Raw genomic sequence first — 72,089 nt, forward strand, 5'->3', positions numbered from 1 at the left:
AAGAATCTTTCAGATCTTTCTTGGATATTGGAATTTGGCTTCAATCTTTCAGTTCTTGTGTCTGCCCTTTATTGGTTGTATTAGTTTGGGCCTGAATGCATACACTGAACTCAATTATAAAATGGAATTACTAAATCATGACTTACCCTTTTCTTACATAAAGCCATCACTAGATGGCAGCATAGTTTTTAAAATTTAAGTGTTTAAAATATTTTAAACACTTAAAATATTTAAACTATTTAAGTCACTGTAAAAAATCACAAGATATTTAAAAATAAGATGCCAGTTTTTACCTCCAAAATGGATATATGTATTTTAAAAGCAACCATTATTGAAAAGTTTGTGGAGAAATGTGATTTTTCACATACAGCTGGGGTGAAGGTAAATCAAAGGGCAACATCATGTGTCAAAAAACCTCAAATGTTCATATTCATTGAATCAAGCACTCTAAGAAACTGCTTTTTGGAAAACAGAGATATATATTTACATTTATTTACAAGGATATTTACTGCCGTATCCTTCATACTAGTAAAAAATCGAGTAAAATAACCTGAATACCCAATGACAAGAACTGATTAAAACTCTAAGTTGAAATACCAGATAGCCATTAAAAGCTTAAAACCCCAATATGTTGATCATTACTGTACATAAGTCACTTGGGCATCTTGTCCAAAAGCAAATTCTGATTCCCTAAGTCTGGGATGGAGCCCCTGATTCAGCATTTGTTAATAAGTTCCCACTAACATGATGCTCACATTGGTAGGCTATAGACCACGTTTTTAGTAGTAAGCTTTTAGACCATTTAATAAGAAAATGTTGATACTGTGTTAGCACTCAAACGGCCCCCATATAACCTACCTATACATTTTCTCTATAAGGCTTATTCATATAACATACATGTCCAAAATCAACTTTATTTTTTTAAATAATCTCTACACCCAACATAGTGCTCGAACTTGTGACCCCAAGATTAAGAGTCACTCGCTTCTGAACGAGCCAGTCAGGCACCCAAGAACTTCTGCTCTTACTAATTATATGTTTACTATTCAGTTGTGTTTGCTCTTAAACTATGTCAATAGTGTTTTTCCTGTGATTTCATGAGTATTATATAAAGATTTTATTTATTTGACAGAGAGACACAGCAAGAGAGAGCACAAGCAGGTGGAGTGGGAGAGAGAGCAGCGCAGGGAGCCCGATATGGGGCTCGATCCCCGGACCCTAGGACCATGACCTGAGCCAAAGGCAGACGCTTAACGACTGAGCCACCCAGGCGCCCCTCATGACTATTATATAAACCATTGAAATGAGTGTAAATAGAATTGGTTCAATGAAAACTAAGCTTAATACTTTGTTTTTGTTTTTTAAACTAAACTTAATATTTGGGAGACTCAATAAAGCGTCACTTTAAAAATCAGTTGACAATGACACACCACTTCATACCCATTAAGATGGTTACCATCAGAAAAATGAAAAATAAGTGTTGGTCAGGATGTGGAGAAACTGAAATTCTTATGCATTGCTAGTGGGCATATAAAATGATGCACCTGCTGTAGAAAAGTTTTGGGGTTCCTCAAAAACTTAAACAGAATCACCACATAAGATCCAGCAATTCCACTGCTAGGTATATACCCAAAAGAATTGCAAGCAGGGACACATACTTGGACACCAATGTTCACAGCAGCATTATTGACCATAGCCAAAAGGTGGAAACACCCTAATGCCCATCAACAGATGAATGGATGAAAGGTGGTATATACATACAATGGATGAGTCACCCATTAAAAGGAAATTCTGATACATGTTACACCATGGATGAACCTTGAAAATATGCTGAGTGAAATATACCAGTAACACAGGACCACATAGTATATGACTCCACTTATATGAGGTACCTAGAATAGGCAAATTCATAGAAAGTACAGTAGAGGCTGTCAGGGACTGGGGGTGAAGTAGGAATGGGGAGTTATTGTTTAATGGGTACAGTGTTTGCTTCGGATGATTCAACAGTTCTGGGAAGGGATAGTGGTGATGGCTTCACACTGTGAATGTATTTACTGCCACTGAAATACACATTTAAAAAATGGTTAAAATGACATTTTTAAAATGTTTTACCCTCTAAAAGACGCTGCTGAATTAGCTCTTACAACTAGTATTACAGGGTTCCCTGCTAACCAAAAGTAGAGCTATAATGGCATAAAGTGAAGGAATTACCATTAAATTACATAGAAAACTTTTTGAGCACTCCCAGGCCCAAAAAATAACCTCAGGCTTTTGTAATACGCTAGGACACATTTTGCTAAGGGATATACAAAATAAATCAAAACAAAGCACAGATGCTCACAGTTCAAAGCCATGGTGGTGTGATGCTGAGTGGTTTCCAGGGAAGGAGCTTGGTGGTGCCACTCAACTGCTCAGGGTACACACATTCTCTGTAACAGCTGGCTGTACAACAAGTGCTTAACACTATTTTTACTTTCTGCCTTTTTCCATAAAAGCAAAAACCCTCTTCAGATTTCCTTTGGTTAGCAAAAACAAGGCACTAACGTCTTTCATAAAAGTGGCATAAATGAGAACTTTTGAAAACTACGGGATACCTGTGTAAGCTTAAGCTATCAAGATAATGTGGTAGAGCTACTAATTTAAAAGACATTCATTCATTTATTGAACATCTATGTAGCATACGCTGATGTAGGAACTTAGGACTTAGAAAATAAACAGGATCCTTGCTTTCAATGGCCCTGTATATTCTAGTAGACAACAAACACACCATACATTGTGTTAGGTAACATATATTGTGTTAATAAGCACTTGGGAAAATAAAGCAGAGTAAGGGACTTACCAGGTTCCATTCTTCAAGAGAAAGCTGAAAATAAACCTTATTAAGATGACACTGTCATGCAGATATCCAAAGCATTCCAGGCAGGGGAAATGGCCCCTGCAAAGCCTGAGAGGCATAAGTATGCCTGGTCTGTTTGAAAAAAACAAGGCCAGAGTGGCTGGAATGTAATCAGCGGGGAGGGGAAAGTGGTATTGGCAGATGTGGTCAGAGAGGTAACATTTAGGGGCCAAATCATGGAGAAACCTTTTAAAGACTGGAGCTTTCCTGATAGAAATGGGGAGCCACTGCAGGATTTTGAAGAGATAAAATAAAAAACTGACAGTTGTGCTGGAAAGATTGTAGGGAGGCAAGAGCAGAAAATGGGGAGACCTATAGGAATTATTGCAGTAATTTATTTTTTTTTTTTTAAAAGTTTGAGAGAGCAGGGAGGAGGGGCAGAGGGAGTGGGAGAAGCAGGCTCCCTGCTGATCAGGGAGCCCAATACGGGGCTCAATCCCAGGACCTCGAAATCATGACCTGAGCCACAGGCAGATGCTCAACAGACTGAGCCACTCAGGCACCCCTACTGCAGTAATTTAACATGCAAATGATGAAAGCTGTGGAAGTAGTTAAGTGGTCAGATTCTAGGTATTTTCTGAAGATAGCCCCCCAAAAAAAAAAAAAAAAGATTTCCTGATGTATTGGATGTGAGGTATTGAAGGGTCAAGGGTGATTTCAAAGTTTGGATCTAAGCAATTGAAATGATGGTATTGGGTGTCAGCTATTGAGAAAGACTGTGGGCTTAGCAGACAGTGGGGAAGTGTGAGAGGATGAAAAGAGTTCAGCATGTTGTTTGATGTGCCTATTAGATATTTAAGGTGTCTAATAGACAGTTTGGGGAAAAGGTCTGAATTGGAAATATAAACTTAGAAACCGACAGCATATTAATACCTAAAGCCAGGAGACAGGGAAAGAGCACCAAGGCATTCAGGGAGGCTAAGCCTCCTCAGAATACCCCAAAATTAAAAATCTAGGGAAGAAAAACAGCAAAGGAGACTAAGAAGGATGTAGGGAATAATAAAATGTAAATAAAAATCATTTAGAACTCCCTACTTTATCTGCCTACTTACATTAGCTGAGAAGAGGGCATGTTCCATTCTCAGTATTTCAGTAAACAGGATAACAACTGGTAGAAGGTAACTTTAGGTAGATTACTGCCCCGGTATCCTTGAGATGAGAGAGAAGTTGTGCCATTTATCTCCATCCTCCATTTCGTGTCCATTCATATACTCAGATCATTTAGAAAGTCAGGGACAACATAAAACAGATTGCTATAAGCTTTAGATAGGCAGTCTCCCACGGTGCACAGATAACAGCATGTTCACAAGTAATGTGGAATATGAAAGAGTTTAAGTTTACTTTTTTTTTTAGTTTTAAATTTTATCATGGCTATAATTACCTATTTTTTACCTTTATGATTACTGTTTGTGGTTTTTATCTTAAGATTTTATTTGAAAGGGAACGCGCACGCGCACATGCACAGGTGGGGGGAGGAGAGAGGGAGAGGGAGAAGCAGACTCAGGACCTGATGATGACCTGAGCAGAAGTCAGGTGCTTAACCGACAGTTACCCAGGAGCCCCATAACTTTACCTAACTGGGGTAGAATGGCTGCCAGCAATCCTGGAATAACTTCCGAGTTGTATAAAAATAACTTCAACAGACAAGTGTTTACAATGGATATACTATTAACTGAAAAGCCAGCCATCACTAAATTCACTGAGTAACAATTAGCTCTAGGCTTCACATTTCTGCAAATCACTTTCTAATATATTGAGCATGTTCTTGGGATAGGTTAGATGCTTAGGAAAATTTTTTGCTCGTATTTTCATTTAAAGTGATTCCCCATCCAACCCACCCCTACCCAGGGAAATCTAAAGAGGCAATAATGTAAAATGATTTAGACACTTTGGGGGATTAAAAAAACCTAAAGTGATACACAGTGATATGTATCCAAGTTTCTATACTGTACTGGGGTAAAGCCCAACTTCTTAGTCAATGTCCAAATTTTCCACAATGTTAACATTTCCATAAATGTTATACTCATCTCTCATATCTAATAGGATAGCTATAATAATTACAGAGGTAGAACCCATGCAAGTATTCACATTTTTTAAAGATTTTATTTATTTGACAGAGAGAGACACAGCGAGAGAGGGAACACAAGCAGGGGGAGTGGGACAGGGAGAAGCAGGCTTCCTGCGGAGCAGGGAGCCCGATGCGGGGCCCGATCCCAGGACCCTGGGATCATAACCTGAGCCGAAGACAGACACTTAACGACTGAGCCACCCAGGCACCCCTAAGTATTCACATATTAAAAAAAAAAAAAAAAGAATACCACTAAGTTGCTAAGGCCTAACACAGAAGTATCCAGCACAGTATCTTGCAGAGTAGGCATGCTCAGTGTTTGTGGAAGTGTAACATTTTAAGGTAATATATTCCTAAGTGCTTACAGTTCAGGTATCAATAGAGGGTAAGTTAGCACTTACAACGGGGGTGGGGTGGGGTGGGAGGGTCTTAGTTTGATGACATTCAGCAAGTAACAGAAAAAAGCAGATGTGGAATCTTAAACACATTCTAACTTTGACTCATCATTCTGCTAGTAGTCCTCTAACTCTTCAGAGCCTATTGGCTCACTTGATAAAGGGGAATACTATCTTTTGGGTGATTGAAGAAACAGAGAAAATAGGTATGACAACAATTTAAAAAAATGCTGATGGCACCCCTCCCTCACCATCAAAACAGCCAGCCATCTAGAAGGCATGGGTGACTATATTCTGTAGGTGGGTTTTAAACAGAAAAATGATATTAATGCCTTCCCCATCCGGGAGCTTGATCTAACTACCTACCTTCTGGGTGACTGAATGTGTCACCACTTATTAAAGTGGACTGCCACCACAAAAATGGAGCCTACTCTCACTAGACTAAGTCCCAACAAACCTATCATCTGTTCATTCTCCCAAACTTAAACCACAATGCCCTCAGCTGTTTTAAAGTCACTAGATATGGGCGCCTGGGTGGCTCAGTTGGTTAAGCGACTGCCTTCGGCTCAGGTCATGATCCTGGAGTCCCGGGATCGAGTCCCGCATCGGGCTCCCTGCTCTGCAGGGAGTCTGCTTCTCCCTCTGACCCTCCCCCCTCTCGTGCTCTATCTCATTCTCTCTCAAATGAATAAATAAAATCTTAAAGAAAAATAAATAAATAAATAAAGTCACTAGATATAACTTAAAACTACCACCTACCTTCAGCCCACAAACCTCCATGTATTTTTGTCTATCTACATTTTCCCTCCTGAGGAAGGAGTGTTTCTCTTCTAATCCAAAGCTACTTCCTCTCTGGGCACCTGGCTGGCTCATTCGATAGAGCATGCAACTCTTGATGACCAGGTCATGAGTGCAAGCCCCATGTTGGGCATAGAGCTGACTTTAAAACAAAACAAAAAACCAAGTCTCCAAAGCTCTTTCTTCTCATACTACTGATATATGAGCATTTTTTCCCAAACAAAAAACCTGTAAGTTGTATCAGACTCCTCACCTCCCCTGCGTCCCCATGTTTTGATGGTTTCCTCTCTATTTTAACTGTTACTACAAAGTTATGACTTTAACCCACATCTTCAAAACTCCAAGACCATGTAACTAATTACTACTTGCTATTTCTTGGATCTCAAAGGCACAAAATTCATACTATCTCCATGTTTTCTTCCCAGAATTTCCTGACTCGGGCAATGGTATATCATTACATAAGCTCTAAAAGCCAGCCTTTCTCACCTCATATCCAAACATCCAGTAAGTATTTGCAATTTAGCTTCACAAGTCTTTCACTAAATGAACTTTTCTCCATGTCTATTAACCTATCTCCCTGTAGTCAAAGATTCCTTTAATAGTTTCACTGGTTTACCCTATTCTTTTCCTGATTTAAACTTACAGCCAAAAAGATTTCTTGAAATGCTAGCAATTGACACTTCACACACTTCGATGATTCCACATCATTCTTGGGGCAATCTTTAAAGTGATTTATAAGCCCTTAGTCTTGGCTTTTGCCTTTTTCAAACTGGCATTCTCCCAATTCCTATCAATACACTCCCTCCTGACACAAAAGCCCTTTTATGCAAAGGTCTCTCACTAGCAGGTACCTCCTTTCCCTCTTCATCAAGTCTTACTCGTTCTTCAGGTCTCAGTGTTATCATTTAAGAAGTAAACTCTATTTCCTGAAGTTTTCCTATAAAGCTGAATACAGATTTTTGAAAAGTTAAGATCATGTGTGTTTATCCTTTATTGGGCATGGACAACAGCAGCTGACAGGAACTGATATAACATAAAAATCCAACAGCTCTGTTAGTGAAATATAAATGGGACACAAGATGGAAACAAGAAGCATTGGAAACCATTTCCAGTATTTCCTGTTTCGTGGTAATGGTTACTGGGTAGATTCTGTCTACCTAATCCTTTATAAAAAAAAAAGTCCATCTTTCACTAAATCAGGTCTTGACTGACTGCTATGGAGTCGTGTGTGGCATCTGGTTAAAAAAATGTTCCTAATAATCTTTCTTTCAAATACTCTCTGCAAGAGTCTCAATTAACTCAATGAAAGGTGGATCAATGAATGCAATCTTCAAAATGTAAACATGTAACAGTAACAGGGAAACTAACAAAACCTGAACCACAATTTCAGTGGGTCACGGAAAGGGATCCTAGGAATAACTTATTATTTCTCATATGATTATTACTGTTTATAGACTTGTTACCTTCACCATACTTTGAAGCCTACAGGTGAGAAATCTTGGGCCTGACTATAATAGCTGGCATACAAATCCTTACTGAAATCACAATTTGTTACCATTTTAAAAGTACTCTGTTGTTTCTAAGCTAGCAGGTGAAATATTTTTGCTGTAATCTAGAAATCTTTTTACTTGATTCAAGTCTACTAAGGTTAATAATCCCCTAAAACTAACAAATGTTTTCTGAACCTTAGGTTTGAGAATAAAACAGCCTAGAACTGTTTTAGGTTTCTAAAGCCTAATTTTAAGCTCGGTATCATCTGCTTTAAAGACCATCAACATTCAGTGCAGAAAAAAATAACCACTGGCGGGGGCGCCTGGGTGGCTCAGTCGTTAAGCGTCTGCCTTTGGCTCAGGTCATGATCCTGGGGTCCTGGGATCGAGCCCCGCATCGGGCTCCCTGCTCCGTGGGAAGCCTGCTTCTCCCTCTGCCATTCCCCCTGCTTGTGTTCCTGCTCTTGCTGTGTCTCTGTCAAATAAATAAAAATCTTAAAAGGGGGGGGGGGAGAAAAAATAGCCACTGGCTTAAAGACAAAATACAGACAACAGTCCAATTTCTGTTATACTGTATATTGCCAATAGATATGATTTATTCATACCATACACAATGGTTAAATAATGAACCAAATAAAAAGACAAACTGTAAAGTATTATCAAAACTGTTTTATTTTCAATACAAGATAAATACCATGCTTGTTACTAGTGCAGTTTAGGGCCAACAATGGCCATATAGCAAACTGCTGAACAGTCACCTAAATGCTAAAGAAAGAAAAGACAAAGTAAACATTAAACACAAAATTGCAATTACAAACATTTTAATAAAATGGAATGAGCTTTTTAATAGAAGCTAATATGGAAGTCTAGTTCTCATGGACACCAAAATGATGTCTTTTTGATCAAATATCACCTTACCTTTTGCACAGAAATCTTACTGTGAAGTCACCAGAGTCAACAGCTAAAATTTTAAGACTTTCTTTGGCCTTCTGGTATTAGACAAATTATTTACAAACCTTGATTTAGTTAATTCATGGATACTGGTAATATGATACAATTTTTTTGTTAAGGGCTTTCCATTAAAAATTGTAAAACAACTTTGTAAGGCTGTACAAGGCTGTAAACTACTTTGCTAATATACCATGGGATGAAGAGGAAGAGTAAGAATAGACCTTTTTTTTAAGGCTAAAGTCATCAATGTTATAGATGCATTCCTTAGAATACATTATGATTTACCCCAAGGATCCTTTCCCATTAAATACCACCTGAGTACTACAATTTTCAAAGTAAAAAAATAAACATGAATTCACCATTGTATTTTAAAATAATTTAACTTACAGAATGCTGAGAAGTGTTATGCAGTAACAGTGTGACAAAAAGAACACATCTTCAAAATGAAATGTTTTTACTAAATGCAGGGTCTGTCCAATTATGAAATTAATGCAAAACATTTACACCCATGGCAGAATTTTAGGATGCTCGCACATGAAAAACTTTCTATGGTATTTACTATCCGCCGATACCATTTCAGGATTTGTGTGACTTCAATTAAATTCTACCTAACATTTTAAGACTCCTATTACAATATGTTAATATATCAGGAAGTCTTTAAAACATTAAAATCTGTCTGTACCTAACCAAATGTTTATATGTCCCATACAAAAACCACAGTAGCTGCATACTCAGAATGAATGCCAACAACCTGAAATTTTAAAGAAACATTGGTTAAAACAAACCTAAATCAATCTAAACTGGACACAATTGCCTGAATATTTGAAAAATTCATATTGCTTCTTTCTAATGCCGAGAAAGAAGAGTATAAGAACTTCCTCCCAGAAGCCTAGACATTTTAACACATTTTCTTTTTCAACTTACAATTAAACTTTAATCCAGAATCTTTTGATTTCTCTAATCAAAAATCTCACATTACAAACATAAGGAATGCTATATGTAAGGCCACATCTTAAGAAATTTATAATTTTTGGTTGAATATGTATTAAAAAATTAGTCTAAGGCTTCTAAGAGTCAAGTTGCTAAAAAAAATGAAATAAATACTCCAGTGTTTAAACTGAAGGTTAATGTAAAAAAACAACACACACACAGAGTAAGAACAGAAAAATAGAATGTTTTGCTACAAAAATCCCACTTAATATATTTTAGCACAAAAATGTCTAATATGTACAATGGATAAGCGTGCATTTAAGTACATACAACTGCAGGAAACATTTACAGACGGCTATGGGATGCAAATGAACTTAATGAATAAAATTTAAAAGGCAGTTATCTGTAAAACAGTAAGACTCTGAATACTGTATTCTCAGTAAAGAATCAGAACATAAACTTCCTCTTAAAATAACAGGCCGAAGCTTAAAACACAAAATTGGAGCCATCTTATAAAATACAGAAAATGCAATGATCATTCAGGTATGAACCAAAATGTTGAGAGCACTCCATCAGAAAGTCTCATAGTAGCATTTCATTGTATAAAACAGTATGTATTTAGGTTATTGGCACATTTAAATACATAAGGGAAAGAGAAAGTCTTTACCCTTCCAACAATTTTCCCCTTTCACTATAAAATGTTATACAACATTCATTAAAATCCTGTGTTTATTTTAAGAACTGACCTTAAACTAGTAAAAAACAAAGCAATATTCTCCACAGGAGAATTAAATGAAAAATAATACCTTAAGCTACAATCCATAAGTTATCTGTGAACTCCAAATTGTAGTTAACTGCTTAAGAATATTCTAGGTAAAGGGGCCATTAAATGGGCTATAAACTATGATCAACAGCCACTGCAACTTACTCCAAATCTTTCTTATGAAAACTGACAAAATAAACACTTCCAAATTTACACTGGAATATCCTTTCCAAAACGTTATGTCCTTTAACTAAAAGCAGCACAATCGATTCAAAGTGTTGCTTTGGAAGCATTACCACTGAGGTGCTGCCTCACTCATTCATAACTACTGGCTCAAAGGAATGTGACCGCATAGCACTAATAAATGCCTATGGTTTAAAGTTAAACTCAAATTTGTTTTCATGTCCACTACAATTATTAGTAAAAAGAAATGAAAAGGTCTCTGAAACTCTCTTTCTCTGTGTTTTTTTGTTTTTGGTGTCTATGTAATGATTTATCTCTTTGGATTGTTTTTACATGTTAAAAAAAGTTTTCAAATAACATTAGCTCATAAACAACAGAGGGATATGAAGAATAAAACAAGGCTTGCAATTTTCACCTTTACTGCTATACATTCGTGTGTTATCAGGTAGAAGACTGTAAGAATTAATGTTAAACCAAAAAGTTATTTCCTTCTGACAACACTTAAAAATAACGGACTAGCAGCAAACAATTCTAGTACACTCACATTGTCTGCAACAAAAGTTACGTAATGAAATCAGCCATGTAGGGAGAAGAGTGATATAGAATGAGCAATTAAAGGGTTCCACTGATAAAAAAGGAAAAGATAAATGATTTAATTAGTACAAAATTTCCAGTTTCATCTCAAGTTCAAGTGGTTAGATTTTTAGAATTCCATTTTAAAACGGTCAGAGAGTATCTTATTCTCATGGACATTTACTTACCTTTTAAGCTTACTATTAACTAATTTCCCTTGAAATATATTTATGTCCATACTTCTTCACATTAGGGCATTATAATTAAAATATAAAAAAGCTAAGGAATGACAAAACACCTATACACAAAACAAGAAAACTGATTTTGATACAACTCTCAAAGGATGTTAAAAAGGCAACTGCATTTTCAACAAGATAGAACACTTGAAAAATTTCTGAGAGCAAACAGTTCTTAAAAACACCAGTGATCCCATGCACAAATACTCTAAATCACAAAATGTCTTAAAATAAAACTAGCAATAACATGAATAACTTGAAACAGCTAATTTTGTAAGAACTAGTGTGATAGCGGTTAAAATGAAAGAACTGCAGTGCATATCTCTGGAGGGCTTCTACAAGTTGCACATGACATAATATCCAGGGTACCTAAATACTTTTAAGCATTGCCCTAAAATTTGGGTATATTTTTAAAAAACCAATGTGTATTACCAAATTGCTCAAAAATAATCAGATCTTAAAAACAAATTAACTTGCTTAGGAATTCAACTCATTTCTGAAATAGTGATTCCGAATGATCTTCCTATAAAAGTATCTAATCAAGTTGACACTCTGCCTATGCTAATTTTGCAATTAAGAACACATGCTAGCCAAGTGCTTTTAACGTGGGCCTATATGCAAGGCAGATTTGAAAAAATCTTTGATTAAGTAACTCTAGCATGAATCAAAAGGCTGCATGAATACACACAAGATTCCTTAAACTGTGGTGACAGGGTACACCTATAATCACCCATTACACATACAGGAGAATACAACTCATTATTAGTAAGCATCACGCCCTTCCAAAATCTACAGTAACCAGAAAATAAAACTAATGCTCTCCTTACTCACATTTGTCTGCTGCACGGCTGTATTTACACTGCCTATGGCTTCAAAAATAAACCATAAGCACTATTAATATAAAACAGCAAATAACTGCCGCATCAAATCAGAATAGTCAAAATATTTCTTCAATGCTAGCAGTTTACAATTAAGCGTTTCAGTACATCTGTGTTGTAATTAAGCTGCATTACTGTGGCAAATAACGTCTGGGTTTTTACTAAAATGTTAAAACCACAAAATTTTTTTTGACCCCTAACACATTGACTGGATTGCTATGTCTGTGAAATTTTACAAGTTTACATACCATTCAGCAAAATCACAAGCTAACTAGGTAAAAACAGCTAGAAAAGCAGAATATAGAAATATTAAATATCCATGTAATCACCTATTCTAATATCAAAATCAAGGGCAAGAGACACTTAATTAGTATGTTTAATTCACTGAACGCAAGATTAGATTGGTGCATATCCAAAAACGCTATTGCAATGCTTTTTTAAAGGACAGTATAAATGTCATAGTAACATTATCTTTAGATATTGCTGAACACAAGACTTTCCCTGAGGTGTAAACATCAAATAACTTGAACAGCTTTACACATCAGCCCCATTAAACAGTTTATTACAACACTACATCTATTGTAATCAAAGTGGTGCTGTTTACAGACATTATCATATGAACATGTTTAACAAGAACAAACTACTATAAAAACAAGCATTTACTTGACGTTTTTTTTCCAATTGCTTGCACATTATAATGGCCAAATGTATATAACCAGTAATAAAGTTGCAAAAGCTATAACTTTTTAAATCACACAGGTTTCCTTCAAATAAAACAGTTAAGCAACATAAAAAATAAAAGTAGAGCTACTGGTTACCATTTATGCAGATTTGCTTTATTCAGATCTATTCCTGTTCATTTTATCCATGAATCCTTACAGGTTCAGTTCAATCACAAGAAGCAAACTGCTGGACAAGCGTCATTTTTCCCCCATGAAGACTGTTTTGTCTTGGAAGGTGTTCCTCTTCCTTCAGCTGTAATGTGTCAAAATTTGTGATGTAGATTTTGCTATTCCCCACAATACACAGAAAAACGCTGGCTTAACTATACATACACAAGTCGTGCATCTACTTCACTGTTACGTATTCTAACACAATAAGCATTAACTGAAACAGTAGCTGCCTTTATGATGGAGAAATGCTCCCAATTTATGTGATGATTAAAACTGAGACATTGATTTCATTCTTCTTAGTTATTACCGCCTTATTAATTTAATGACTGGAACAGAAATGAAAATATAGCAGCTGCTGTTTCTGGGATGATGGAAACATTTATAAGTCATTTTCTAAAGTATGCATACTACAAAAATAAATGGGAAAATGCTTGAATGATTTTAATGTAAATATTTTTCATTCACCCACATATCAATTCTAAAGAACTCATTAACAAATGTGAACTGAATATAAAATGCAATAAATTATTTTACAAATTAGTTGTATTTATTTGACAGCATACAGGAACTTCTGCAAATGTTATAAATCAAACTGTTTCATGTTACAAAATTTATAAATAAAATTTATATATAGCTCAGTATGCACATTTAAATAAATATGACATCCACATACAAATCTTTAGACATAATACAAATTTAAAACATTTACTTTACTTTCACTCTATTCCACCTATACTGAAATAACTAATGTAGTATATAAGCTAACCAAAAACAAGCTAAATAAGAATCTACAATGATAAATTTCATTGAAAACTCACACAAAGAAAAAAAAAAACAGTAAATCTGATAAACTAAAATTTCAAGAATACAAAAATATGCAAACTTCAGGTAGAGGTTCACAAAAGAAACACTCAATTAACTTGCATTTAAGTGATCACTGAAACACCAGATATTTAAAATATAAATTCCAGGAGAGCATTTTAATAAGATGATGTAGTAAGAGGTAAAGGGCACAATATTTAGTGATATTCTTGCCACAGAGTAATTGGAAAACACTTTCTCCTTTATAATTAAGAGTAATTAATATTCTGTCACAACTATAAATGTTATATTTTATGTCCTTTCCTCCCCAACTAGGCTGTAAGCATCTTAAGAGCATCAATACACATATGCATTCACATTGCCTAGCAGTAAAAACCTATATTTTACAACTAAAACAAACAAAAAAAACAAACAAAAAACCCAAAAAACCCAACAACAAAAAGCCAAAAAAAACAAATCAAAACAAAAAAAAAACCCCAGATGTTTTAATCCTGAACTTTCTCTTTTAAATAGTTTCTATTTGCCCATATTTTTCAATGCGATACTTAAGCCATCTCTAATGTTACCTTTTATTGTACCTTTATCTTATGTTGCCTGAAGCTTTAGGTGGAATTATTTCATGGAAAAAAATCTAGAAAGGCAGCTTTCACGGGTTTTATTTTTATTCCTTGCAATGTATTTTTAAAAACTGGTATTAAAGTATTAAAGAAAGATAAGCAATGTGTTCTAACCAGAAAAGATGCACTACTGGGAAATTCATAAATCTTACTGCAAAAGTATGTTATCTCCCTAACCTTTTTGTTGTGATGCGAGAGATCTGGTCATTAAAGAGGGAAAAATTATTTAAAGTCACAGTGAACAAAAAATACCCAATCCTTCCCAAAAAAACATATGGCATACACTGCAACTTATTCATCACTCCAAAGGAGAATTTCACTACTTTTTCTGTAGAGAATCCTGTTTGTGATATTGTAACACACATCTTTTTGCAGGACAAATGTACTTATCTTTTGCTTGATTATACTTCATAGATCTTTACTATTAAGAAGTCTCTCATTTTCACCATACAGACATAAAATCTGGGGGTAGTCTGACAGTTTTTATTTCTCTTTCTAAACACTTTACATTTATCCATTTGGAAATACAAATTTTACAATCTCAAACGGAAGCAAATTTGAAGGCAATACAACCCATTTCCAATAACCCAATCCCATATTATACTCTCAAATTTCTAGGTAGACATCTACATAAACAAAGATACCAAAAAAGCTTAAAAGTGACAAATACATTCAATGCTCATGTTTTCAGAATACCATTTAAGTCAAATATGTTAATGTCAAAGTCACACAAATTATTTGTTTTTAGCTATCAGTTATAAAAGGAAGACCTATGTAAACACTTGTTTAAAAACTAAGACAAATGGAATCTACAGCTCTTTAATGAAGCACTAAGTAAAATTTCAACACAGAGAAGCACCTGTATTTTGAGATAACGTAAGATCAAGCCAATACTAACAACTCAAATTATGAGCATTTCTATTGGAAACTTATCTAAGTAAATTTGTTAGCATCAGTATTTCTAAGCTCATTGCCAATTCACCTTTCTAGTAAGATTCAAATATATATTTGATATGGCTCTTTCACAACAATCCTGAATTAAAAGAATTAACTGAATATTGAATTGAAAGAATTCTAACACACTTTCAGAGATGTGCTTCTATTAACTCAGTGAAATAAAATTCACTTTTCTCTTTTCTGAAAATTTCTCCTTACTGAGAGAAACAGGGATGGAGTGGGCAAAAGAAATAGAAGATTCTGAATATAAGTCAACTCTTGTAAATCAAATTTCCTTCTTGTGTTGACTAAAACATAGTACATTAAAATTCTGTTTATTATAGATATTTGCAAAAATTCCCTTACTACCACAACATTAGGTTATTTCCTTCTTTCTACCTGTGGACATAGTACTTACCTTACCTCATTTTAACTAAAGTCTTTCATTACACTATAAAACCTATACAAGATAGGAAGTTCACTATAGAAATAAACTTCACCACAGTCAAGGAAAACTCATCTTTGTCCCCCAAATTTCACAAAATGGACATTTCAAAATAAGCTGTTTATGTGATTTAGAACTTCCTGTGAGGATTAAAACACCCTACCACAGAAGACAAATTAGTAAATTTGGATAGCATATATGGCACACTTACCCCTTTTTGGTTATTAGGTTTTCTTTAAAACAATGCTAACTAAATATTCATCCAAAACATTGCTTATTCAAAGTGATCTAATTTACAAACTAAAACAATGGTAGTAAATTTCACACTGAGATGAAGGTGAGAGCAAGGTGACTCACATTGGCACTGAATTTTCTTTTAACAGGGAACATTAATCATTTGTAAACAAAACCCATTCTTAAACCACAGTGAGCAAAAAAAACACACTATACATCCATTCAAGGGATTACTTCCTACCCTCCTCTGTCACTTCAATTAATATAGCTGGGTGTAGTCAGGTTTTACAAATATTAAAAGCAAGGAAACCTGGAGCAAAAGAAGTGAGAACTAGAATATCCAGATGAAGCACAGCAGTTAGGATATATGGGAAAACACAAACACAAGGCTGGATAATATTAGGCAGATCTCAGATGACCTAAGAGTTGCAAAAATAATTTTTAAATATCATTACCACCAGTATCATTCATTGGAAATTAAGAGAACTTAATTTTCACATTGGTCTCAAAGTAACACTAAATCTTAAGGAGATGAAATATCTTAGCATATAAAAAAAGAACTTTTTATTCTTTTGCCTTTTTTTGTTTTCCCCAAATTAATGAAAAACTATAAACTAAATAAAGAATGCAAACCACCCTAAATCTTGTGCAATAACACAACCTAAGATTATGATATCTATGGTAAGTCTTACAACAAAGTGTAGTTATTTAATCCATATTCAATACAAGATGCTTAAAATTTTTATCAAAGAAATGGACAATGATTTGAAAATACGTAAAACCTCGTATTTCAGGGAGAGAAAAAGCATGAATAAAGAGTATATTAAAAAATAATTTGGATTCATTACTCTTTGTACAGAAAGAAAAACTGAATCATTAACAGAAATTTGCTGTGTGGCATTGTTCCAAACAATAAGAGGAATGCAATCTAAAAGAAAATAACTGTGAAAGTAAAATTATTTCTGTAAGAAGTGTACAATCTTAAAACACTGAACTACTTTTGTTTTGCTCAGAGTGGTCTGAGAATAGAGGCAGAAATTACAGAATATGAAATACAATATATTTACATACTGAAAATTTACAATACTGATATTCCCATTAAAATATTACCTACTTGAACTTATATACTGAATGCTTTTAGAAAAATTAATACATATTTTAAATGAAAGAATGCAATTAACATTACCAACAGCTCAAACACAAAAAAAATTAAGATGGGACAGACATTAACAGCTTGCCAACATCATTAAGTTTCCAGTTAAATTAAGAATTTGCCCTTTTAGCCATTCATCACTTCAATAATAAATTACATTATTGTTTTATTTATATACACGCTTACTGACATTCACGTTAGCTTCCAAGTTACTTGTATTCCATTTAGTCCATTTAAGATTTACATGAAAGCTCAAAAGGACTCATTTAAAAACTTCTATAAAGGTCAACAGACCCTATTATGATAATAATTAAATGTGCAAATAGTTATTTTGTTTGTTTAAAAGTTTTTCACTTGAATATACTTAATCCTAGCCCCCAACCCTGTAAATTCACATCTACATCCACAATAAATACTGTTTGGTATAGTAGCAAAGGTACAATATTCCAGGATAACAGAATTTTTTGCCCTAGAAATGCTTATGTAAAATTATGCTTGGATGAAGGCCCATAACAATATTACAACTCAATTCTGATTAATGTACAAACAAAACATGGGAATTTTGGTATGGTACACATCAGTGATTAAGAAAAAATGTCAACAATAGTTTGCAAGTTAGGAATTTATAGTTAATGTCTGAATGTAATGAAACTCAAGCCATGATACAATTAGGTGTATCCATTACTGGAATGTAATGTTAGTTAATTCAAAGTATTTAAAATTAACAATGGACTTTTCAAGGAGTTTACTTGGCTGACTATGCTAATTTAACTAAAACCAGGAAGAAATCTCATTAACTTTGGGTATAATCTGGTTCAGAAGCCCCTTGATGGGCATATCCAATCTTGGAGATGATTAAAAATGTACATAAAAATGTATGAAAGTTTTGTTATCATGCCTTCAGTAATTAGAAGCTTGCTGATAAATGGCAAAGTCTAAATAAAAATATAACTTGTAGAACCTGTACCTTACTATAAATGAAATGACTGATATAGTTATGCATTTCAAGTAATAAGTTGGCCACAATTCACCTTAAGCAACTGATGCACACTGAGAATTTTTTTCATAAGATGGGATTAAGATCTATTCAATCCAAGGGGGAAAAAAACTACAACTTTAAAATTTAGTGTTTAGATTTACATGACACAACATTTAATCCTTACATCCAAAAGCAGTATTAATTTCAATAAACTCAGTTTTAAAGTGAGAGATGTTCTGCTTAATACTAAATGTTTTGAGATTTATATTAAGTTCTATAATACAATACATGGAAAACTATTTTAAAATTAAAGTTTTGATAAATATTTAAGATGCATGTTCAAAATGCTAGGAAAGTATTAAAACTGGCCTTTCACTTAAAATAGCCCATAAAACTGTAAATAATGTAAATGCTAATGTACCATAAAAATAAGATTTACATGCTTATTTTATAAATAGTATTATTCAAAAAGGATCTCATTTGCTAAAATATTATCTATTATAGTTAAAGAAACTGCTATTCTGTCACAGAATTACATACACTTGATAGTCTTTAATTTTTGCCCATAACAATTTAAATACTAACAATTACCATGACTAAATTTTCAGTGTTTCCCATGATTATGGAAAATAATTGAGTAAAGAGTAGTTACTGATAAGGGGTTTGTTTTAGCCTAATTTAATCTGGATATGCCACCAACATATAAAGAAAAATTATTTGTTTACAGAATAACCTTTGTGTCACATGCACAAGCCTCACAGTGCCCTCCCCCTACTTTTCACATGAATAAATGCTGTTCACAAATATAAAAATAAAATTACACGTGAAAATGAAGTATAAACAGACAACTTCCCGCTTTATGAAAAATGTACACAAGAAATAGTTTTAAAATACAGAAAAAAAGACAAATGATTATGGTTTATGAATGAAACATCAAATAAAATTACTTCAAGGTTATTCTACCTAGGATGCATGATTTGATACAATTTAAAATTCTTAGATATGGAGTACCCTGAACCCATTTTAATTAAGTTTCATATCTTCTTTGCAAATTAAAGGATACGGTTTCTTTTATTTTAAAACAAAAACCAGATGCCAGGAAAAGTGTCTCTTCTAAAGAATATTTTTTTAAGTACAAAAGGTCTTTCAATGCTGAGAAACCATCCTCCTGTATCATAAGCTATTATAGTGTTAGATTTTCTTTAAAAGTTTTAGGGAGTTAGTTCAAGAAGGGAAACTTTCAATTTACTTTTAAAAGTCCAAGCACTATATATATATATATATATATATATATATATATGCACATACATCATATATATGTATGGATTAACTTCCTCTATTTTATGTTTCAAATTACATGCAAACTATCTATTGCAATTAAGACCATTCCAATTTTTAGATTTTAGAAGTAGACATGAGTCCTCTTGATTGTTTTCTTGCTTTCTTAAGACCATTAACAATCTCAAAGTTTTAACTCAGCAATACAATATTCAAGGATAAAAGGTCAAATTTTTTTTTACCTGTCATTACTCACCTGTCATTTGTCTCAGATGTTTCCAGAAGATTAAATTCAGAACAAGTAGTTGGACCATTTAAAATGTAGGTATATACTGTATAAACAATAGCCTTGGAGTTATAATTACTGTTAATAACACATATGCTAAATATAACAGGAACAAGGAATACCCACCTTCTTCTAACGATGACGATACTCGCGCTCTCGGTCCCGTTCTCGGTCCCGATCTCGGTCCCGGTCCCGGTGTCTCTCTCGTTCTCTGCTTCTCTCTCTATAATAATCATCATGACGATCTCTACTACGGGATTTATGACGCCGACTCTTTTCTCGTGATCTACTATGGTCCCTCTCTCTTGATCGTTCACGTCTTCTAAAAGAAATTACTGGATTAATGCTCTCCATAAGTGGATAGCAGTGTTTAAAAGTACCCGAGGCAAAAAATTCTTTACAAATCCAGTTTAGACTTAGGATATTCTGAACTTCCAATAATGATATACAAACTCACCAACAAGCATGAACTAGAAATTCCATTTTTAAAAATATTCACCCCCAAACTAGGAACCAGACACACAGGGGCAATACATCTTATCATCTGTAACATCTAATAGCCTAAAATAGACATGTAGTAACTGAAAGAAAAACAGAAAGGTAAAGGAGAAAAAATTTCAAAGGACATGTTGTTTCAAACTAAATGTACAGAAGGTAGTTATTTTGGACATAAAATTCATTAAATTATGAGACTTAAATACATAAAAATTACCACCCATTGGTAATCTAAACCTGTATGTAAGGTGATCTAAACCTATATGTAAGTATCAATTTTACATTTATAACTATCCCAAATACGGTAACTATCCCAAATATGATTCATCATGAGTCCTACTCCACTAAGAAACTTTCTTATATATGTTTGCTGCAGGGGTGTGTGGTGGGGAGCTGGGAGGCATGGTGGGAAGCAGAGTTCAAAACTTAGCACTTATGACCACTGAAAATATTGGGATACAATTCACACTGTTATTCAATAAAAAGAAATGTTTCATGAGCTGCCTTCAAAAACAAAACAAGGGCACCTGGGTGGCTCAGTCGGTTAAGCGTCTGCCTTCAGCTCAGGTCATGATCCCAGAGTCCTGGGATCAAGTGCCACATCGGGTTCCCTGCTCAGTGGGGAGCCTGCTTCTCCCTTTCCCTCTGCCTGCCTCTCCCCCTGCTTGTGTGCACGCTCTCTTTCTCTCTCTGTCAAATAAACAAATCTTTAAAAACAAAACAAAAAAAACCAAAACCAAAACCAAACAAAAAAGCAGGTAATTTAACCAAAGTATACTGCTTAAAATACTTTTAGAAATTCTGCTAAATTCTTCACAATTCTGGACTTCAAGCTCTATTACAAAGCCTTATCACCAAGACAGTATGGTACTGGCACAAATACAGACAAACAGATCAATGGAACAGAATAGAGAACCAAGAAATGGACCCTCAACTCCATGATCAACTAATCTTCGACGAAACAGGAAAGAATATCCAATGGAAAAAAGACAGTCTCTTCAACAAATGGTGTTGGAAAAACTGGACAGCCACATGCTGAAGAATGAAACTGGACTATTTCCTTTTTTTTTTAAGATTTTACTTATTTGAGAGACAGTGATGCATGCGCAAGCATGACAGAGAAGAAGAGACAGAGGGAGAAGCAGATACCCTGCTGAGCAGGGAGCCCAATTCCGGACCTGGTCCCAGGAACCTGAAATCATGACCTGGGCCAAAGGGCAGCCGCTTAACCAACGAGCCACCCAGGCGCCCCTGAGAAACTGGACCATTTCCTTACACCACACACAAAAATAGACTCAAAATGGATGAAAGACCTAAATGTAAGACAGGAATCCATCAAAATCCTAGGAGAACACAGGCTAGCAACCTATTCAACCTCAGCCACAGCAACTTGCTAGACATGTCTCCAAAGTCAAGGGAAGCAAGGGCAAAAATGAACTATTGGGACTTAATCAAAATAAAAAGCTTTTGCACAGCAAAGGAAACAGTCTACAAAACCAAAAGACAATCGGCAGAATGGGAGAAGACATTTGCAAATGTCTTATCAGATAAAGGGCTAGTATACAAAATCTATAAAGAACTTACCAAACTCAACACCCAAAGAACAAATAATGCAATCAAGAAATGGGCAGAAGACATGAACAGACATTTCTCCAAAGAAGACATCCAAATGGCCAACAGACACATGAAAAAGTGCTCAACATCGCTCGGCATCAGGGAAATACAAACCAAAACCACAATGAGATACCACCTCACACCAGTCAGAATGGCTAAAATTAACAAGTCAGGAAACGACAGATGTTGGCAAGGATGTAGAGAAAGGGGAACCCTCCTACACTATTGGTGGGAATGCGAGCTGGTGCAGCCATTCTGGAAAACAGTATGGAAGTTCCTCAAAAAGTGAAACAAGGCAGAGGATCATAAGGGAAGAGAGGAAAAAATGAAACAAGATGAAACCAGAGAGGGAGACAAACCATAAGAGACTTTTAATCATAGGAAACAAACTGAGGGTTGCTGGAGGGGAGTGGAGGAATAAGGTAACTGCATGATGGACATTAAGAAGGGCATGTGATGTAATGAGCACTGGATATTACATAAGACTGATGAATCACAGGCCTGTACCTCTGAAACCAATAATACAATGTATGTTAATTAATTGAATTTAAATTAAAAAATGTTAAAAAAAAAAAAAGAAAGAAAGAAAGAAATTCTACTAAATTCTCAAATTCACAATAGGGAAATAACAATTGCCTGTAAGCTGAAGTATCTATTTTGTATTTTTGCACCAGACAGCTAGACTTAGCAAACATTATTAGATGCTAAGCTCCTTGATCAAGGTAGAAGTTCTTATTAGTAGAGCTTAAAAAATTACAAAGAACACTATGTAAGGTATGGTCTTCGGCTGTGATAAATTTGTTTGGATACAAAGATCCTTACTTACACTGGGTCAGAAAGGTACTAGAAGTTGGCGACCATGACAAAGACAAGCTCTTTTCCCTTATCTTAATGAAGACTTTAACACCAGATAAAGTACACTGAAGACAGATCTATGAATATCATGTACAGATTAAAAATCTACCTTTCAAAAATATAGAAAATTTCAAGGTTAGCTGCAAAGCTAAAAAAAGGAATTACCTAATGAGAAAACTGAAGAATAGATCATTCATTCATTAACTCCCTTGTTCAAAGAAATATTTATTTAGCACCTATTCTGTACCAAACACTGTTTAGTCATTAGAAATACTGCAGTGAACAGGACACGTAAGGCCCCTTCCATCTTCCAACATATGCTCTAGTGAAAAGAAATGTGCAATAATAATAAGGAACAGGAGCGCCTGGGTGGCTCAGCTGGTTAAGGGTCCAACTCTTGGTTTCGGCTCAGGTCATGATCTCAGGGTTATTAGAATGAGCCCCATGTCAGGCTCTGAGCTCAGCATAGAGTCTGGCTGGGATTCTTTCCCTCTTCCTCTCCCTCCCCCTCAAATAAATAAAATATTAAAAAAAATAGATTATGCTAAGTACGATGAATATGGTTAAGTACTATGAAAGAAATAAAAAGAACATGACAGAATAACCTGGGAGAAGACCTCTCCTAAAAGTAAGATAGAGTTGAGCATGAAGAGTAAGAAGCCAGCTATGTGAAGAGCCAGGGAAAAGGGCTCCAAGCAGAAGGAATATCAAGTATAGAAACAGTGAGGTGATTAAGTATTGATGTATCAAGAGTAAGAAAAGAGAGACCACTGTGACTAGAGAATAGTGGGCAAGGGGTGAGGTACACAATGAGGCTGAAAAGACAGGCAGGTATCACACAGTGCCTCAATGTTTACAGTCTTATTCTAAAAGTAACCAGAAACCTTTGAAGGGTTTTAAAAGCAAGCAAATACCTGACATTTGATTCAATGTAAAAAAAGAAAGAAAAAAAAAAATCACTCTAGCTGTTGCATAAACAGTAATAAGTAAAATCAAAGTCCTATTTTAAAGTCCCCAACACAGGGCGCCTGGGTGGCTCAGTTGGTTAAGCGACTGCCTTCGGCTCAGGTCATGATCCTGGAGTCCCTGGATCGAGTCCCGCATCGGGCTCCCTGCTCAGCAGGGGGTCTGCTTCTCCCTCTGACCCTCCCCCCTCTTATGTGCTCTCTTTCATTCTCTCTCTCTCAAATAAATAAATAAAATCTTAAAAAAAAAAAATCTTAAAAAAAAAATAAATAAAGTCCCCAACATAGTATTTTTTCTATTTGTAAAGTAACAGTTTTAAATAGACATGAGACAGGAAAGTTTTACCTTGATCCAGAACCGTAAGACTTGGATTCAATTCCATGAAGGCAATCTTGCAAAGAGCTAATAAGAACTTTGCAACGATCATCAGCAGATACTTTGGATTGTTTAATTAAAGAAATTGCAGTTACCAATGTCTCAATAGCACTCCCATAATCACCTATGAGGGAAAGGAGAGGGACTGAAATCAAATAAATTGTTTCCAAAATACCACCAAAACGCTTGGGGTAAGAGTAATAAAGCATTTTATAAAAGAAGAACACTTCAATAACTACAGAAGATACCTTAATTTTTTTAGTGTTTTGCCATTTGGAAAAAGCTCTTATGTGCATGAAATTAGCACAATTTGTTATTATTATAGCTGTGTAAATCAGGTTAATTTGTAATATGAGAATCAAATTTAAGTCATTAAATGTAAGGACTAAAATTTAAATCTAGGGAGCCTGGATGGCTCAGTCGTTAAGCATCTGCCTTTGGCTCAGGTCATGATCCCAGGGTCCTGGGATCAAGTCCCACATCAGGCTCCCTGCTCAGCAGGAAGCCTGCTTCTCCCTCTCCCTCTCCCACTCCCCCTGCTTGTGTTCCTGCTCTCTCTCTCTCTCTAACAAATAAATAAAATCTTTTAAAATAAAATAAAATTTACATCTACACCTAAATATTTAAAATTATGGATCTTTTCATTACTGTGACACATAGCGTCCTTCAATGTCTTTTAAATAAACAAAAGTACAATTTGGGGATATGAATATAAGTACTAAATGCAAATGACCAATCTTCAAGATTGCACATAGTTTTAGGTCATTCCTAATAACATAAATAAGAAATATTAATCAGGAAGAAATATATATACAAACCAGCACTGGCATCAGACACAGCTCTTGAAATAGCACTGCTTGAGATTGCCCTATTTCTATTCATGATTTCTTCAAACTCAGCTTCACTCAATGGCGTTCTTGCAGTATCCATTTCCCTGTAAAATAAAAATAAACCTTAAATTGTACTCAACAAATTTTCTTAGTCGTAATAGTATAAAACAATTCATATTAGTTGCTTTTGACAAGTGCCTCAGAGCTAGTAGTTATTTTTCCAGAGTGAAGCATACTATTTATCCTACAAAGACAAGTCTAAGCAAAATTCTCTTACACCACTATCTTTCAGCTGAAATAAAGTAGCAACTTAGAAACCTTGCCTTTCTGGAGGCCAGAAATAATGTATTTAGATATCTGCAATATAATATTTTTCAGTCATACAAAAACAGATATAATAAATTGTTCTGATGAATATATATAAGATAATTATATATTATTATATCTTTTATTTATATATATTTTTAAATGTTGGGAACAAAAAGTATAGCCCTACACAAGTAAGGAATCTGGTTACATTTATGTCTGGATCCTCTAGGCACAGGACCCAACTCACAACAGAAGGAGAACAAATGTCTGATTAATTAATAGAACTTCAGGCAAGGACAAGATCTTAGACCATCTTGTTTGCCACTGAATCCCCAGAAGAGTATCTGGCAAATGTAGTAAGTGTAAACAACTGTTGAAAAAAATGAATTAAGTGCCAAAATTTTCTAAAGCTGCTTCACAACTTTAAAAATTGTACATGTACACTGTGTCAACTATACTTCAATAAAAAAAGAAAAAACTGTACATGTACAGTATAGGAAAAGGAAAATTTTTTGCCATCTGAGTTACTAGTTACTAGATAAGACACTGAGTTGAGGGACACAGTAGCAGTTCATTCCAATGAAATGAGAAAATAGATAATCTAAGCTTTTGCATGCTTTTAAGGTATTACTGTTATTCCCCAAACTTTATAAACACCCTGAGCAAATTACAAGTTGTTCAAAATACAGGTACATTTTCAACTAAATGCTGTGACTTGTGCCCATCTTATCCCTCTTAAAAAAAAAAAAAAATCCCACGTGAGATAGTTTTCTCTAATTTTCAGTAAAAAATCAGTCATTAATAACCATCCCCCCATTCATGAAAACCTAACACTGCAGAAATTCTATTACGTAAGGAAAAGGATAGGAAACTCAAATTTTAAATAATCAAACCAAGTCACGTAATCCACTCTCATATACTAAAGGTGAACACTTAATATGAAGTCACTCACTGGAATTAAAGTGAACAGAAGTTATACTAGTTTGGCAGTTCTAACAGTTTTCTAAAGAAAACGGCATTTTAAAAAAAAATATTTTATTTATTTATTTGAGAGAGAGAACATGAGTGAGGTAGGGGGTGGGGCAGATGGAGAGGGAGAAGCAGACTCCCCGCTGACCAGGGAGCTCAACCTCAGGCTTGAACCCAGAACCCTGAGATCATGACCTGAGCCAAAGGCAGACACTTAACCAAGTGAGCCACCCAGGTGCTCCAGAACAGCATTTTTGATAGTCATATAGATGCAACCTCAACAAATGGAAAATGGTCAATGGGCTTTGCTTACAACATCAAATTTATTGCCATGAGCCTGTGCAATTGCATGGAGTTAGGCAGATTCTCAAACCCATTCCTTTAGGACATTATCAGACAAAATGAAATACAAAGTAGTTTAACAGTTATAGTTTAAAAATATAAACTCAGAAGAAATTAAAGCGGGCAAAAGATTATAAACCTAGCTCTCTAAATTATGTTTTGAGTACGGATAGTTTTTAAAGGACTTTCGAAAGGGGGTAAGAGATCACTTACTTCAACAGTGATTTCCACCCAGCTCTTCTCCAAGGATCACCATTAATTATTTTAATTTCCACAACAACTGTGTTTTACAAGCCTTCATCTACCCAAATATATTTGTAAATTATTGAATGCTCCCGTTTTAATTAAAAGTTGGTAATTTGCTACTCAGGACTCCTGATCAGCATGAGATAATCAACAGCACCTTATATAACAAACTAATCTAATTCCTAAAATGAAGAAACTTTAGTGCTCTGTATATTATCACCAATGGTAAAGGAGATTCATTTTAAACTCTTAAAAGTAGCTTAAGGCCATTTGCTCACTTAAATTATCTTTATTAACCTCTTTCAACTTAAAAAATAATGAAAATGAATCCCCAGAATTTAGTGACTTGCTCTAAATCATGCAGCTTTATTAAGTGGCAGAGGTGGATTATTCCCAACAGTTCTGTATGTCTTTCACCATATGATACTGCCTCTTCTAACAAGAGAAAATATAGAAAATTAAGTATCTGGGGGAAAGGTCATAATTAAAAAAAAACAAAAACCTTAGTGATGACAGTATGGAGTACCTTTTACCAATCAAATAAACCAAGTCTACCGTCATAGATACATACTAACTTACCTTCCAGGAGGCCCATAGTCACCCCTATCATATGGTGGGGGTCGGCCATATGGATCTGTTGGTGGTGGACCCCGGCTATCTGAAGTAGGCATGCCGCTGTTAGTCGGTGGAGGAAAGAAAGCCGGGTTCACATGTGGAGCTGGTGGTGGGGCACCTGGAGGTGGTCCAGGAAGATGCGGAGGAGGAGCAAGTGTAAGGGGTGGCCCAAGAGGGCCAGGTGGGCGAGGTGGAAAGGGGCCTGGAGGTGGAGGTGGTCCCTGCTGTGGAGGTGGTGGACCAGGAGGGGGGCCGTAGCCTGGAACTGGAGGTGGAGGGCCAGGAGGAAGCGGACCCAATGGAGGCTGCCCAAAAGGTTGTCCAGGAAAAAGAACTGGTGGTGGAGGGCGATCTCCTCGATTAGGAGGCCCAGCTAAAGGAGGAGGCAGAACCTGACCAGGAGGTGGAGGACCCGGTGGACCAGGTGGGCCTGGAGGACCTAAGGGTGGACGTGGTGGAGTCTGTCCAGCTATAGAATAAAGGAGAGAGAGGAGAGAGAGAGAAAAAAAACCACTTCAATAAGGTACTGTAAACTTTATGCCAAGATTATACTTTTAAAGCACAACTCATAGACCAAGATTCTCTTTAAATGAAACCCATATGGTAAATGCTACACTAACAACTACAAAAGTGAAGTATATCTTTACAAATTTAACTAGTTCAATTTATGCTTAAGAAAAATTATTGAAACAAAAAACGTTAATAAAGATTATAATGCTTAGAGATAGTTTCCACCTTTCAGCGTACACACATTTCTTACAGTGAAATCACCCACCTTATATTCTACTCTGATGCCAAGCTAGAAAGTGAAACAAGGAAAAATGGTCTTGAAAGGATTTTTTAAGAGGTAAGAAAATAAGACGGATGTAAATATTCTATATATAAGTCAAGCAAGTTTGGAGAAAAATAAAGACCTTTTAGGCCAAAAATGGGTATTTCCTCTATGCTGTGCCCCATATGCCATGGAATCCTAGTTTCCAGGAACAAAGGCCGAGTTCCTTTAACAAGATGCTTGATCAAATTTCCTGGATTCCAAAAATAGCATAACAAGGAGAGTAAGTCACATTAATAATGCATTACTTGAAAAAGAGAGAAAAGGAAAAGAGGTATTAAGGTAGACACATTTTATCCATGGTAATTTAAGAAAAATTTTACCTGGAAAAGGTGGGGGTGGCCCTCCTGGTCCTGCTGGTCCAGGAAATCTGTCCCCACCGGGAACAGCCCCTGGAAAACGGCCCCGTCCTCTACCACCTTGTGGAAATGCTGCACGTGAACTGCCTCCTGGAGGACCAGCTTTACCTTCCCCAGACATTTGTCCTGATTGTGTAGCTGCAAATATCCAAATACTCATAAATAGCATTTATTAAAATAGTCCTCTGAAATGTAACCACTGCTATTAGAAACAACTCTATTTCAAAGTTCTGTATGCTATAGGCTAACTTGCAGATGCCTTGGGCCTATCCACACTACATGAGGAAGTATTGGTTAGAAAACTTTCACATCTAGTTAAGTTCTTTTGAAGTCTCAAATATCCAGACTTAAATGTATTTCCAGTGAGTAAATGAGTTACTTTCAAAATACCAGTACTCTACAGCAGCCAAGACTAAAATTCTCCCAACAGAAATCTGAATTTCAGTAAGCATAGATTAATTTTGTATCATATTCTTCAGTTAAGTCTTAAGTGCTAAAACATTAAATGAAAAACAACCACTTGAATTTCTGTTAATTGCATGATCATCCACCTTATCTCTTTAAGTAACAGCATTCATTAAGCGTGTAATGGCAAATCTTTTCTATAATTCACTTTACCAAGTGGTGGAAGGTCTTGGTGCCAAGCAGAAAATCAACGAGTATTTTCTGGTTACTAGTTGTTTCTCCCCCACCACAACACACATCCACATAACCTTCCTTCAATCTAAGGATTAGAATGTAGTTTCTTCCTTTCTCTAGGATGGGAATGACAGGACAAGAATGGCAGGGCTATAGAACTTGCACACTGTTATATAATACTGGGTCTGAGAAGGTGGAGAAAAATGCGACTAGGTTTTCAGTACACTGGACCATAGTCACAAACCAGATTTAATTCAAAGGATAGACTTTCTAAAATGGATTCTCCAATGAACTAAATATTAAGATGACTTCTCTAGTGTAATATCTAACAAACACTAGCAACACTGGTTAAAATGCACATCTTTTAATAAAGGCCTCTGAGGGATTGCTTACTTTTCCTGGACTGCATTTCAAATTGACTCAGGAACTGTTTATTGCATGGAGTTACAACAGGATTCTGACCATGAAGTTCTCTTTTAGGCAACAGATCCATTAACTTTTTTGAGGATGCTTCAGATCCAACACCAACAAGGGCAAACCTAAAAGATGTTTAAAGGAGTGAGGGTAGGTGAGGAGAGATTAACAAAGCTACTGTTATTAAAAAGGAAATGGTGTGATTTTACCTTTATCTAAGAAAAATGAAAATATTTCTTAAAACGATACAAGTTCACACTTTCATCTTTAACTTTTTCAAAATATCAACATAGTATACACTTTGCTCATTTAAGGTGTACAATCCAGTGTTTTTTCAGTATACTCAGAGTTTTACAACCATCACCACAAACAATTTTAGAGCATTTTCATCATCTCAAAATGAAACTCCATACTCGTTAGCTGTCACTCCATTTCCTCTCATCCCCCAACCCTAGGAAACCATTAATTCACTTTCTATCTCTATGAATTTGCCTATTCTGGACATTTCATATATATGAAATTATACGACACGTGATCCTTTGTGATTAGCTTCTTTCACTTAGCATAATGTTTTCAAGGTTTATGCATGCTGTAGCATGTATCATTACTTAATGTCTTCTTATGGCTGAATAGTATTTCATATGGATATAGCACATTTTAAAAAGTATCCATCAGTTGGTGGGCATTTGGGTTGTTTCCATTTCTTGGTTATTATGAATAATGCCCTGTGAAAAGATGCCCAACATCACTATCAGGGCAATGTAAATCAAAACCACAATGAGATGCCATTTCATATCCTGTAGGATGGCTATAATCAAAAAGATAAAAAGTGTTGATGAGGATGTGGAGAAATTAAAAATTTCATACACTGCTGATAGGAAAGTAAAATGCTGTGGTTACTTTGACAAATCATCTGGCAATTCCTTCAAAAGTTAAATACAGAGTTGACATATAATCCAATAACTCCAATATCGAGTGTACGTATGTGTGTATATACATATACATACACACACACGCACATACACCTAACAGAACTGAATATGTGCTCATACAAAACTGGTACAAGAATATTCATAGGGGCATTATTCACAACAGCAAAAGTGGAAACAACCCTAATGTCCATCAAATGATGGATGGAATAAAGATGGAGTACATCCATATGGTATTCAGCCATAAAAAGAATTAAATGCTGATACATGCTATAACATGGCTGAATCTTGGAAACATTACGCTAAGTGAAAGAAGTCAGTCACAAAGGACCACATACTGTATGATTCTATTCACATGAAATGTTCAGAATAAGCAAATCCATAAAAATAAACTGTTAAAGGGTATGGGATTTCTTCTGGGGGTGATGAAATGTTCTGGAATTAAAAAGTCATAATAAATATACTAAAAACCATCAAACTGAACATTTTTGTTTTTTATTTACTTATCTTTAAAATTATTTTTATTTATTTATTTGGGAGGGGAGAGAGCATGTGTGCGCACAAGCAGGGGGAGCGGGAGGCAGAGGGAGAAGCAGGCTCCCCACTGAGCAAGGAACCTGATGCAGGACTGGATCCTAGGACCCTGGGATCATGACCTGAGCCGAAGGCAGACACTGAACCAACTGAGCCACCCAGGTGTTCCAGACTGAGTATTTTTAAAAGGTAAATTTTATGGATGTGAATTATATCTCAATTAAGAAAAATAAATTTGAAATAGAAAAAAAGAAAAAGAGAAAGAAAGAAGAAAAAAATGAGAGGAAAAAAAAGAATGGCTCCAATTTCATATAGTTATAGGATATTCTAGATTATTCTCAGAAGGGCTCTTAGGAACTTAGAACCCTTCTCTTCCTAATGTTCAAAATGGCTCTTTAACTAGATCCCTCATTCTAGTCAACAAACAATTCTGCTGTGTGACTCAAGATTATCTTGGGTCACAACACTTAGAAACAATTTAATGAATTCATTAATTTAACAAGTATTTATTGAACACTATCACCTACATGCCAGACACAATCCAAGGCTAGGGACACAAGAGTGAACAAAACAAAATTCTTCCTCTCGTGGAGCTTACAATCTAATGGAGACAAGACCAGTAAATAAAATATACTATAATAAAGAAACAGAGTGAAAGGAGCAGAAGGTAATTATTTTGCATAGGATGATGAGGAAAGAGAACTCTTTCAACAGAGTCCTGAATGAAGTGAAAGAGAGATCCATGTGGATATCTGGGGGAAAAACCAAGAATAAGAAACTACTAGTGTAAAAATCCTACGTAGGAATGTGTTTGAAGAACAGCAGAGATAATGTGGCTGAAACAGCATAAGGAAGGCAAAGAATAGTACGATTTAAGGTCAGACAAGTGGTGGGGAATAGATCACATAGTACCTTCTAGGCCACAGTAAGATTCTGGCTTTTACTCTTAAGTGATAGGGGACCATTAGAAGAAGATCTGAGCAGACAAATATTGACGTCACTTTTTTCCGACGTTTACACTGTGCAGTAACATAAGCTGTAGGGGATTTAGGGTGAAAGCAAGAACACCAGGTAGAAGGCTATTACAAAAGTTCAAGTAAGAGATAATAGTAGCTTGGGACCAGGTAACAGAAGTGAAGTTCATAAGAAGTGGTCGGATTCCGGGCGCCTGGGTGGCTCAGTTGGTTAAGCGACTGCCTTCGGCTCAGGTCATGATCCTGGAGTCCCGGGATCGAGTCCCACATCGGGCTCCCTGCTCAGCAGGGAGTCTGCTTCTCCCTCTGACCCTCCTCCCTCTCATGCTTTCTGTCTCTCATTCTCTCTCTCGCAAATAAATAAAAAATCTTAAAAAAAAAAAAAGTGGTCGGATTCCACATACATTTAGAAAATATTCTTAATGTAAGCTAATACACTGAACACGAAACAAGCATACTAAGGCATATTCCTTATCATTCTGCATCTAGCAATTTATCTTAAAAAAATCCAAAATCTGCACCTGAAGGTTTATATAAAATGAAGCCTGCTGTAACATTATTTATAATAGGGACTGAAACTCAAATAACCAAAAATAAGAATAGTAAAATAAATTACTGTAGCATATAAGGTATGATGGAAAGAATTAAGACATTAGAGAAGATGTGAATTTATGGATAAATGTTTTACTCATGTTATGAAACACGTGAATTATAATCCTGTTCTTTTAGGTTTTTCCACTAAATATATTATATGAGCACTAGGGGAAAACCTGCAAGTATATTCACACTTAAGAGTGATCATGTATGGATGGCGAGCTTGTGGCTTTTTATTTTCCTATTTCTGGGTACCTGTATTTTATAATGTTGCTCTAATAATCCTATCTCATGTATATAATTTAATAGTTAAAACATTCATGTTACATTGTTTCTCCAGCTGCCCATCTTTCCCCGTCACTTAATCACAGGATAATAATGCTTCTTCAAACTGTCTTTTCAATAATCATTTCAACGACAAATGGAGAAAACTCAGGAAAATTAAATAGACCTAATCTGCCCACACTTCCAGCTTCACTAGTTTTAGTAAGTAAGATCACAGGGTAGACAAAATAAGTGAAATGAAGGGAATCTCTGCCCAAGTACCTTCTGCCAATGTGAATAATAAAGCCTGCATATAGTTAGCATTAAGAATAGTTACTCCCAAAATTACAATCACTAGCTGCTAACATATTAGGGGGAAAATGAAATTAAAATTCTTACCCCTTTGACTGGCCATTTGCCCGATTTTCAAAAAATTTTATCTCCAAAATATCATTTACTCCCAAAGAATGAACTGCTTCAGTTAAGTCTTCATCTGTTGTCCACTGCAAGACATTTCCCCCTCATTAACCATCAAAACATGTGCAAGATTTTAACTGTTTCAACTTAAGAGTAAACTCAGAACAAACAAGAGACAGTTAATGCTCAGTGGAAATCTAAGCAGAGTTACTGCCAGTTAGTCTTTAATTTTTAAATGGTATAAAAGCACCTGAGGACATAACTTCATCCCTTGATAAGAGTTTCAGAAATTAGAAGGTATATTATCCTTGGAGATAAGATTCATTTTTTTTTTTTTTTAAACTCTTAAAGAGTTTCTGGTCTCTCCCAATTTTAAACTGCTATGATGTTAAATTTTTAATAAAACCAATCTCACTTATCACTTTTCTCCTTAAAGGAAATTATGTCGGGAAATAAATTCCACCTTATGTTTGAGTATAAGATTAAAAAAAAGCACTGACATGTACTGAGTACGTATCATGTACTTTATATCAAATATTTAACTCTTAAAATGATCCTGTTAAGTCCTATTATTACTCCCATTTCTCACATAGTGCTATGGAGAAATTAAAAAGCTTGTCCAAGATCACAAAAGTAGTAAGTGGACAAGCTACGATTCAAAGTCTTCTTTAGCAATCACTCCCCCCAACTACATTGATAATGCTCCAGTATTATAAAACTGCTCAGACTGAGTGGTTGGAGATAGGTAATTTTTTTAAAAATGTGAACATTTTAAAATAAAATGCTACCAAGGAAAGAAGGATGACAAATTTTGATTTCTAGACAATTTTTAAACTTTCAAATGTACGTTCTAAATGTTTCTAAGTAGAGATGTAAAGATTTTTTTTTTTTTAAAGATTGTATTTATTTGACAGAGAGAGCACAAGCAGAGGGAGAGAGAGGGAGAAGCAGGTTCCCTGCTGAGCAAGGAGCCCGATGTGGGACTCGATCCCAGGACCCTGGGATCATGACCTGGGCGGAAGGCAGCCGCTTAACCGACTGAGCCACCCAGGCGTCCCGAGATGTAAAGATTCTACAGGACTATTTCAATAAGTATTTAAGATTTAATGCTAAAAATCATAAATATAATAAATATACACTGAACACCCAGTTAATGAAACTCCCAATTAATAATCTCATAGTCTCATAAAAACCCAAATTAAAATACAATGCATATAGCATTTTCCATGCATATAGCAGTTTCCATAAATGAGATTTCAAATTTAAAAGCAGAAATGAAATTCAACAAGTTTGTAATATAAATTAGATAATGAAAACTTTTTTTAAAAAAGATTTTACTTTTTTTAAGTAATCTCCACACCTAACATGGGGGTCCAACTCACAACCCCAAGATCAAGAGTCACACACACTTCTGACTGAGCCATCCAGGAGCGAGCCCTAATAATGAAAACTTTTCAAAACCCCAGGTCAAACTGTTTGTTCCTACAGTTCTGAATCCTGGTTTCAGACCTTATGTGAGTATTTTTCTTTGTAAAACTAGGATGGCAGAAGTAGTAAAGTAAAAAGAATACCTGATTTAAACTCAAAATAAATGAATTATATTTAACTGGAATCTCCACCAAAACAAGCTGAATGACCACAAAATTCAAAACTAGATTTGGAATTTAGAATGTTTAAATGTACTTGAATTTCTCTCCTCATTGCATAAACAAGCATACAGAACAACAAATCTTCAAATTTTTATTTTATAAAACTGGAAGAAATTAACTACTCGAATAGTTCAAAACCAACTACCAATAATTTAATTCATATGTTAAATTTACTTACCCATGTTAGATTTCCAATATACAATGCAATTCTCTTTCCAGTATATGTATAGACAACATTTGGTGCTGCTCCTTTACCCACATCATCACCAACAGTTGGTGGGAGAGTATCCATGTAATCACGGTCTTCTGGGGCATCTCCATTATTTGCAGATGGAGAGATGACATCATCATACAAATCTATCTGATCATGCCCACCATATTCAGCTTCCTGAGACACAGAAATAATGCCCTAAATTATAAAACAGTCAGACAACCACTAAAGAGACTTGAATACAAATTCATTCAACTATGTTGTTTTAAAAATCTGGTAGAAGATAAAGCCCCAAAGATCTCAGTAAAAATCTTCTCTTACTTCACGCCACAGATGTATTCTTGAATGGTAACTATAAAGTGAATTTCTATACAATAAATCCTATTTTTCCACTTATATATAATATAGGAAATAATGTTCCTCAGAGAGAAGAATGATATGGAAACAAAATAAAGTAATAATATAAAACTTTCCTTGGAAGTACAATACTCTTAAGAGTAGAAGTAACAATACATGAATGCAAATAGGTGGACTTTAACAAAATGACACAAAAATATCACAAACAAAACTCAGAGCCATTATAAATCTTTAATATTTAACTGCAGAAAAACACAACTTTTATTTTCTATGGTATTCAGGATCTTGTTTCCCACTGTGAAAGGTATTAGTTTTTTAAAAAAAAAAAAGCACAGTGAGCTAAGCCACAGGGAAGGGATGAAGAAATGTGGGTACATAAATTATTCCAAATGTCATAACAAATGAACAAGGAAAAGAGAAACAATAAATAAAATACTCGTAAAACTATCCAAATTAGTATCCAGCAACAGTTTCATTATTCTCAGTCAACAAAGAGTTAATGCTTACCTGACTTCTTAGATCTCTAGTCAATTTAGCAAGAGGTATCTAGTCAATTAGCAAGAGAAAAGTGGTATGAACAAGGATCTAGTAAAGCTCTGCCACTGTCACCAGCAGAGTTAAAACAATGCTAGTGGATGCCACTTACATGCTTAAATGGTAAGCAAGGGAAAAAGGAAAACAAAAAAGAAACAAATGTACACAGGAGAGAAATGAAAAAGGAGGGTTCTAGCATAAATAACTACAAGAAAAATGAAATGCAGACGTTGGCAGAACACTCAACAACATTTAAACTGCCCTTCCACAGGCTTGACTAGCCAGAATCAGAAGAAAAACTACTTTTATCTTCCTGCATTTCCATCACTAAGTATCTAAATCAATGTGAACCAAAAAGTAAAACAAAAAAGAAAAAGAAAAAAAAAATCAATGTGAACTATTTTATTTTTCTTACAAGGTAGAATATTTGAGATAATAAAAGAACTACAATTAAAAAACAACAAACTTGAGAGCTCAGAAATGGGTTATATCCTCTCATAATTTGTTAAGGATGAAGTGTTACATAAATGGCACATAAGGAGGAGCTAAATGTTCTAATAGTTTTAAGGACTATTACGAGGACAGAGAAATGACCCAGAGAAAGCATTTGTAATAGGACTATAAACAGATCAACAAAATTTTGTTATTATAGGCCCCAAGAGAACATAGCTATTGCTTTGTTATCCAGAAGAGCGGCAGAGTTAAGATTTTTTTAAAAAAGAAAAAAACCTAAAAGAGGAAATACTAATTATACAAATAGCCAAAGGAATCTGAAATTTACAAAGTCATCTTCAGGTAATCTTCTGCATAACTGAGTCAACCAATTTACTAATTATATAACAGCATCTTTACATAACATTTAGTTTTGAGGTAGAATGTCTGTACGACTTATCTATAAGGAACTCTAGGTTAAGTCACGGAACAAAGCCATCTTTAGCAATGGGCAGAAACTAGACCACAACTCACTACATTATGTCTTGATTTTATTTTGTTTGTACAGCAATATCAAAATAATCTTTTAGAACTAAGTTTTTGTTAAACAAAGTAACATGCTCAAATTGCAGTGACAGTAAAAATTAGAAAAAAGGAGGATGAGTTTTGTTATGAAGTTTCAGTGTAGCTGAAGCTTCAGGTAGCGTGGTTGCAGCAGTGGTTCCATACACTTAAGATACTAAAAAGATTCCCACAAGCGGCAGTGGGCATTTTAAACTCTTGCAATCCAGTTCTGTACATCAAGTGGAATTATTATTATTATTCAAAGGGAGTTGTGTTTCCATCCTCCTCAGCAGAGATTATAATCACAATATATGGTCTGAGGGAGAGTAAAAAAGAATGCAAGGATTATTTAAATTTTACACTTTCATGAAACAGGTTAACACATTATTTGATTTTTCATTAGTTGTAAATCTAGGAAAATGTTTACTTAAGCAGACAATAATTTACAAGCATAATCGCAGCTACACTAACCTGGTGAATCACAATCACTTACTATTTTTGTCCGTCCACGAATTCCTATGTTGACACCAACCAATTTTCCACATTGATATGATTCTACCAATACTTAGGATCAGCCATTTTGTCTGGTAGTTGGACTGCTTCCAATTGGTTGAAGTATGATGCTAATTGAGACCAGGGTCCTGGGGTTTGATTTCCATGTGGACTAGTTAGCTTCACTCTGTTCCAAGGCCAAAGCCTGTACTTCTAGCCCCAACGGTATGCATTTGGATGTGGTGAAAAAATATTAATGAATCTGAATACAATTGCTGCCATTACTAAAAATGAAACTCAAAGCACATATCTTGAAGTATCAGTACTCTTCCTTTTCAGCTTCAGCATATCACATCTATCCTCCACATTAAAAAAAAAAGATACAGAACACATCTACTTTCTGTTCCCATTTTAAAAAGGAGGGAAACACACATATTCTGAAATTATGCAAAATGTGTACCATAGGTCATATACAAAGAAGGTGAGCTCTGAACATCTACTGAACAAAAAATAGCTTCTACTTTGTCAAAGAGAAATGGTCAACAGTGTCAAGTTCTACTATGGAAAGAATCTTTTCAATTATTATCTTTAGGAAATTTTAATGGCATTCAAAAACAAACAAAAATCAACAATGCCCCTCTAAATATTTTAGGTGTCAAATGCTGCCCAGTCTAACTATCTACTTTTCATAGTAACTAATCTACTGATAGAGCTGCACATTACATGTAACTTCCAATAAAATAACAGTACTCAGGATTTGTTAAAAAAAATCCAGTAATATTTTTCGTTCCCTACATTCTAAATCACTAACCATTCTAACGGCAAGGCATCCTTTTAAGATTTTACACTTCAAGATTACGTTCTACATGATATACAAGTAGCTGTTGCCACATTAGAGAAAACAGTTTAAAATTAACACGGATAGTAAAATAACCAAAATCCTATTAGCTCCCTTTTAAAGGCAGTGTTTCTTCTTCCCACCAAGGACTTATTTTTAGACATATTTTCCTTAATCACCTCCCACAAAATTTTAGTGTAACAGATGTCCTGTATATACATTCTGTATACCATCACTGGGCTGACCACGGAATAACTGTACTACACTCTTCATTCTCCCTGACAAGCCCAACATGGCTTTTGGTGATCCTAAATTGTAATAGCATCCCTGCATTATACGAGAGTACCAGTAATGGTACAGCAAAGGCCACCTGTTCCAAAGCCCCTCTATTTAAAAAAGGAGAAGGAGAAGAAAGAAAAAGAAAAAAAAAGAGAAAGGAACTTAAAATCCATTTCCATTTGTAGAAATATAAAGGGGGGAGGTTTACATTTTGCATTTACAAAATGTATTCTATACCAAGGAAGAAAAATACTAGCATGGAATATCCAGAAGATAATCGAATTCATATTTATCTTTATAGAAAATATATCATTTTCTGATTTTTATCTACTTATGTTCTAATACATTTGAAAATTAGTTTTATAATCCCTGTAAAAAGATCAACTAATGGTAAAGAAGCCAACTTCTTTACTAAAAATATGCCACATGAACCACAAATGGTGGACAATTCACAGGCAGCTGAATAAACTACACTCATAAATTATAAAACTGAGTGGGAAGAGTTCTAGTTCCCCTAAATACTTCTACCAAAGTTTCTGAATCAGTCTCTACCTACCTTATTCTCAACCTTACAGCCTTATCTCAGAGGATTTTCTATTAAACATAAATTTATCAGAAATAAGGTTTCACCGACATTTGCCCAGGAAACTTACTTTCCAAAATCGGCTAGACAACTGGCTAGAGTAGATACACAATGATTAAATATAAAGTATAATGACTCATGAAATAAAGGCAAGTTGACTTATGAGGATGTCTAGGTCCTTAGTTCTAAACGAATTTTTTCCCCAGCCATAACCTATATATATTTTCATTTTAAAACTCAGTGGTCAAATTACTAAATCAGCACTGTTACCAGTGACCTATCACTAGACAGATCAATAACTAAATTCGCTATTAAGAGCTTTTGATTTCCAAACAAGCAAAATACACACCTCAATGTATACAGTATAAACTTTCCTGAGGTTCCTAGAATTTTTTACTTTCCCCATCAATAAAAATTCTACAGCTAAAGATACACATAAAGGAGTTTTATAATACATGACCTGTCAGAGTGTTATAATTATGTAGATGTCTCTCACCCCCACTACAGTGCATTTTAAGAGTAGAGACTATCTGAATTTTGTATCCCTCCTTGTTGGCATATAACAGACATTCAAGAAATGTATTTTGAACAACTGAGTTTGGAAATTTTTTATTTAGTCTTGGTCAAAATTAAAAAGTCTAGAATTATTAAATATTAGGTTATTAACTACCACATTAAAGTACAAATCCCAGTTCAAACTGGACTGACACATACTATAGAGGCTGAAACAGAATCGTTTTCTTCTCAACTCAAAATTCAAGTAAGGTAGACGTTGGAAGTAGTTCAAATTATTCCACTGGAGCAACTAACTGTTCTCAATTTGGTTACATCCAAAGACCTTAAATTTAAGAACTAAAGAGCACCCATGAAGAATAGCCAAGTCCCTTGTGCCTTCTTTCTCCAACTTTATTCTCCATTCTTAAATTCATCTCGTGAAGAAAGGAACTCTGTATTTTCACTAAACTTATTCTCACCCCATCCCCAAATTAAAGTTTCTTCTAAGACAGCTGACTGTCTCATACTTTTTGAAATAGGTTTATACTGTGCTTAACCAAAATACACACCTGGAAAAAAAAAAAACCTTCATAAAGTACCATTTAAAATAGAAGAAAATGGAAAATACAGACTACAGAGAATTTCAAAGTACACAAATGCAATTAAATCTGCAGCTCACAGTAAAGAACAAGGAGTTGTTGTTGGGTTTTTTTTTTTTTTTTGAAGGTTTACAGCAGTTTAGAAGCCAAAATAAGTCGACTGGTTATACTTAGTAAAACGCTTTACTCAACTACAGTAAGAGTCATAGTTTACTATAGCAACCAGGAGAAATAAGGTCACCAGCTCACAATAAAGTGAAAATTACATCAGTTATAATTCTGTAGTTGCTTCTAATTCTGATCAATTTTCAGAAAAGTATTTCAATGACAGTAACATTTTTAAAAAAAAGAGGATGGACCTTGAAAACAACCAACTATCCTTTTGTGGCCATATTTTGCAAAAGAATTACCACAGCAAGCAGATTACAAAGGCCAACGATATGCAAAATAATAACAAAAACAAAGCCACTGTTTAATCCCATTAATCTATTCAAAACTATAAAGATTTTACTGGTAAAATATACAACCATGTGAGAGATAAAATGCTGTAAGTTCAAGTCAACAAAAAGCTACATTTTTAAGAGAACCCTATAAAATAGTTCCTCATCAGGGCCACAAAATTTTAATCTCTTCCCACCTCCTGCTCAGTCAGCACTAGTTACTGCACAGGATAAGCAAGTATCACTCCTTCCAGCTATATGTATTAGACAAATGGCCATCCCAAATTAAGTATGGGAAAGCCTAAAAAAAATCTTTCATGAAGAGGTCCTGAAGAAAGCTCAAATTCTAAAACTGCACCCAAATTCTTCTTTTATCATAGGGGAAAAGGCAAAGCAAATGTAAGAAAAGCTAATGAAGACAGTCTTGAACATTTAACTGCTCCTTTACTTTCAGGAATGGCCCTCTTTTGGATGGAATGTTATATCCATTTGATAAATAAAAAGAAATTTCCTAGAGGTCTTTTGTCTACTGTTCTTAAAAGCATTAACATCTGATTGTAGTGCCCGAGATAATTTTCTAATTTGCCACTGACACAACTCAGTCATCACAGTTCTAAAATATAAACACAAAAAGAATTAAGATTTTAAAACTTAAAGTTTGATTACAATACCCAGTCTTTAACGGAGTAGCAACTATTTAAAGCTAATTGAAAAATGTTTTTCTTTTCTAATACTTAAACCAGAGGCACAAAGTCATTCCTGAAAACAAGAACAGTTAAGGATTTCTAGCTTTCCCTCATTTTAAAAAAACCTTGAGCCCCTAGTCAGAAATAAAGTCTTGAATGTAGTGGGGGGAAAAAATAAAAAAGAAAAAACATTAACCACTAAAATTGTATCAAGCTTCTCTTACGGACCTGGAATATAAAAAATCAAGCTTTTAGGTGCACTACAATTAGGCACAATTTAATTTTTAAAAATGTGTTACTACATAAAGGCAGTAAAGATGTGAACAGCAGGCTTAGAGCTCACACGTCACTACTCTAGTAACAAACGAGATCTTCTGCAAGGATGCCCAACATCAGACATCACAGCTCCGCGGCTAGTTCTTCTAGGCAACTGTGGCTTGAGAGATACCGGAAAAACCTTCCATTCTCACTTTCTCCAACCTTTCAAAACGAAAATTAACAGATCCCTCGGAGGGCATTTTACATTTGCTTTTGAAAATCGGGTCTTATTTACAACCTTTTAAACTATACTAAAAGAATTCGGGTGAACGTTCTTTATTTTAATCACTCCTCTTACCTCTCGGTGAGCTACCATCTTCCCCCCTCCCCCCATCCAACCAACACGCTTCCAAGTCTTCCTTTTGGCTCAGGCCATCTATCTTCACAGGTATTTTCATCACAAAAGCCAACAACAACTGGGCCTCAAAAGCACTGCAAGACCTCGACCACCGAGGCACGGCCCGCGCACCGACTTTGAAACACGATCGATGGTGCAAAAGTCAAAGGACTTGTTGCAAACGTGCCCACACCGAAGCCGCCTTCACAAAGCGTGAGAGGAGGAAGAAGGCGCCACGCCGAAACCTGTCGCAAACGCGAGCAGGAGCCCAGGAAACTGGGCGCGCGGGATACAAAGGGCCATGAATGCGGCCTTCCATGAGGCGACCGTGCGCGGCCGGGGAGACAAAATGGAGCGACGAGAGGAATCGGAGCCCGAGTTGCAGGGTCGGGGAACAGGCGGCGCCCGGCGCGCGCCCCGCCGGGCTTCCTCTTCGACCCGGCGGCGGGGGAGGGGGCGGGGCGGCGGCCTGTTCTCCCCTCCGCGCACACGCGGCCCCACCGCCCGGGCCTAGCGCGGCGGGAAGCGCCCGCCGGCCGCCGCCAACAATGGGGAGGTGGCGGCGGCGAGGGAGGGGCCGGCGGCGTCTGCACGGCGGCCCGCGTCCGCGCTCCAGGCCCTGCGGCGGGCAGCAGCATCCGCGGCCCGCGAAACGACGCGGTAGAACGAGGGGCGAGGGGGGCGCCGCGCCGGGGTCGGACGGCGCGGCCCACAGGCGGCAAGGGCGCACGGTCTGCAGCCGCGCCGGCTCGCAGCCCGCGGCAGGCCCTGGGTCAGCGTCCGGACCGCAGCGCCGCCCGCTTCGGTGGCGTGGGCCCGGGCCCTCACGTACCTGGTTGAACTCTTCGCCCACATCCGCGTAAATGTCTATGTGGTCCACACCGTCCGCCATCTTCTCTCAGCCGAGGCCGCCGCTGCCTCCTGCAGGTCTGCCCGCCGCGGCAGCAGCAGCGGATCTAGCGGCGGGGGCGGGGCGCGCTGCGTCACTTCCGAGGCCCGAGGGACGAGGCGGGGGCGGCCGGGGACGGCCGGGGGCGGCGGGCGCGTCTGCAGCCCGGCCGCTCGGCGGGCGCGGAGAAAAAGCTTGCGTCTCTGCTGGCAGAGGCGGTTTCTTTTGTGTGTCTAGGTTAGGCCTGGGGCTTGGGGGGACGTCCCAGCTGTTTCCAGAGACTGTGTTTTCACGTTGCCTCTGGCACACTCAAACGTTTTGTAATATTTTCATTCTCAGTTTTGCTTACAATTCTCAAAGCCAAGGCTTCTAGAGAGGTGGAAGTTTTATATCCATGATTAAATAGAAGTGTAACCCAGCATTCTGTGAGCGCCTTGAGGGCGAAAACAACGTTCTTATCCCTGCATCCTCAGAGACCCGCAGTTTCATTTGCCTAGTAAACGCTGGATTCCCGTTGATTGTTGTCTTGAGTAATTTGCAAGCTACTTAGGTTATTTGCATGCTATTTATGTTTGCATCTCTATCCCCTGTCACCGTCTCCTTTCATCTCCTCTTTCCCCGTTCGTTGCCCTTTGGTTTTTTCCCCCCGCTTGGATCGCAGTTGGTTTTTCTCTGAATAGTTCAAACGCCTCTAACTTGAATGCAGTCATCCTAGAGCCCACCCAACAAGGTAGAGGCATCTTGGGGCAAAGGGCTTCTCAGAACCACAGAATGTCTGAACGAGAAGGGAACTGGAAAAGGTGTCATTAGGTCCAAACATCTATTTTTCAAATGAGGGAACGGAGGCCACATAGAAGTAAGTGATTTAACCGGGATCACGTGATCAATACAGACCGCTTTTGCCACCAGGGTTTTATTCAAAGATGTCTCTCCAGTTAGAAACCTTACTCCATTCTTTATTTCTTTTTCACCCATTTAAAAACCCACCAAATTAGAGTGTGTTTGCTAAGATACAGAAATCTTTTGCACAGTGATAAGCCAAAGAATATCCACCTGTACTTGGTATGTTGGAAGAAGCTTAGTTGGAGTCTTAGAGACCAATGTGGTGATGTGGATAACAATTACTAGTCAGTTTACCAGTAAGATGACCTCAGTCGAGTTACCTAACCTCTCTCTCATGTTCAATTTCAGAATCTTCAGACTTGAGGTAGTAATATTTACCTCACCAAGGTTGAAGGTTGATGGTAGTTTAAATGAGGTAATATGCAAAATGCCCTATCCTCTTCTACTTCTTGGAAATACTGATTTTCTTTTTTCCATGGGGCTTTATAGAAGACAAGAGCCATTCATGATAAGGGGCAAGACCTTTTTTTAGATTTGGGTAGGCACCATAGGCCCATCATAGATGTCCATATCCCAATCCCCGGAACCTGTGACTTTATTAACCTTGGAAAAGGAGCTTGACTTATCCTTGATTTCTTGGTAGGTCCAAAGTAATCACAAGTGTCCTTATAAGTGAAAGAGGAGGCAGGAGAAGGGAGATTTGATGATAGGAGCAGTGTATGTTCTTTTAGTACACTTAAAAATCATTCCAGGGTTCTGACTTCTACCATTACCTACGAAAAAGCAGGCGTCAGTGTGACTGTTTCTTTAAAGGTCATTGGGGTTCCCCCCCACCCCGGCCGCTTTTAAGATTTTTCTCTTATACTTTGGTTTTCTGCTCTTTTACTATGTATGTTTGGAAGTGTATTTCTTTTTATTTATGATGCTTGGGATTCACTGAGCTTCTTGAATACATTGATGCCTTTCATGAGTTCTGGAAAATTCTCAGCCTTTACCTCTTCAAATATTGCTTCTGCCCCACTCTTTCTTCTCTCCCTCTATAACTCCCATAAATGTATGTTAAATCATTACTATCCACTATTTCTCTTACCTTCTCCTTTTTTATCTCTTCCTGCTTCATTTTGAGTAGCCTTTTTTCTGATATATTTTCTAGATGACTAATTCTCAAATAGAAATAAAAATAAATAAATAAAAAATAATGGGGATGCCTGGCTGGCTCAGTCGGTAGAGCATGCAACTCTTGATCTTGGGGTCAGGAGTTTAAGCCCCACATGGGGTATAGAGCTTATGTTTAAAAAAAAAATAGAAACAAAAAAAATAGATTACTAATTCTCCCATGATGTCAAACTTATCTATTTAGCTATTAATTTTGGTTTTGAGGTGGTTTGTTTTTGGTAATTTTAAGACTTAAAATTTCTATTTGATTCTTTTTAAAATCTGTTATGTTCATTTTTATAGCATTCTATTCTTTGCCCAAACAGTAAGTCGTGGCTTTCATCTCTTTGAGTGTAGTAGTCATCATTGGTATACAATCTGGGTCTCTGCTAATTCCAATATCTGGAGTCCCATTGAGTGTATTGTTGGTTCTTTGTTTTAGTTATTTGTTGTGGTTTTGTTTTGGTTTGTTTTGTTTTTTGAAAGAAAGAGGCGGGGCGGGCAGAAGGGAGGGAGAGAGAATCTTAAGCAGACTCTACGCCCAGCCCAACACGGCTCTATCTCACAACCCAGAGATCAGGACCTGAGCTGAAATCAACAGTTGGACGATTAACCGACTGAGCCATAGAGGCACACCTATTCCTTGTGTTCCTTATGCTGTTTCTCACTCATGTTGTCTTTTTTTTTTTTTACTCTTAAGGCATTTATTTATTAAAACATTCTCTGCCAAGATTTCACATTAGCTTAAAATTCAAATCAGTCTTTACATTTCCCTACTGAGGTTTCCACCTCAGTGTATCACATAAAAACACCTTCTCCAGCAATCAGTGTTACCAGCGTCCACACGGTGAGCCCCATGGTCAGCCTCTTTGTTCCCTAGGTGACCCAACTAGATGTTAATACTGCTCTGCTACAGGGTAAAAGCTCCTAACTCAAACTCATTGGAAAAGGGGAGAAATTTCTGCAAAGTGCACTTTAAGAAGAGGTATTGTTTGCTCATGAAAAGAAACCAGTGAGTCCTCTAAGAATAATAAAAGGGGTTATTTTACAGTTAAGCACATGATTTGGAGTGAAGAATTCGGATGTTGCTCTGCTGGTCCAGGCCGTTAATACTCTTCTTGTTCCTCCTGTGGGCCCCTTCATCAGGTATCACAAAGTCTTCATCTTCATCTGTGGCATACAGAATGTCCACGATCCTCTGCAATACCTGGTCGTTTTCCCCCTCATTCTCCTGGCAAATCAATTCAATGTTCCTTAGCTTTCCAAAGTAGAAATCTCTTTCTTTCTCCAAGTCTTCGACGGTAAGTTTCAATGCGTTGACCTGCTGCATCAATTCAGCTGCTTCGTCATCCCTGTTGCCCACACCAGGATTCTTTCGCACCACACCCGGGCCAGCCTTAGGGGTTGCAGTAGTTCTGTGTGTTGCAATGGGCCTCTGTGGAGCTGCACTGCTAGAGCTGAGAGGTTTCTTCGGCTTGTTCAGAGCTGGAGCAACAAGGGAGGGAGCCACTGCAGTTTCTTGACCTTGTCTGGCAGCTACGGGGTCACAGTCTTTTCCATCATAGTTTGCATCAAAAAACTTCTTGAACCACTGAACAAATTTAAAATTGTCCTGAATCTTTCCTTTTACTAATTTGTCACAGGAATTCTTTTGTCAACACCCATTCTCTTAAAGCCTGCTTGTAGTATTTTGAAGTTCTGGATGTACTCATGTTTTAGCTTAGCCTGGAATTTCACTTTCTTCAAGGCAATGGAGCCAGGGAACAGCATGTCCATAAACTGACAGTAGGCAGCCCCTGAGCACAACTGTTCGATCTTCGTCAGATTCAGCTGCAGAGACTCATTGATCCAGGCCAGCATGTCATGTCGACTTAGGTTATCACTGGTGACTGATGTTGAATATACGTTCACTGCCATCTTCAGCTCTTGGCGGGACCGCGTCCACAGCCTGTGCCCAGCTTCGGTTCCGTCTTCGTCTCGTTCAAACCGCCCCCTCACTCATGTTGTCTTATTACCTGACTATCTTTGTGTGCTGGACATCATAATTGTAATACTTGAAGAAATAATGTGAGTCCTAGGATAATTTTTTTTTCCATAGGAGGATTTTCATTATTTTCTGCAAGGCATCTCCGGACACTAATAAACAAGATCACTCTCATCCAGGTGACCTCTCAGCCAACTCTTTTGAATCTGAAATGCAAAAGCACTCTGAGTGTATAGGCCTAGCCTTTCTACATCTTGGCCAGGTAATTCCTCACTCCCTGGTGGGCTTTTTGATGATTTTAAAATGTTAACAGCGGCGCCTGGGTGGCCCAGTTGGTTAAGCATCTGACTCTTGATTTCAGCTCAGGTCTCGATCTCAGGGTCATGAGATTGAGCCCTGTGTTGGGCTGGGCGGGGAGCCTACTTAAGATTCTTTCTCACCCTCTGCCCCTCCCACCCCTGCGCTGGTTCTCTCCCTCTCTCTCTTCCCCCCCCCTAAAAAAAATAATAAAAAAATAAAATGTTGTTACAGGGTATCTGCTTACTTGGCAATGTTCAAGAAATGAAATATTATTGTAGATTACAAAAGAAAATGCATAATAATAAAAACAACAAGCAAAAACTCTATACTTATTCAGTACTTCTATATACCACCCTCTTTGTTAGACATCTTATGGTTATTAATGTACATAGATGAAAGATTGGAGATTCGGATTTTTATCCTGACTTGACAACTGACCAGCTAGGTAACCTTAGACAAGTCCTTTAGCTCAAGTCCTCCATGAAGGTCCCTCTCAGTTTTGAAATCCTGTTATTCAAATCTACACAGAATTCAAAGTCCAGAGTTCCTTGAGAGCAATTTGACAATGGTATTACCAGAAATGTAGTGGCTTGAAACAACACCAATTCATTATCTTATAGTTCGAGAGATCAGAAATCCAGAATGGATCTCACTGGGCCAAAATCAAGGGGGTGGCAGGTCTGCATTCCTTCTGGAAGCTCTAGAGGTGAATACATTTGCTTGCCTTTTCCATCTCCTAGAGGCTGCCCACATTCTTTGTCTGCGACCCCCTCCTTCCCACAATGACGTCACTCCAACAATAAAAACAATATAAAATCAAAATATTCAAGAAGAGTAACAAAGAGGTTAGAAGGAGGTAAATAATGTTCTAAGGGTCTCTGTATATGTCCTTCTTCTCTATATAGAACTTTCTCTCCTTTTCCATGCACATGTCTATGCAACAATAGCAACCTCAGCTCCGGCATTCAAACAAGCGCCGTTCAGGAAAATGGTGATCTTGTCTTAGTTTCAATCACAAAATCTAAAGAGAGCAACTGATAGCTCAATTTTTACAGGAGTCTACTTTTAGTCTAATCAAGTTTAAGGAGAAGGAGTCACAGAGTAAAAACACAGCTTACAAAATCTACCCTGTGAGTTAGGAAAGGGTGGAAAACTGTTGGTGGAAGACGGTTGCTCTGAGCCAAGCAGATACCCCAAAGCTTGTCTAACGCATCCCCCCTCTTAGAGGACAGCACATAGACAAAGCCCTGATGGTTGGAGATGGCAAATCCAAATCCATAAATATTTAACACATATTATCATTCTGACTTACTTCAAGTCAGTCCATGCCATAATCTCCATAGGAATATGATTTTGGTTCTAATACTGTAGGTTATAGTTTAGGTCTATGCTCCCCAAACTTTTATTTTAAAAAAATTTTTTAAAGATTTCTTTTTTTTTTTTAAAGATTTTATTTATTTGACAGAGAGAGACACAGCGAGAGAGGGAACACAAGCAGGGGGAGTGGGAGAGGGAGAAGCAGGCTTCCCGCCGAGCAGGGAGCCCGATGCGGGGCTCGATCCCAGGACCCCGGGATCATGACCCGAGCCGAAGGCAGACGCTTAATGACTGAGCCACCCAGGCACCCCTAAAGATTTCTTTATTTATTACTTATTTGAGAGAGAGAGCACGAGTGGGAGAGGCAGAGGGAGAGGGAGAGAGAATCTCAAGCAGACTGTGAGCTGAGCACAGAGCCAGACATGGGGCTTGATCCCATAACCCTGAGATCACCACCTGAGCTGAAACCAAGAGTTGGACACCCAACCAACTGCACCACACAGGTGCCCCTGCTCCTCAAACTTTAAAAAATACCCCTAACATTTTAAACATGCAGCCATAATATATATAAATGTAAATATTATTTTATAAGGCATTTTATATTAACATTTTTATATCACGAACACCCATACAAATATATAATTTTGTTTTCTTTCTTTTTTTTTATTTCTTGGAGCAAATATATAATTTTGAAGGATGAAATAAACAAGGTTTTTAAAAAGATTTTATTTATTTATTTTACAGAGAGATAGAGAGCACAAGCAGGGGGAGGGGCAGAGGGAAAAGGAGAGAGAATCTCAAGCAGACTCCATGCTGAGCATGGAGCCTGATGTGGAGCTCGATCTCACAACCCTGAAGTCATGACCTGAGCAGAAATCAAGAGTCAGTTGTTTAACTGACTGAGCCACCCGGGCACTCCAATAAATAAGATTTTTTAAATGCATGGCTATTATAATGGCCTTATATTATCATTAGTGGATATAAATCCATATTTCAAATAGTCTTGAAATTTTTGGTCCTGCTCTTGTCAAATCTGATTACATCATCCTTGTTTTCATCTCATGATGGGACTGACAAGAATTCATACTAGAAGTAGGTGTTGGCTCTGCTTTCTTGTCTTTCACTTGTACTTTCATTATTAGTATTAGCAATGAACCATGGTTTCTTAGGATTTTTTTTAAAACACCTGGGCATTTTATGATGGTTAACTTAGTTAAAGTGAGAAAATAAAATCTCTAAGTCTATGTAACTGGGCTCTCATAAACTGCCATGTATCATAATACACAGCAAGTAAAGTGTATTAAGTGCCCATGTGAAGGAATCCCTTTAGAATCCTCTGTGTTGGGGAGAAAGTCCACCTCTTTCCTCAGGACTACCCCCAACAGGAACAATAATGTGGGAAGTGAAAAAAGTTAATGATTCAAAATCCCTCACTTCCATGGGACCCTTCCGTAATTCATCTAAATTTCCACTCCACTTTCCTCTCTGTCATACATACTCCCCTTTGTGTTGGATAGGGGTTGGTGAGGCAGCAGCCATATTTCTGCATCTAAGTGGAAATTGAATAAAGGGTTACATTTAGTTTGGATTTAATGGAAAATATTTATGTATAAGTTATTGTTAACCATCCTGACATAGGAATGCTTTCCAGAAATATTTTTACTGCCACTGTGCCAAGAGATTCTGTGATATGAAAATGCAAAGCCAGAGGTCATATGGTGATCTGAGTCTGTCCAACCATGCTAGGCAATAGAAATATGTGGGTACTGGAGGAGAAACAAAGTTTGAAATGTATGGAATCAGATACTATTCTTTAGAAAATTAGTCTAAAGAGACGTGCAAAATTACAAGTGAAAGATTTGGTTCTCATTAATGCTACATAAACACTACATAATGGGGCATATAAAATTATCAACTTGCTATATGTATATATTTTTAAGATTTTATTTATTTATTCAAGAGAGAGAGAGCGTGATCAAGAAAAAGAGAGCGGGAGAAAGAGCATGAGCAGGGGGAGGGGTAGAAGGAGAAGCAGACTCCCCGCTAAGCAGGGAGCCTGATATGGGGCTCGATTCCAGGACCCCGGGATCATGACCCGACTGAGCCACCCAGGTGCCCCTCAACTTGCTATATATTCTTTTAATGAGAAAATCACATGAAATTGAAATTCCTGTGTTTCTTTTCTTCTTCTAAATAACAATTTGCTTTCATACCTTATGTTCATAATTTTTTGTTATTTTTCTTTAAGAAAGCTCCCAAAATATGGATATATCAATCCCCAGGAAACCTAGATTTATGCCTGCCACATACCTTAGTAACATGAAATCATTTGACATATGAATTGAGCAAGGACACTATTCCTATATTAAATATTAGTTAATCTTAACTTTTCAGTTTTTTAAATAAAAAAATATAAAAATATATGCTCTATTATCTTTCCATATCCCAATGAATATATGTACATTCTCCAGAAATAATTAGTTAAACCAATTGCTATGGCTAAATAAGAAAGACTTATTGCAACACCGGAGAAATGGGGCATTACACCCTTCACTGCCCCTCCTTGAATCAGTCAGTTCCACATTTTTTTGTTTGTTTGTTAAGTAAGTTCCATGCCCAACACGGGGCTTGAACTCACGACCCCAAGATCAAGAGTCGCATGTTCTGTGACTGAGCCAGCCAGGTGCCCCCGGTTCCACATTTCAAACACTGCACTTCCTGTTACCAAATTCTGTTAGACTGTACCATATAAAAGTGCAGGTTTTATAGGTCATAAATGGTCTAACACTGGCATATCGTTGGCGTTGCATATGTGGTATTCACCCAGATATATAATTTGGAATGCATTTGGCTGCAAGTAAAAGAAACAAAACTCGGGGCGCCTGGGTGGCTCAGTCGTTAAGCGTCTGCCTTGGGCTCAGGTCATGATCCCAGAGTCCTGGGATCAGGTCCTGCTTTGGGCTCCTTGCTCAGTGGGAAGCCTGCTTCTCCCTCTCCCACTCCCTCTGCCTTGTGTTCCCTCTCTCGCTATGTCTCTGTCTGTCAAATGAATAAATAAAATCTAAAAAAAAAAAAACTTATAGCACATGGTCATGCACGCACTGCTGGAGTTATCAGCTACTGGCCAAAAAAAAAGTTCATCTCAATTACGTACAGACAAAATACTGCATAGAAACATGTTCAAATGTTAATATCATTTTCAAACAGTGGGATTATGAGTATTTTTAGTTTCTTATTTATACATTTCTGTGTTTTTAATATTGCTACAGCAGGTATTTATTAACTTTATAATCAAGACAGAATTTCAACCTTATTTTTAAAAATAGAAAAGCATAGAGGCACCTGGCTGGCTCAGGCGATAGAGAGTGCAACTCTTGATCTCAGGGTTGTGAGTTCAAGTCCCACATTGGGCATAGAGCTTACCTAAAAAAAAAATAGGGGTGTTTGTGTGGCTCAGTTGGTTGAGTGGCCGACTCTTGATCTCCGCTCGGGTCTTGATCTCAGGTTGTGAGTTCAGGCCCCATGGTGCCCACTAAAAAAAATAAAATAAAACAATAAAAATTAAAAGTAAAATGTTTAAAAAATAGAAAGCATAAAATTAAGATTTTTTAATGCAGTATAGCCATTATCTTGGACTCAGGTTGGAGCTTGACATTTGGAAACCTGTAATAATAATGAGTCACACACTTGATTGAAAAATAAAAACATATAAAGGCTACACTGTAGTTTGCCATAAACTATTTTTCAGCACTTGTGTGAATTGTGTTTAAAAAACAGACATTTCTCACCATGGTTTTTTTTTTAAAGATTTATTTATTTATTTATTTGAGAGAGAGAGAATGAGAGAGAGCACATGAGAGGGGGGAGGGTCAGAGGGAGAAGCAGACTCCCCGCCGAGCAGGGAGCCCGATGCGGGACTCGATCCAGGGACTCCAGGATCATGACCTGAGCCGAAGGCAGTCGCTTAACCAACTGGGCCACCCAGGCGCCCTCACCATGGTTTTAAAGTGTATTATTTGATACAAGTGGTCTTTTTTTGTGCTATGTAAAATGCATTCATCTTTGTGTTTTGAATGATTTATTTCTGAAATTACTGAAGATGAAGATAAAATCCATGTGAAGAGCTGGACTTCAGCAAAATACAATAATATTAGTATGAGTGAAAATATTTTTCAGTATCAAAAACTGCTTTTTTTTTTTTAACTAGGCTCCATGCCCAGCGTGAAGCCTCACCTCGGGCTTGAACTCAGGACCCTGAGATCAAGACCTGAGCTGAGATGAAGAGTCAGATGCACCTATGGGCACCTCAAAAACTGCTTTTTATGGCGCTAATGGGACTCAAAACTAGTAATCTTACCATTTTTTTCCATACAACTTATACAGCAACTAAATAAATGTATAAATGATGACAGAATTTATTCATTCTACTATCCCACAAATGTTTTTAATGCAACTACTGCATGGGGGCCACTGTGGTAGGTAGGAATGAATAATACAAATGTAAGATTTCATTATCATGTAGTGAGAAGTGGCATGGTAAGGTGTAATGTAACAGATCTTGGTTTGAGACCCAACTCTGTCATTTGAGACTCAACTGTGCCATTTTGGGCAAGAGTTACTGAACTTCAATGGGACTTGTTGAAAAAAATAAAGATCATAATATCTACCTCAAATAGAGGAATAGAAAGAAGCCAACAATTATTGAGCACATAGTATTATGCACCAGCCCCTGAGATATATGCTTTATAAGCATCAACTCAAATTAGAAAGTGTATATACAGTGTGAGAGATGGGGGAGCTGGTAATCCTTAGAGGTACAGGTATTACATTGGAATCTCTGGGAATGTGTCAGTCAGAACCTCGCAGGTTCCCCATTTCCATGGGGAAATGGAGAAGAATGTAATGGAGTAACCATTTATGGGGGTTCAGACAGGGTTAAGAGAAACTAATAGAGGATGACAAAGCACTGTAGGGCAAGCCTGAAGGGATAAGGGAGCAATCAATTACTAAAACTCAGAGAGAGAGAGAGATCTGTAGTTGTTGGAGAAGGCTGCCTGACTCAGCTGTAGCCTTCAGGCATACAGTGGAGAGATCCTGGAAAATAAATCCTGATATTACATCTTCCTTGACCTTAGATCGCCTGGTGGGGCCTCCCATTGATTGAACCCAATTGGAAGTTAGAGGGGAGGAGGTACCATTGGTGTGGCCAATAAAGGTCACCCACTGGAGCAGAGAGCAGGATGGAAAGGGTGGGAAGTAGGTCTGGAGAAGCAAAGAGAATATCTAGCACAGAAAATATAGAAATGAGCGAATGTTGCCTCCCATGTATGTTCACCTATGGGATCAAAAAGCTGTCGGAGAGCAGCGACTTCAGAGAAGGCATCTTTCTAGGCCACACTTACTTCAGAACCAGTCTTGTTCTAAATTCTAAGCTCAAAAGTGATGAGATTTAAAATGTATTAGTCAACTCTGGTTAAGTTTTCCACATGGCCAATTCAGTGATTAAATTGTTCAATAGTGAGCATAACTAGTTTTTAAAAAATGTCTCCTCCTCACTCAGAGTCAAGAAGAAATGTTTCATCTCACGAGCTAGGTAAGCTATTATGGAGCTTGGGTTCTGACTAGCAAGCTATTGTATCTCCAACTCCATTTCATTTTCATAGACTCTCCTAAAATCCAAGTACCCCCCACCCCCCCCCGCGCGGCTTTTTTTTTTTTTTTTTTTTTTCTTTCTTTTTTTTTTTTTTTTTTGCAGAAGAGGAAACCTAATCCTAAACAGGTTGGTGGTAAAACAGTGCTGGTCCCACCACACAAATCCTTGAGTAAACAAGTGAAAGAAATTGGAACTGAGATATAAGTGTTACTAGGTAGTGTTGAAAAAAAAATGAAAGGGAAAAAATGCAAATTGTTGAAAAGCCTAGGTTCATTCAATCTCAGTCTTGTTGAATTTTCCTTTAAATATTTCTTTTTTAAAAAAGATTGTGGGGCGCCTGGGTGGCTCAGTTGGTTAAGCGACTGCCTTCGGCTCAGGTCATGATCCTGGAGTCCCGGGATCAAGTCCCACATCGGGCTCCCTGCTCAGCAAGGTGTCTGCTTCTCCCTCTGACCCTCCTTTCTCTCATGCTCTCTGTCTCTCATTCTCTCTCCCTCAAATAAAATCTTAAAAAAATTTTTTTTTAAAAAGATTGTATTTATTTATTTATTTATTTATTGAGAAGCACCAGCAGAGGGAGGAGAGAGGAAGAACCTTAAGCAGACTCGGAGCTGAGCACGAGCTGACAGGGGACTTGATTTCATAACCTTGAGATCACGACCTGAGCCTAAATCAAGAGCCAGACGCCCAACTGACTGAGTCACCCAGGCTCTGCTTCCTTTCAATATTTCTCAAATACTTTCTATTTTGTTATTATTATCCTTTTTTTTAAAAAAATTTCTTTATTTATTTGTCAGAAAGAGAGAGCAAACGCAGGGGGGGTAGCAGGCAGTTTAGGCAGAGGGAGAAGCAGGCTCCCTACTGAGCAAGCAGCCCCATGGGGGGCTCGATCTCAGGACCCTGCGATCATGACCTGAGCTGAAGGCAGACACTTAACCATCTGAGCGACCCAGGCGTCCCTCTGCTATTATTATCCTGATGCAGACTTCATCACTACAAATATCCAATATAGATAATCTAATCCAATGTGCTAATTTTACAAAGGAGGAAAGTGACTTGCTCCAGAACATGGTAGAAGGGATGCATTTTCTTCCCTCTTTAAGAGTCATATTCAAGTTTTGCCTAAAGTGAGACTAGAATCCTGATCTATTGGCAAACACTTTGTTGCCTTAGTTTTCCTGACTTCTTTGCAGCTAGGATAGCATCGTGACTTGGTTCTGGCCAAGGCAACTTAGTTGAAATTTCCACGGTAGAATATGGGAAAAGTTTTGCTTTCTTAATAAATAGGCTAGATATAACCTTTCTTCCCCTCTCCTTTTTTCTGTTTTGAATGTAAACTTGATACCTAATGGAGTTAGAGCAATTGTATTGCAACCATGAGACAATAAATGTGGGCAAAAGCCAGCATGATAAAGATGGAAAGCTGGAAATAGCCTGTGCTAAGGTTCTGTTCTGGAGTATGATAGAACTATTGAAGGGGCGGCTGGGTGGCTCAGTTGGTTAAGCATCTGCCTTTGGCTCAGGTCATGATCCTAGAGTCCCAGGATCGAGCCTTGCTCAGCAGGGAGTCTGCTTCTCCCTTTGCCCCTCACCCTCCTCGTGCTCTCTCCCACGTGCTCTCTCTCTCAAATAAATAAATAAAATCTTTAAATTAAAAAAAAGAACTGTTGGGGCACCTAGGTGGCTTCAGTCGGTTAATCACCTGCCTTCACCTCAGGTCGTGGTCCCGATGTCCTGGGATCGAGTCCCCCAATGGGCTTCTTGCTCAGTGGGGGTCTGCTTCTCCTTCTGCCTGCCACTACCCCTGCTTGTGCTCTCTCTCTCTGACAAATAAATAAATAAAAATTTTTTTTAAATTAAAAAAAAGAACTATTGAATAACTTCAGACATTGTCAGAAAAAATATATTGAATCGTTATGTATGTTAAATATGTTATTTAAAAAACTAAAGGTGGCCTCCCAAATCAGAGAAACATAATATATAGCCTTCACATCAGGGAGCAAAAAGGTGGTGGGGAGATGGAAATTTTTTGCTCATCGAGCAGGAGCCAGGAAAGGAGAAAAGAAAGAAAAACAGAAGTATAAATAGAAAACACAAAATAAGATAGTAGTTTATGTCCAAATACGACAGGACACAAACAATGTACATCAAAAAACTCATCAATTAAAAGACCTAGATTATCAGAGTCAAAATGATCTTGACATCACGTAGGAGACGCACCTAAACAAAGACGCACAGACAGGTTAAAAATAAACGGATACAAAACGATGTGTCAAGCAAATAGTAGCTGAAAAAAAGCTGGTATAGTGATGTTAATATCAGATAAGAAAATTTAAGAGAATTTAACCATTAATAAAAATAAAGACAGCAATGTATCTTCTTTTTTATTTTTCCCAGTTTTATTGAGATATAATTGACATACGACAGTGTATAAGTTTAAGGTGTACAGCATCATACTTTGATTTATATATATTGTGAAATAATTACCACAATAAATTTAGTTAACATCCACCATCTCATATAGATACTAAAAAAGAAAAGCAGTATTCGTTTCTTGTGATAAAAACTCTTAGGATCTGGGGCGCCTGGGTGGCTCAGTTGGTTAAGCGACTGCCTTCGTCTCAGGTCATGATCCTGGAGTCCCGGGATCGAGTTCCACATTGGGCTCCCTGCTCAGCGGGGGGTCTGCTTCCCCCTCTGCCCTCTTCCCCCTCTGCCCTCTTCCCCCTTTGCCCTCTTCCCTCTCGTGCTCTCTGTCTCTCATTCTCTCTCTCTCTCTCAAATAAATAAATAAAATCTTTAAAAAAAAACCAAAACTCTTAGGATCTACCTCGTAACCTTCAAATATACCATGCAGCAGTGTTAACCACAATCATTGTGTACATTACATCTTTAGTCTTTACTTATCTTATAACTGGAAATTTGTACCTAGTGATGTATCTTCTTTCAAGTAATGTTGGAATGCATAAAAAAAAAAGGTAAAAGGAAGATCGCTGTGTAGAGGCAACTACTATTAACATATTGGGTATTTTCTTTGATTATTTTCCTTTGCTTCTTTCCCTGACTGGAAGTAACTCTGTATTTTTTTTATACACCATAGGAAACTGATATATGATAATTATAGAAAAAGGTACACAATGCTGAAAAGTAAAAAGGGGAAAGTAAAAATTAGCATTATAACTAGAGATAATCCTATTACCATTTCATGTATATCTTTCCTCTATTGTGATGCACATGAAGAAATACACATTTGTTTTAAAAAATGGTGTCATGATGTGCGCCTCCTTTTCACTCCTTTTTATATCAATAAGTATCCTTTTGTATCACTTTAATGGGTATATACTACCTTTGTGTGACTTTACCCTATTTCTCAATGCATATTTTTACAAAGTTGAAATGATACCATGTATCATTCCCCATCTTTCGTTATTCATTTACTGTAAAATAAGCAATTTCTCGTATTACTAAGATATTTTTCTAAAGATAAATTTGAATGATCAAATGATATTTTATGGCTGTGCATAACTAACTTAGCTATTGTTCTCTTGTTGAATATTTAAGTTGTTCATGATATTAAGTTGTCTTGCTTAGAGATGCTGCAACAGTAATCATATTTCAGAATATTTTTTTTAAAGCGTGTAGCTTCGAGGCATTTTATTATAAAAGCTGGCACTTAGATACAGAAACTAACCAGAACTTAAAATTCACCACACAATTACTTCATTTTTTCGCTTGACCGTCTAGTAAACCTTTAGCTTCATTGATTTTGGCTGCAAAATAAGGAGATCCAACCCTGTCTGGGTGATTTAAAAGCATAATTAGTTGGTGAGCATCTCTTATTCCCCCTTCATTGGCAATAGGGTTTATAGTTTATGCCTACTATTTTTTTTTAAAGATTTTATTTATTTATTTGAGACAGAGAGAATGAGAGAGAGAGAGAGAGCACATGAGAGGGGGGAGGGTCAGAGGCAGAAGCAGGCTCCCTGCCGAGCAGGGAGCCCAATGCGGGACTCGATCCAGGGACTCCAGGATCATGACCTGAGCCGAAGGCAGTCGCTTAACCAACTGAGCCACCCAGGCCCCCAGTTTATGCCTACTATTAATGCTGCTTCTGTTTCATCATTTTGGGTTCAAACCCACCTTTCTAATAGCCACCACTGAAGACAGATTTTGGTAGACTTTGAAAAACTTGTTTTACTTGAGGCTCCATGTGTTTCATGGCTTGCAAAATATAATGGCCTGCAAATCCTGCAGCAGCAATAGCCAGTCCAACTGCTCCCATTGTACTGGCCACGGGTCTGGCTCGGCTCCCCAGTCTCCGCTGAGGGTGCCGTTCATTCCAGCCCAAAGGCCACGGCGGCCAGTTCCATGCCTCTCCAGAATAATTTTTAATAGCACTGGGACCCCTTAGATTTTTCCATCAAAGTTATTATAAAATACAAGGAAGGCATCAGCAAGGCATTAATTGAATGTCTAATTAGTTATTAATATGTATATAATTAACATATTTGCCCCGGGTAAGTCAAATGTATGATTTAATAATGTTGAATTTAATATGCTGATTATATTCTTCATAGTGTAGTTGGTCTTCTTAGGAAATCTATGCAGATAGGACCTTTATTTCTCTTTTATAAGACTTGAGCAGCTTATTACAATTCCTAGGTGTTACAGGCTTTTCTAGTTATTTATATATATTTTTTATGTTTAATGGGTCAAATTTGTGATTTATTTGATGCAAAGTCTTTCATAACATAATACCCCAATCACAACATTGTTCTTCCCTGAATCCCTGCTTGCCTAAGTCATAAGGACCAGCCGGGCTGGTGGGGGAGGTCTGTTGCCTGAAATTGTGAATGTCACAGGAATCAAGGGAGCATGCCAAACACAGAGGCATATGGATTGCTGAGCTGAGTGAGCTGCAGAAGAGTATTCTGGATCTCCAGACTGAGGATGAGGGTCAGAGACAGATATTAGAAATCAGAGAATTATGCCAGGAATTGAAAAGCCAGGGACAGAAGAGTGGAGAAAAAAGACCGATCTGATGAAGAGTCTGTAGTCTGGGCTTGTCTATATACCTGCTTGGAAGCTGTTACTGCTGGCTTTATTGCATGCACCTCCATGTGGCCCGAGGGTGTGTTCAAAGAGTCAGGACCAGAGGTGTCACCAACATGCCCCTCCTTGCCCCCTCTAGCTCACATCCTTCTTTAGCTTCCCTATGTTAACAAGTAGAAGGTTCATGTATTTTTCCTATGGCTGCTGTAACAAATGACCACAAACCTAGTGGCTTAAAACAACCCAAATTTATTATCTTATAGTTCTGGAACTCGGAAGTCTGAAATGGGTCTGCCTGGCCTAAAATCAGGGTGTTGGTAGGGCAAGGCTCCTTTCTGGAGGCTTTAGGAAAGAGTCTATTTCCATGCCTTTTCCATAAAAAAATCAGTCTTCAGACTTAAACAAATGTCTAGAGAAAACCATGGGCTCTTTGATTACTGCACAAAGGCCCCCATGCCTGTACACAGAAGTCCCTTTTGAAAACTAAGCTGCCCTAAGTAGGACACATTCTGCAAAGCCTACTTCAGCTGTGGCCGAGGAGACAAATGGACAAGAAGAACCTCCCATAGGGCAAAAACTGGGGTCATGGAGAGGAAGGGATAAGGATTCAGGAGAGAGGTCTTCACTGCCCCCCCACCCCCTCCAGGCAACAAGAATACCAATCGTCAGATGGGATAACCTAGGAACTTAACTCCACTAGCCGGACAGGAAGTCTTCCAATTACTGCTCTGAGGGATTTGATGATTGCTGTGAACTAGAGGCTGTTGTTTTCTTCCCATTCTTCCTTTTTTCAAATAGATTTAAATTATATGTGCATATTGGCTACCCCATCCCTGCTCTACAATTTACAACAGGAAAGTTGGAGGGCAGATCTCTTGTCTTTTAGTTTATAGGCTACCAGACCATGATGAATTACATATGGACATTATAAATAGGACTGAGAATTACCTAGAGATTGTGAACTTTGAACTGGATGCAGAAACTGGATGGGACTTTGTGGTTTCTCTCCCCAGAAAATAAATGCTTGGGAAGAAGGGTGCACATGAATACTTGGATGACTGAGTGGGAAAAATGGGCCAGAGACTGTTAGTTGCCACTCAATATCTTTTCTCTTCTTTCTTAGTATTAGAAGTCTTTAGCTTGGCACATGGCTACCCAGAAAGACAATATATTTCCCAGCCTTGCTTGCAGCTCAATTATTCATATGATTAAGTCCTGAGCAATGGGATCTGAGTGGGAGTAATGTTTGTGACTTCTGGGTTACACTCTTTTTTTTTTAAAGATTTATTTAATTATTTATGAGAGAGCGAGAGCAAGACAGAGAGAGAGCATGGGGAGGGGCAGAGGGTGAGGGAGAGCGGTAGACTCCCCGCTGAGCACGGAGCCTGACGTGGTCTGAGGCGGGGCTGCATCTCACAACCCTGAGATCGTGATCTGAGCCAAAATCAAGAGTCGGAGGCTTAACCGACTGAGCCACCCAGGTGCCCCATCTGGGTTGCACTCTTAAAGGATTGGCATACTCTCTTCCTCTTTTCCTTTTTGCTGCTCAAAATGTAATGACATTGAGCCACCTGGGACCATGGACACCAAAAGAACACCATGCAGATGGATAGTGGAGCAATAAGATGGAAGGAACTTGGGCCCCAGACACTATGGAGTGATATACCAGACTTTTACATGAAAGAGAAATATCTTTTCTCCTGTAGGCCAGTATTATTTTCAATCTCTATTTGTGTGGCTGAATCTATATCTTAACTTTCACAAACAGGTTGAGTTTGAGGTACCTCTAGAAAGTTTCTTATGAAAAGTGTCAAACATACACAAAAGCAGAAAGAATATTATAAAAATTTCATGCATACTCACCTTTGGCTTCAACAACTACCATTTTCATTTTATTTCAGCTCAACCTGCGCTTCCTCCTGTCTCCACTGGAGGACTTGGAAGCAAATCCCAAAAGTCCTATCATTTCTTCTGTAACTATTTCAGTATGTATCTCTAAGAGATAAGGATTCTTTTTTAAAAAATAAGAGTTTGAAATGTTTTTGAGCAAAACAAATGTAGATATCTGGTTGAGTTGAACATATCTCTTTAACATGCAGGAGAAAGTTCGTGGCCTGAATGTATTGCTTTAGTGGAAGATATTTAAGGCCTTGGCAGCGGATGAGATAACCTAGGGAGAGTGGTTACCTGAGTTGAAAACAGAAAAATTACATCAGTTTAAGATGAGCAAAATTTTCTCTCACCGGTGTCAAGTAGTATGGGGAGTTATGGAAGACAGGGTACATGCACATGTGTAGGAAGCTTTTATGGACATTGTTTCCATTACCCCGAAATCCAGTCCTTGTCTTATTTTCTTTCCTCAGCTCTAATCTCATTTTCTAGATATGTTATTTGTTCAGGGTTGGTCACGTATTTTAGTCACAGCTGGGACTTCTAGGAAATCCTCTCAATTCTTTAGGAAATACTTGCATCTGCCCAGACTGTGTAGTGTGACGGAATGTGCTAGAACTGCTGCAGTCATTTCGTTACCTATCATAAGAGGATTCTAGAACTACCCAAGGGCCCTGATGTAGAGACAGAGAATGAAGTGAACACTGAGTGGAGACATGGAGAGAAACCCAGTCCTTAGTGACATGGTTTGCATTGTAGTTTCAAGCCTCTTCAAGCCAGCCTCACTCTGGACCTCTGAGTTGCATGAGTTATGAGCTAATTTGCCTTTGTTGTTTAAATCATTTTAAATCATTTAAATCATTTTCCATCACTCGCAATACAAAGCATTCTGACTGATAAGAGTAAGCCATGTGGTCAGTGTTTTTCAAGACCTAGAGGAACCCCAGTGCTGGTCATCTCAGTTTTAGCTGAGCGGGTGATACATTTGTGTAAGAAAAGTAGCTAGATGCTGTTCTCCCCTTAATATATACCCTCCCCTTAATATATATTCACTAGCAGTAAAGTGTTGCTTTTTGGCAGATAGGTAGATTTCCTGCAAGCTTCTCTTACGGCTTCTACAGGTACTGGCCACGGGGTGGGGGGACAGTGGAGGGAGCGGTGGTGTTGAGGTGGGGTGGTGGTAATGGTGGTGCTTAAAGGAATGGGTAAATAGCAAATGTGGAACCAGCTGCTGTGAAGGAATGTGTTCTGGGTAGAGAAATGCAGTGAGTTGTGGATAGAATACTCTCTGGTTATGAGATAGACCTAGTTATTCTCTGAAGAAGCACAGCATGGAGGTCTGGCTCTAAGACTTAATACACACAACCACGTGGACAGGAGGATGTAAAATAATGTCTTTTCAAATCATATCCTTCAAAACAGCGGCCAGACTGGTGTGAATGATTCTTACAGGTAGATATTTCTTTGACAAGATTTTAGAGGGAGGGAGGGTAGATGGTGTTAATGGAGGCCTAGAGCTGGATGAAATGTACCATATTGATGAGGGAGGACTTCAACCTTCAGGTTTTGTGTTGAAGTCATGGGGCTATCATCACCTAAATATGGCTTCATTCTGCAGCTGACTCTTCAAGTCATCATTAAGCAAAGAATGCTCAGTGGCCGATGATGTGGACAATTACTAAAGTCACCCCTAAATGATTGTTTTATATGTGGGAGGGGGAATCTTATTTCCATTTTCCATTCCACTGAGAAAAAAATGGCAGCCATGAAGACTCTGCCAAGAAGATTAATTAATTAATTAATTAATTTGACAGAGAGAGACAGAGAGAGAGGGACTACAAGCAGGGAGAGCAGACTCCCCACTGAGCAGGGAGCCCAATGCAGGACTTGATCCCAGGACTCCCAGATCATGACCTGAGCTGAAGGCAGATGCTTAGCTGACTGAGCTACCCAGGCACTCCACACTCACACTTTTTTTTTTTTAAGATTTATTTATTTATTTATTTGACAGAGAGAGATACAGCCAGAGAAGGAACACAAGCAGGGGGAGTGGGAGAGGCAGAAGCAGGCTTCCCGCCGAGCAGGGAGCCCGATGCGGGGCTTGATCCCAGGACCCCAGGACCATGACCCGAGCCGAAGGCAGATGCCTAACGACTGAGCCACCCAGGCGTCCCTCACACTCACACTTTTTGACAAACAATTTGCTTGGGAAATTAGCTGAGGTCACATATCTCTTATTAGATAAATGGAAGACAGCATATGAATATTTCAAAAAAGCAATGTTTAACTATTTAAATTTAGCTCAGAGTACTACAGTTTGTTCCAACTCCATAGAGAAGGGCCTGTAGAAAAACAGACTTATATTCATTGTTAGGTACCCAGAACTGGGAGTTTCATGAAGCCAGAAGGGATTTATTATTTAATTATAAAATATTTATAAATATTTGCATTAGCAAATCAAGCATCTTTTTTAGAATCTAGATTCTAGGGTAATAGGATTAGCAGCCGCATTTGCCAACATTGGGATAGGGAGGGGCAGCTCTCTTAGAAAATGACCGCAAAATATCCCAAGTGGTAGAAAGACTGCGGGACACAAGAGTACAGAGCCCCCTACTGGCAAGAAAGGACAGAGACCAAAATGAAGGCGTTCAGGTAGTGCTGTCAGAAATAATGAGGGGTCAAAAAGTGAAGTTAAGTTTAAGGCTGACAAGGCAGATCAGATTTATTGCCATCCTTGGCAGGAGAAGCTGAGAATTTGCAGAGCTGGAGGACCTTGGTGTGTCCTGAGAGACGGGTGTAAAAGTTTACCCAACTGGTACAAACAAAGATAGATGACCTGAGTAGGCGGCAGAGAATCATTAAAGAGGTGGAACCAGCAGCCGAGTCACAAACCAGAGTTACAAGTATTGGTCTCACAGGGGAGAAATGAATCTGTTAGCGTACAAGTGGCGATCGGGGTCTGAGGGGCAAATGTGGCCCACCATTTCTCCAAAACCAGAAGGAGTTTTTGAGATGGTAGTGTGTTGAAGTTCCTGGCCAGGAACCTGAAGGTGAGTATTCATTTATTATCTACCTTCCCAGAGCCGTCTTTTCCTCCCCCCGGCCCCCGGACTTACTTACCAAAAACCTTAGGAGCTCTGGCTTTATGATGACTAATGTAACCTCCAAGAGGTCAGTATTAGGCATTCTATTTCCCTGAGGGCAAGGACTGTGGTTTTTCAAAAAATCTTTTCAGGGGCACCTGGGGGGTACAGTCGGTTAAGTGACCGACTCTCGATTTTGGCTCCGGGCATGATCTCAGGGTCTTGGGATTGAGCCCTGAGTCGGGCTCCATGCTCAGCGCAGAGTCTGCTTGGGACTCTCTTTCCCTCTCCCTCTGCCCCTCCCTCTCCTTGCCTTTCTCTCTTTCTCTCTCTCTCAAATAAATAAATAAATCCTCTAAAAAATTAAAAATCTTTTCAGCTCTGACCCTCCCTAATACAATGCCTGGTTCATAGTCGATGCTTAATCCATATTTGTGAAGTAAATGGATGAATCATTAAGCCAGTGGGAGGTTTATAATTCGGTGATGTCTCAGAAGGGTAATTTACTTATATATTCATTTACTTCTCAATTTATTTCTATTATGTCTTTTTCCACAAGGGATTTGAAAAAGCTTATAAGAATACATATGATCAAATAGAAAATGTAAATAATAAATAAAGCCAGGATCATTAAAAACATGCATTAGGCAAAGACAAGTCAGCGGAGTAGAATGAGTTATGCAAACAATAGGGCTCTGCATAATTATCTGAGCCACAGATTCAGATCTGAGTTTTCTGCTGAAAAAAATGAAGGCCAAAAATGATTCTCTTGACTACAAAGGCAAAACATTCTAGTTTCTCAAGCTTTTCCTGGAACTTAGCTCTAAAATAAATTTCTGGTGTGGAGCTTTATATCTGGGATATTGAGTGATGTAGTAAACAGTGTCCTCAATGATATTCTTTTATTTTTTTTAAGGTTTTATTTATTTATTTGAGAGAGAGAAACAGAGAGCATAAGCTGGGGAAGGGGCAGAGGCAGAATTAGACTTCCCACTGAGTAGGGGGCTTTGGCATGAGGCTCGATCCTAGGACCCTGAGATCATGACCCGAGCCAAAGGCAGACACCCAACTGACTGAACCACCCAGGTGCCCCTCAGTGATATTCTTATAGCAAATCCTATAGGGCTTTTTAAAGGTTGTGTCTTATAGCATGAAAACCTGAGGTTTGTCCTATAGTGCAACTCACAGAAGTTAATTTTATAGGAGACCAAGGAAATATGGTGTAAGACTAAAACTTTCTAAAATTTTAGCTAAATAAAAAAAAATAGATCTCGGAAACCCAGAGGATTGCAAGTCCTTCAACACTTCCCCATTGAGATCCCCTCTCTGAACCAGACCTTTCATAGGGGTTGGGAACAGATCATTGGAGTTAGTATCTTCTTTCAAGACCTGAAAGATCCTTGTTCTATGTCATTCATTCAGAGTAGCAACATATACTATTGTCATCAGATTAAATTTTTTTACAAGCTTTTATGAAAATGGAAGTATCTAACCAAAACTATCTTTAAACTTTGGCTTAAAACAACAATGACCATTATTATTATCTTTCATGGTTATAGGGGTTGAGTGGGCTCAACTAGGCAGTTCTTGCTCAACTTTCCTCATGCAGTTATAGACAGTGACTGGGGCTGGAATCATCTGAAGGCCTGCTCACTCACACGTCTGGTACCAGGTTAAGAAGAGTTGATCAGCTGGGGACTGGGACATCGAGGCTCCTTGGACAACTCTATGTGGTCTCTCCACATGCTTTCCCCCACAACACGGGTTCAAAATAGCTGGACTTCTCACACAGGGGCTCGGCGGAGGGGAGAAAGAGGGAGAGAGAGAATGAGATGGAAGTCATATCATCTTTTTTTGACCTAGCCTTGAAGGTCAGTCATGCACTGTCATTTCTACAACATTCTATTCATTGAGGCATGCACAAAAATCTGCCCAGTTTCAAGAGGAGAGGAAATAGACTCCAGGAGACGTAGATGGGGAAGTGGCAGGGTTTGGAAGAGCATGTGGGACTAGAAATATTGTTGCAGACAGTTTTGTCAAATACAATCTGCCACACACCCCTCATTTCAAAGGTCCACCAAGGGAGTACCTATATCCAAGACAGGATTTTTCTTTTTTTTTTTTTAAAGATTTTATTTATTTATTCATGAGAGACAGAGAGGCAGAGGCAGAGGGAGAAGCAGGCTCCCAGTGGAGCAGGGAGCCCGATGCGGGACTCGATCCCAGGACCCTGGGATCATGACCTGAGCCGAAGGCAGACGCTTAACCGACTGAGTCACCCAGGCGTCCCTGAGATAGGATTTTTCTTAAGGACCCAATTCTGAGCCTTCAATACATGAATAAATGGAAGTCTTTCAATTTTTTTTTTTTATCATAGAATGTAGATAAAGTGACTTAGCATGGAAGATTTTCAAAGAAGCTTTTTCCAATCACTCACCACAGACATAGAAAAAACTGCATAATGCTTCCATGACAAGCCCAGTTTTGAACATGAAAGCCATTCCTGGTTCACATCTCCAGCAGGGAAGGAATGCAGCCAGATCACCCAATGGTTTTCTATCATTCAAAGAGCTGTTAAAAGGAAAGTGTGGGAAGGGGGAAGAATAGATTCCTGCTTTAGGCCCTTCAATACAGTTATCTGGTTTTCCAGGAGCTAGATCTATCTGAAGACAGATACTGACTCTTGCTAAGATGTTAAAATGCAGCTTTTGTATAAGAACCGATAACTAGGAATTAATACTGTGTTCAGGAAGCTTTGCCTAGAGTAAAGGAGTATAGGCCAAGAAGAGGTAAGTTAAAAACAAACAGGAAAATTCAACTCTATAATTCATTTATTTAAGTTTTAAAGTCATACCCATTTCATTTCAAGAAAGGTCACTAATAATCTATGATGTATAGACTTTATTCAAGTATAATTAACATACGGTGTTATATTAGTTTCAGATGTACAATATAATGATTCAACAATTCTATACATTACTCAGTGCTCATCACAATGAGTGTACTCTTAATCCCTTTCACCTGTTATTTTTTTTAAGATTTTATTTATTTATTTGAGAGAGAGAGAATGAGAGAGAGCACATGAGAGTGGGGAGGGTCAGAGGGAGAAGCAGACTCCCTGCCGAGCAGGGAGCCCGATGCAGGACTCGATCCCGGGACTCCAGGATCATGACCTGAGCCGAAGGCAGTTGCTTAACCAACTGAGCGACCCAGGCGCCCCTCACCTGTTATTTTTGATCATTATTTTCCGTTAAGTAATAGTAGAGTATTTGTGCTTGCAACTCTGTTGAATCTTGTATAAAGTATCAATCCAGAAATCCTCACTCTGACATATTTTAAGGAAGAAATAGGCATAAAGTTTAGATGGAATGTTTAACAAACAGATGGCTCTATATTTTGGAGGAAGTAATTTAGAACAGGCTTTGCATAATTTTGAGAGCAGAAAGTCTTCACCTGCTACTTTATTTAAATTAAGGCTTCTAGCCAAATGGAATACATGAGGAGATGTTCCTGGGTACCAACCCTAGAAACTATAAATTTCAATGTAGTCTTAGGATGATACTAGCAGGAAGAAAGGGAGGCCTGCCAGTTATCAACTGAGATTTGTGCATATTTGTGCTGACCATAAATAATTATGTCTCCAGATTTATCTTCTTTATTGGTTCTGACAGTAAAAATCCAGGCGTCCTACAATGTTCATGAAATTGGATTTTAGGCACTGGTTTAAATTTGAAGAAATCCCATCTGATCCTTCTGCATTCCTTTTATACACCACTGCACCAACCCAAGTAAAAATCAGAGGAATATTAACTAGAATTCTGAGCTCCCAGAACTCTAACTCCACCAGCCTCCCAGATAGATGTCCTAAGAGAGTGCTCCTGAAACCCTCCTTCTTTGGAGGCTCAGTGGGGGAAATGCACTTGAGATATTGTTCTATTCTAGAACAGAGTAGAAACTTCTGTTCTTGTTTTTTTTTTTTTTTAAGATTTTATTTATTTATTTGACAGAGAGAGAGAGACAGTGAGAGAGGGAACACAAGCAGGGGGTAGTGGGAGAGGGAGAAGCAGACTCACCGCTGAGCGGGGAGCCTGATGTGGGGCTCGATCCCAGGACCCTGGGATCATGACCTGAGCTGAAAGCAGACGCTTAACCACTGAGCCACCCAGGCACCCCGAAACTTCTGTTCTTAGACCCCCTAGAGTGGGCATACTCATTGCTTACCCAGTGGTTCCTTGGGAATAGAACTCCCAGTGGGTTTTTCTTTTTTTGGTAACTTTTATGGAGGGACAATACATATACACCAAAGCACCAAACCTAAGTGCATAGCGTGATGAATTATTGTACGCACATACACTTGCGTCACCACCGCACAGTTCAAGATGTAGAAAATTCCCAGCACCTCAAAAGATTCCTCCTTACTTCTTCCCAGTTTATACCCCAAACCATGGGGAGGTAATGACTATTCTCAGTTCTATCATTATTGACTAGTTTTGACTGTTCTTAAACTTTGTATAAGTGGAAACGTTTTCTCTTAAATTGGCTTCTTTCACTCAGTTTAATATTTATGAGATTCTTCATGTTGTTGCATGTACCAGTAGTCTGTTCTCTTTTTTTAATTGCTGTGTAGTATTTTATTTCATGCATATACCACAACTTATTTATCTATTCTTCTGTTAATTGTCGTGGAGTTGTTTCCACTTTGGCTAATACAAATAAAGCTGTGATGGACATTTTTAAGCACGTTCTTTGTGGGTATAGCTACTCATTTCTCTTGAGTAAATTCCTAGAACTGGAATTGCTATCATAGGGTTGGCAGTGTTTAGCTTTAGCAGAAACTGTCAGGTTGGCTTATGAAGCAGATATAACATTTTACACTCTCATCAGCAATGTAAAGAATCTCAGTTCTTCCACATATTTGCCATCATTTGGCACTGTCAGTCCTCTTAAGCCAGTCATTCTGGTTGGGTCTGGTAGTATTTCATTATGGTTTTAAATTTACATTTTCCTAGCGAGTAATATTGCTGAGCACTTTTCATATGTATATTGGATGTTTGGTTGTCTTATTTTGTGAAACGCCTGTTCGAGTTGTATGTCCACTTTTGGTTAGGTTGTTCTTTTTTTTTTTTCTTTTTTCTTTCTTTTTTGGTGGGGAGGGGCGGAGGAAGAGAATCTTAAGCAGGTTCCATGTCCTGCGCAGACCCCAACGCAGGGCTCCATCTCACATCCCTGAGATCATGACCTGAGCCAAAATCAAGAGTCAGGTGCTTAACCAACTGAGCCACCCAGGCACCCCTTTTTTCTTATTGATTTGTAGGCGTTATTTACATATTCTGAACATAAGTCTTTTGTTAGAAATATGTGTTGTGAATATCTTCTCCCAGTATGTGACTTGTCTTTTTATTCTTTTAATGGCATCTTTTAACAAAGTACAACTTATCAAGTTTTTTTCTTTTATAATCTTGCTTTTTGAGTCCTGGTTAAGACCTTCCACTGATTGAATCCGGCTCATCCACATTATCTAGGATATCTCCCTTACTTAAAGTAAACTGATTTTGAACTTTAATCACATCTATAAAATGCCAATATCTAGATTAGTGTTTGATTGAATGAGTGGGGGGACTATAGCTTAGTCAAGTTGACACATCAAAAAATCATTATAGTCATTAACATATTTTTCTATGTTTTCTTCTAAAAGCTTTATTGCTTCACCTTTTTATTTAGTTGGACGATCCATCTTGTGGATGGCGTGAAACAGGGGTCAAAGCCAAAGGGGTATAGTTATGGGGCAGAATATGCTCAGGGAATATGTGCTATGGCCCCGGCCTCAGGAGAGGAATTGCAGATTGATCCAAGCCAGTCATGGTAATCCATTCATTCAGCAAATATTTATTGAGTCCTTACTATGTACCAAACATATTCTCAGTTCTGAGATCCACCATGAATAAAACAGGTAAATTCCCTGCTGTTGTGAAATTTTCCTTTGCAAGTAATTGATTAGAGATTAGGTACGTGACCCCATTCTAGGCAATGGTACCTGAAGAGACATGCTGTAGACATCTGGGAAAGGTGTTACTTCTTGATAAAAGGGAGACTTTCAAAGAAAAACTCTGCCTTGTACACGGGAGCACATGATATTTGGTATTAAAATAGTCTTAGAGTAATACCCAGAGAATGACAGAGAAGCCAACCCAGAGCCCTGACACCTTCAAGCTCCTTTATTATCCAATTCTGGAAGAGCCCATCTCCAGGTTTCAAATGTGACATAATTAAATATTCTTATTGTTTAAGCCACACTTGGGCATTCTATCACTTGTAGCTGTAGATACATACATTTCTTGGCATGGCCCCGCAGCTCTCTAATACTTGTGCTATAACTCGCCTCAGTTTCTTTCACTATCCAGCTCTAGCCTTAATTTTGCCTTCCACCTTAGACATTTGCCCTCAGACCTTCTCCAGTTTCTTTTCTAACCTGCTTTGGCCTTTAATGAAGAAAATTGATCCCTTCTGCTGAGGTCACTCTGCCCCAAAGTTTCCACCTCAAAACTATATCCATCTTAATTTCCCTGCCATAACCAACTTCTTTTTCTAGTTTGACTTCCATCTCTCCAACCCTCCCATATACCAAGCCCCAGTGCCGAGGTAGGCACTCGATGGTTATGCAGTATTTGAGCTATGGTTGGTTCATTTTTTGATGCAAAGCCACATGAAATAAGATGCTATGGGGAGCACCTGGTTGACTCAGTTGGTTGAGCATCTGACTCTTGGTTTCAGCTCAGCTCATGATCTCAGGTTGTGGGACTGAGCCCTGACTCAGGCTCTGTGCTCAGTGGGGAGTCTGCTTTTCTCTCTCCCTTTGCCCCCCCCCCCACTCACATACACACTCTCAAATCAATCAATAAATAAATCTTAAAAAAAAAAAGAAATATGATGCTATGGAGCAGAAACTAAAAGCCTTGTCCAGAAACCAGACTTCAGAGACAGAAGTGGACATACAACAGAGTTGAGAGAACACACTGTCCCAGAAAGACAGAGAAAGACAGAGAATAGCTGCTCAATGATTTCTGGTTACCATAGGCCTGACTGTACTTCTTGCATTGAGTTCCTTGGAAGTGCCTTGAATTCTCATAATGAAACTCTTTCCTTAAGCTACCTTGAAAGGATTTCTGTTTCTTGCAAACAAATCACTTAGACTATGGCTCTTGCAGTCCCAAAGGGGGCCTTACTCTGTCAAGTGTGCAATTCCCCCTGTGAGAGAATGTTACCAAGTGTTTGGGGGAAGCCGGGTATCTGTTACATAGACTTCCAGGCTGCGCCAGCAACACCTTCTACAGATTCTAGACTAGGACTCTAAAATAGAGAATAAATCCTTCCCCAGTCCTTCCTCAGGGTGGGTTCTTAAATTCCTAGAGTTCCCTTCCTAGAGAAGCCAAGAGAAGCATTTAACTCTTCAGTCTTAATTTGGGTCGTTCTTCCCCCAAAGCAGAGCCTGGACCAGGACTTGAGTTCAATTAGTTTATTTGGACGGTGACTTGAGGAAGCAGGAATGAGGAGTAAGCAGAAAGTGTCACAGGGCAGGAGGAGAAGGTCAGTAAGTGGCTCATTATTAGGCTGATTACCACCAAGTGACAGGAACTCAACTGCAGTGGAAACTTTCTGAAAATCCATGTATGTAGTATGTGCCTTAGAATCCACCTACTCTGTCCACCATTGATTGAGGTTTGTCCCCAGGATGT

The 72,089-nt window shown here is 37.8% G+C and overlaps 1 protein-coding gene and 2 pseudogenes across 6 annotated transcripts; all 3 read right to left on the reverse strand.

Moving 5' to 3' along the window:
• Positions 1-8,307: 8,307 nt before the first annotated feature.
• On the reverse strand, positions 8,308-43,136 carry CPSF6 (cleavage and polyadenylation specific factor 6). Of its 6 annotated transcripts, none has more exons than XM_021678666.1 (11): positions 43,023-43,136; positions 35,204-35,413; positions 33,359-33,462; positions 29,644-29,789; positions 28,576-28,749; positions 28,335-28,445; positions 27,385-27,889; positions 24,928-25,043; positions 24,080-24,233; positions 19,931-20,027; positions 8,308-13,136 (listed from the first exon to the last, which is right to left on the reverse strand). In XM_021678666.1, the coding sequence occupies exons 1-10, from the start codon at positions 43,080-43,082 to the stop codon at positions 19,937-19,939; spliced, it is 1,671 nt and encodes a 556-aa protein (XP_021534341.1). In that variant the 5' UTR covers positions 43,083-43,136; the 3' UTR covers positions 8,308-13,136; positions 19,931-19,936. The 6 variants fall into 6 exon arrangements, with proteins under 6 accessions (XP_021534341.1, XP_021534340.1, XP_021534339.1 ...); XM_021678665.1 differs by having other exon boundaries at positions 19,931-20,123; XM_021678664.1 differs by having other exon boundaries at positions 19,931-20,126.
• Positions 43,137-46,183: 3,047 nt separating this feature from the next.
• On the reverse strand, positions 46,184-46,994 carry LOC110570561 (annotated as a pseudogene).
• An 11,057-nt stretch (positions 46,995-58,051) lies between these two features.
• Positions 58,052-61,268, reverse strand: LOC110570503 (annotated as a pseudogene).
• Between the last annotated feature and the right edge of the window lie 10,821 nt (positions 61,269-72,089).

This window comes from Neomonachus schauinslandi, chromosome 5, assembly GCF_002201575.2.
Source record: "Neomonachus schauinslandi chromosome 5, ASM220157v2, whole genome shotgun sequence".
Classification (NCBI taxonomy): domain Eukaryota; kingdom Metazoa; phylum Chordata; class Mammalia; order Carnivora; family Phocidae; genus Neomonachus; species Neomonachus schauinslandi.

Excerpts from the sequence above, each read along its gene's own strand:
- CPSF6 (XM_021678664.1), bottom strand. The coding sequence starts at position 43,082 with ATGGCGGACGGTGTGGACCACATAGACATTTACGCGGATGTGGGCGAA. Across the intron at positions 28,446-28,575 it reads GCCACCCCCACCTTTTCCAG|GAAATTTGATCAAGCATCTT; the intron begins GTAAAATTTTTC and ends TTTGGAATCCAG. Across the intron at positions 25,044-27,384 it reads GACTATGGGCCTCCTGGAAG|GGAAATGGATACTGCAAGAA; the intron begins GTAAGTTAGTAT and ends TTTATTTTACAG.